General features: G+C 43.1%; 1 protein-coding gene across 1 annotated transcript; it reads right to left on the bottom strand.

Annotated features, from left to right (window-relative positions):
- Positions 1–15,117: 15,117 nt before the first annotated feature.
- On the bottom strand, positions 15,118–70,695 carry SLC9A1 (solute carrier family 9 member A1). The gene is made up of 12 exons (XM_075853446.1): positions 69,980–70,695; positions 45,868–46,328; positions 43,503–43,753; positions 43,181–43,398; positions 40,040–40,233; positions 39,721–39,810; positions 27,622–27,692; positions 21,184–21,357; positions 20,873–20,987; positions 20,628–20,729; positions 19,287–19,359; positions 15,118–16,511 (listed from the first exon to the last, which is right to left on the bottom strand). The coding sequence occupies exons 1-12, from the start codon at positions 70,257–70,259 to the stop codon at positions 16,234–16,236; spliced, it is 2,307 nt and encodes a 768-aa protein (XP_075709561.1). The 5' UTR covers positions 70,260–70,695; the 3' UTR covers positions 15,118–16,233.
- Positions 70,696–72,089: the final 1,394 nt, after the last annotated feature.

Raw genomic sequence — 72,089 nt, 5'->3', positions numbered from 1 at the left:
TACCCCTAGATCTTGACAGGAACACAAAGAATTTTTTCCCCATCTCTGCTCTCAATTAGACTTAAGGCCCTTTTACACGGGCCAACGATCAGACAAAGGAGCGTTTATACGAATGTTCGTTCCCGATCATTGCCCTGTGTAAATAGGACAACGTTCAGCCAATAAACGAGAAAACAGTCGCTCTGTAAAGGATCTGCCAGACACCGCTTCTGTGTCGACGCCCGTGGTTAATATGTCTGCACCTGCTCCTAGGTCTGATAGAGTGACTCGATCTGCTACCACTCAGGCTGGTAGGCTCAGGAGTGGGAGAACTTATCACAGCCTGGCCAGACGGTTCTAGCTCCTGCCCTCTGCCTATTTATACCTTCATTTCCTGCTTGTCTTTGCCTGTGATTCTTTCCTGTTTCCTGGCTCTGCTGCTCCTGCTATTATTATTGACTGCCCCATTTCCCTTAGCTTCTGTGTACCCTTGTCTGTTTGACTGTCATACACATATTGAGCGTAGGGACTGTCGCCCAGTTGTACGCCGTCGCCTAGGACGGCCGTGCAAGTAGGCAGGGACTGAGTGGTGGGTAGATTAGGGCTCACCTGTCTGTCTCCCTACCCCGTCATTACATAATCACAGGCCCATATACCTATTCTACCCTGGTCCCTGACACTACTATGAACCCCCTTGAGACCCTGGCTCCCTACAGGTCCAAGCCCTGGCTCAGAGGGGCAAGCAGCGTGATGCTACCCTGGTAGTGCCCACAACCTCACCTCTTGAACCCCACCTCAAATTGCCTGACCGGTTCTCAGGGGACCGGAAGATCTTTTTCTCCTTTCGGGAGAGTTGCGCTATCGATTTGGTACCAGGAGCTAAGCTCCCTAAGGGTAGGATATTTAATCTCTCTTGTCCCGAACGTGAAGCCATGAGAGAGTATATCCAGGAATGCCTGGCCAAGGGTTACATTCGCCCCTCTACTTCTCTGGTAGGTGCTGGCTTCTTCTTCGTAGGGAAGAAGGATGGTGGTCTTAGGCCGTGCATCGATTACCGAAACTTGAATAAGGTCACTGTAAGGAACCAGTATCCCCTTCCTTTGATTCCTGATCTCTTCAATCAGGTTCAGGGGGCCCAATGTTTCTCTAAGTTTGATCTTCGGGGGGCTTATAACCTTATCCGCATCAGAGAGGGGGATGAGTGGAAGACTGCGTTTAACACGCCCGAAGGTCATTTCGAATACCTCGTCATGCCCTTTGGGTTGTGTAATGCTCCCGCGGTCTTCCAGAATTTCATAAATGAGATTTTAAGAGACTACCTGGGGGATTTCTTGTAGTGTACCTTGATGACATACTTGTGTTTTCCAAGGACTGGTCCTCCGACATTGAGCATGTCAGGAAGGTGCTCCAGGCCCTTCTGGAAAACAAACTCTTTGCTAAATCCGAAAAATGTGTGTTTGGGGTGCAGGAGATACCATTTTTGGGTCAAATCCTCACTCCTAATGAATTCCGCATGGACCCTGCCAAGGTTCAGGCTGTGGCTGAATTGGTCCAACCTGCCTCCCTGAAGGCGTTACAGTGCTTCCTGGGGTTTGCTAATTATTACAGGAGATTTATTGCTAACTTCTCGGTTATCGCTAAGCCTCTTACGGATCTTACTCGCAAAGGTGCTGATCTCCTCCACTGGCCTCCTGAGGCTGTCCAGGCTTTTGAGGTCCTTAAGAAGTGCTTTATCTCGGCCCCAGTGCTGATTCAGCCTAACCAAATGGAGCCATTCATCGTGGAGGTTGACGCCTCCGAGGTGGGAGTGGGTGCTGTCTTGTCCCAGGGTACCAGGTCCCTCACCCATCTCTGTCCCTGTGCCTACTTCTCCAGGAAGTTCTCACCCACTGAAAGTAACTATGACATTGGCAACCACGAACTCTTAGCCATTAAATGGGCATTTGAAGAGTGGCGCCACTTCCTGAAGGGGGCTAGGCACCAGGTAACGGTCCTTACCGACCACAAGAATCTGGTTTTCCTAGAATCTGCCCGGAGGCTAAAGCCGAGACAAGCTCGATGGGCGTTGTTTTTTACTAGATTCAACTTTTTGGTCACCTATAGGGCTGGGTCTAAAAATATTAAAGATTATGCACTGTCACGTAGATCCTGCTTGTGTTTTGCCCCCAGGTATAATCATTTCCTCTGTTGATTCTGACTTAGTCTCCGAAATTGCGGCTGATCAAGGTTCAGCTCCCGGGAACCTTCCTGAGAACAAGCTGTTTGTTCCCCTGCAATTCCGGCTAAGGGTACTCAGGGAAAATCATGACTCTGCACTATCTGGCCATCCAGGCATCCTGGGTACTAAGCACCTCATTGCCAGAAGCTATTGGTGGCTTGGGTTGCCTAAAGACGTTAAGGCCTACGTCGCCGCTTGTGAAATTTGTGCTAGGTCCAAGACTCTCAGGTCCCGACCAGCGGGCTTACTATGTTCTTTGCCCATTCCCCAGAGACCTTGGACCCATATCTCCATGGATTTTATCACCGATCTGCCTCCATCACAAGGCAAGTCGGTGGTGTGGGTTGTAGTAGACCGCTTCAGTAAGATGTGCCACTTTGTGCCCCTCAAGAAACTACCCAATGCCAAGACGTTAGCTACCTTGTTTGTCAAACACATCCTGCGTCTCCATGGGGTTCCTGTCAATATTGTTTCTGACAGAGGGGTACAATTTGTTTCATTGTTTTGGAGAGCCTTCTGTAAAAAGTTGGAGATTGATCTGTTCTTCTCCTCGGCCTTCCATCCTGAAACTAATGGCCAAACCGAGAGGACTAATCAGTCTCTAGAACAATATTTAAGGTGTTATATCTCTGACTGTCAATATGATTGGGTCTCCTTCATTTCCCTCACCGAATTTTTCCTTAATAACCCGGTCAGTAACTCGTCAGGGGTCTCCCCCCTTTTCTTTAATTTTGGGTTTAATCCACGGTTCTCTTCCGTTTCACCTGGTGGCTCCAACAATCTCGAGGAAGATGTCGTTCATCGGGAACTGTGCACAGTCTGGGCCCAGGTTCAGAAGAACCTAGAGGCGTCCCAGAGCATACAAAAGACTCAGGCAGATAGAAGACGCTCTGCTAACCCCTTGTTTGTGGTCGGGGATCTGGTGTGGCTGTCTTATAAAAATTTGCGCCTTAATGTCCCGTCCAAAAAATGTGCTCCCCGGTATATAGGGCCGTACAAGGTCATTGAGGTCCTTAACCCTGTCTCCTTCTGACTGGAGTTACCCCCGTCTTTTCGAAGACACAACGTGTTTCATGCCTCCCTCCTGAAATGCTGCTCCCCGTCCTTGGCTACCTCGAGGAAACCTCCGGTTTCTGTTCTCACCCCTGAAGGGGTAGAATTGGAGGTGGCCAAGATTGTGGATAGCAGGATGGTCCAAGGCTCCCTCCAGTACCTGGTCCATTGGAGAGTATACGGGCCTGAGGAGAGGACTTGGGTACCCGCCCGGGATGTTCACGCTGGGGTATTGCTCAGAAGGTTCCATCTTCGGTTTCTCAATAAGCCAGGTCCACCTAGAAAGAGTCCAGTGGCCCCTCATAAAAGGGGAGGGACGCCCGTGGTTAATCAGTCTGCACCTGCTCCTAGGTCTGATAGAGTGACTCGATCTGCTACCACTCAGGCTGGTAGGCTCAGTAGTGGGAGAACTTATCACAGCCTGGCCAGACGGTTCTAGCTCCCGCCCTCGGCCTATTTATACCTTCATTTCCGGCTTGTCTTTGCCTGTGATTCTTTTCTGTTTCCTGGCTCTGCTGCTCCTGCTATTATTATTGACCTTGCTTCATTTTGACCCTGGCTTTACTGACTACGCTCCTGCTCTGCGTTTGGTACCTCGTACACTCCTGGTTTGACTGGGCTCGTTCACTACTCCTGTTGCTCACGGTGTTGCCGTGGGCAACTTCCCCATTTCCCTTAGCTTCTGTGTACCCTTGTCTATTTGTCTGTTGTGCACATATTGAGCGTAGGGACCGTCGCCCAGTTGTAAGCCGTCGCCTAGGACGGCCGTGCAAGTAGGCAGGGACTGAGTGGCGGGTAGTTTAGGGCTCACCTGTCTGTCTCCCTACCCCGTCATTACACGCTCATCAGCTGATTGTATCGTTTATGCAGCAGAAAATATCAGCGTTGTCGGCAGCACACTTCCCTGTGTAAACAGTTAGATGTGCTGCCGACATGATGGAAATGCTTGGGGACGAGCGATCGTAGTAACAATCGCTAATCCCCCCATACATTACTGACAATAGCTCCTTTAAAAAGGAGCAAATGAGTGCCGATCCACGAGCTGTCCTGTTGATTGGCGTTTGTTACGGCCCAAATTGGCCGGTGTAAAAGGAGCCTTAGTGCCTGGATTGATGGACTTTTACAACTGTTAGTGCAGGGGGTTCCAGGCTATTTGCAGTACAGTAAAGAGGTACTGAGGTCCTTTCATGGTTTCAAATGGGAATGTTACTTTATCTTGGTTGACCTGTGACGTAGTGGAACTTGCAATTCACACAATTTGGCTATTACATCTATTACCCACCATCCAGATAAATTTAGTACATACGATAAAAACCAGAAATAATTTATGCTCACGTCAGTTGATTTTTTGCTTAAACACAACTATTTCCGTTTTGACACAATTATTTAGGGTCTAAATTCTCTCTGTCCTTGGCCAATTTGTTTATGGCCTGGTAGTTGGATTTTTTTTTTTACCCAATTAATACATTTTTTTAACATTGTTTGGTATGATCGCTACATAGATGGCCTCCTGTTGGTCTGACAGGGTAATGTAACGTCCATACCACCCATTTTAGGATTACGAAAAACTGCAATGACTTAAACCTTAAATTCCCAGGCATGTCTACCTGGCTAAACATCAATTTCATGGATCTTGATCTGATGGGGGGGACAAGATTCTCAACACAGTACACGCCACAATATACCTAAACCAGTAGTGGGTAATACTATTCTTAGTGCCAGTAGTTGCCACCCACTCCATACAATTAAAGTTATATCAGTGGGCATGTACATTATAACCAGAAGAGCTTGCTCAAATGATAAATCATTCCATGCTAAATGTCAGGGAATGAGAAGCAGGTTAACTGAGAGAGATTACAAACCATGGATATTACATAGTGCTGCAAAAATAGTGAAAGGGAAAACTCAGACATCTTTATCAGATATTGTAAATAATGGAGGCCATAGCAATGCTTTTCTGACATCATATAGCCGTATCTATAATATTCACCACATTTTCCAAGGAAATTTGCCTCTTTTGTATAATGTCCAGTTGAATTAGATCCTTGAGCATGGTTGCAAATGTATTGCTAAAAGGGGTAGAATACTTGGAGATGCTTTACCCAAATTTCTTGAGGCGCCAGGTGTAATCTGTGCCAATATGCAATGATAAGAAGTACCTTTGAGTCCTCCTCTGGGGGTTTGAGTTTTAAAATCAACTCGTTCATAAATAATCATTGATATAATAATGTAACTTATTCCATTTGCTGCACCAAATATAATCTAGGTTACGGGGGATGCACCATTAGAAATCTGAAGGTTTCAGATATTATTAAGAAACTTATCAATGGGTCAGGTGCAGCTAAGTATTTGATGGAAGTACATAATGGTGGCCTAGAAGGCTTTTGTTTTTCTGGTTTAGGAAGGGTTAGGAAACCCAACAGAGGTGTAGATTGGATGTGTCATATTCTAAACAGGGAGACTTAATGGATTTTTACGTCTGCAGACAAGGTTTCCCTAGGAGCCTCAACGGGAGGAGTGATCTGTTGTACATTTATTGATAAGGGTGTATACAAATAATATGATACACATATATATGCATTGCTCTTTACATTTGAATCTGATTTAGTTACGTCTTGTTACACTTGCTGTGTGGTGCACTGTCACTTTAAATGTTAGATTTTTTTGATTGCTCCATTTTGCTTCAGGTGAGAAATGTTTTATCATGCAATGATTAAGAACCGCAAGTTTGAAACAAATAAGCGTATGTGGGACCACCCTCACCATGTTTTTTTGCACTGTGATCTCTTAAAGGGGTATAGCTGATTGGTCGGGGTTCGACTGCCGGGACATCCACCAATTAGCTGTTTTGAAGGGGGTACAGCACTTGTACCAAGTACAGTCCATATGCAGTGGGTCATGACATGCATTTATTTTCCTTTATAAATGTATACAGCACAAATACATGGTCCGTTACTACCCCAATATTCATGTGTTGCAGGAGAATATTTGCTGGAGGACTCCAGAAATTGGCTTTTAAGCTGACACTAGAGCTCATGCTCACAACCACTTGCAATATAGCAATAATAACATGGAACTCCCCAGATTAGCCAAATTGCCATAATATCGGGCTGTATTTTCTTCTGGAACCACAAAGTAGGAGTCCGGTGCAATATACAGCATCAAATAGAGCATGCTACATATAATTTTCAAGGATAGAGGCGCATGCGCGTGGGGCTAATGGTGGAGGTGTTTCCCTAGGGGTATGTTCACACGCTAGCTGGCTTTTACGGCTGAAATGACTGTTTTCAGGAGAAAACAGCTGCCTCGTTTCAGCCGTAAATGCTTCTCCTCGTAATATACGAGGCGTCTGTGACGCTCGTATATCTTGAGCTGCTCTTCATTGAGTTCAATGAAGAACGGCTCAAATTACGTTGCAAAGAAGTGTACTGCACTTCTTTGCCGAGGCAGTCAATTCACGCGTCGTCGTTTGACAGCTGTCAAACGACGACGCGTAAATTACAGGTCGTCTGCACAATACGTCGGCAAACCCATTCAAATGAATGGGCAGATGTTTGCCGACGTATTGTAGCCCTATTTTCAGACGTAAAACGAGGCATAATACGCCTCGTTTACGTCTGAAAATAGGTCGTGTGAACCCAACCTGGAGCTCCGCACCTCAACGGCAGTATCCAGCTATTTTTAGCTATTTCCAGCCACTCACTTCTCTCACATTCCACCGAACTTCCTCCTGCTTCCCCTCAGGGATCTTTTGATGGCGAAAAGGAAAGCCAAAAAGTCCGGGATCGTGACCAGATCGACGGCTGCTGAGACGGAGCCTCCATTGCAAATTGCACACGCGGAGCAGGCCATGATGGCGCCGGACCCGCCTCACTCTACTCAGTTGCAGGCATCCTCATCAGACTCTATACAAAGCGTGGATGGAGGTACCCCATGTTTTCAGAGCCCAAGCCCTGCCTCAGATTTGTTTGGGGATGATGACTCCAATGCTTCCTCCGCAGAACCTGCAGTACGGGGGTTTTCAGTTAGCCAGGCTGGGCAGGAAGGGTCTTCTCAGTTATCATCCTGGGGCATATTCTGGTGACAAAGTTCTTATTGCACGCTTTTCAGAACTCTCACAGAACTTAAGAAAACATGGGTGAAGATCACATCTGAACTTATAGCTCACTTTCATGCGCTGGGGTCTAGAATGGAGGCAATGGAGGCTAAAATTGATAACACAGTGACGACTGTTAACCAGCACTCTGATTGTATTGACTACATATACCAACAGCCCACTCTAAGCTTTAAGATATGGAAAATAGATCCAGGCGGGAACATTTCCATATAAGAGGTCTGTCAGAAAATGTCCTGGATTTAGAAACTGCGGTACATGATCTTTTCAAGCATCTACTTCCTGATTTACCTGACCGCTATTTTGACATTGATAGAGTGCACGGGACACTTACTGCTCCCCGCACGGATGGTCTGCCCATAGATGTGTTGGTGAAGCCTCATTATTCTGTGTAGGAAAAGGTCATGAAAGCTTCCAGGTCCTCAGAACCGCTACAACTGCGTAGCTGGGACACATATCTTCGCTGATCTGGCTCCTCGCACGATCCAGAGGAGTCGTCCATTAAAACCTCTCCTCCAAGCGTCGGGTTCACCTCCACCAACCGCTTACAGATTTTGAACGCTTATGTGTTTCCACCCGGTCCCCTGCACATGCCATTTCCACACTCTATAAATTACTCCTTGCCCAGCAATCGGTTTCAGGAGGTTGCCCTGATATAGCGTATGGAACGCCTCCTGGCTCAATCCCCGGCGGCCTCTGCACGTTATACAGATACTTGGTCTCAATGGCTTTGGTTTCTCTCTTCTCCCACATACCATACTGTAGTGGCTTGAGGCCTGGTACCTATCCACCCTCATGAGACTTCATCTAAGAGGGGACTGTGGACAGGTGGGGAGGACTTTGCTTGCTCCACTCAGGTATTTATCAGGTGCATGGCTGCTTTTTCTTATTCTTATTTACCCATGCTTTTCCGGAATTGGAGTCCAGGTTCACCATGAACTTTCCCTATCTTTCTATGTCTCCTATTCTATCCACCCTTTTCTTTCTTTCTTGTGTCTACTTTGAGGGGTCATTGCTTCCTGTGTTTGTGCTCACATGATGTAGCCTGCGCATTTTAGGATGTGTAGGAAGTCGATTAATTATTGTATGATTCTTTTCCTTTACTTTTAAGCAATGTTCCTTCCAGGTATGTGTCACGTAGGGTTCGTGGACCCACTGGACCGCACCACCTTGGCGGTATGGCAGCTGACCAACATGGCGCAGGTCAGAGTCTGTAGTTCATATAGGGTACCTGTAGCAGCACAGACAGTAGCAAGGCAGGCTTGGCAGGAACTAGGCAGCAGGTAGACGTCAGGCGTGGAGAAGCAAGACAGGCATGGTATACAGCACAGCACGGCTACAGCCCAGCATGGCACTAGAACAGGATACAGGTTACAGGAACAGGGAACACTGGGAGCAGGAAACACTAGGGGACCATTTGCAAGAAAGACTTGGAATACGACAACAACGCTCAGGCGTGGGAGGATGGCGCTGGGACCTTCTTATAGCCCAGGGTGCTCTGGGAGCAATTAGTTCAATCTCCAACATGCGTGCGCTCTGGCTTCTTAAGTCTGGACTGAGCTCGTGAGTGCACCCTGGTGGTCACTGTGGAGCAGGACGGCCGTATGTGCAGACATCTCTTGAGAGAAGGGAAGCAGTTCGTAGTCAGCGACCACTGACGTTACAGTATGATTACTCAGAAGGCTGGTGTACTATGTGCTCTTCATAGGATGTGATGTCTATCCTTCTGTTGGGGCTGTGCCCTATTTGTAATGTTCTTTTTATTATGAGGACACATTTTCTCTGAATGTCTTGATAAATGTTTGTATTAAAACCAATAAAAAAAAAAATAATTGGAAAAAAACCTCTCCTCCAAGTCCTGATTCTCCAGATTAGATATCGATGGGCCTTCCCTTTTTGTCTCACATTTTCTTATTGCAATCGGCCACACAGTTTTGTTTCTCTCCAAGGAAAAGCTATTATGGAACGTTTGGGTCTTCTTTCAAAAAAAAAAATGGTACGCCTCCGCCAAGGAAATCACCGCCTGCTTCCTCCTCTTCTACAGCACGTCTTCGACCGCTCTGGAGCTCAATATCTTCGTCCCAACCTTCGACTTCTACTACCTGAACTTGCAAATCCTTGATGTCATCTTGATACACTTCTCATAGGATGCTATGTTTGGAAATTTCTCCACGCACTAGTTCCCTTTGCTGTTTACTATTAACGTTTACATTAATATGGCCTTTACTACTGTAGTATTTTATGCTGTTGTTCTTCAGCTAGATATGGGCTGAGCTATCGAGAGCTGGCCCTTCCATAGGGTGATGGCATGCTCTCCTTGGGATCTTGAGAGACCCTATTGATATTATATAGTTCTTGGGGTGGTGCTTTCTCAACATCACCCCATGGCTCTATTTGGGCGTTGCTTTACATCTTGCTATATGTACCGAAATAATGTGTTTATTGTTCTTTCTTTTTTACTATTGCTCCTGTCCCCTTCTTATGATGGTCAAGTGTCTTAGGAATTGTGCTTTCTGTGAACATTTTGGTCATAGCTGACCCTCCGTCCTCCTTTAACTTTGTCACTCACAATGTTCAAGGCCTCAATTCGCCAACTAAACGACGGTAAGCCTTCCAAACATATAAATTCCTGCATTGTGATGTTGTTTCTACAAGAACTGCATTTCTCCACTAGCTCTTGTCCTAAATTTATGCATAATCATTATCCTTTGTATTACCTAGCAGTGGCTGCGTAAAAGAATTGAGGAGTTGCCATCCTTTTCCAAAGAAACCTTCCCTTCACACATCAAACCACAGTGGCAGACCATGAGGGCAGGTATTTGCTCGTGAATGGTACACCACAGGACACTCAGGTCACATTTATTTCTTATATGCACCAAACGAAGAAGGCCAAATAATTTTTTTCAAGCACCCTAAAGAGGTTCTCAATAGTTGATTTTCATTCTACTCCTCCCTGTATAAATCTTCTCCCTAGCTAGATAAAGAGAAAGCTGATGCTTTATTTCAGGATATCTCCTTGCCTGTATTAAAAGACCCGCACAGAGATAATATGGAGGCCCCTATATCGACTCAGGAAGTTATGGCTGCGATGAAATCCCTCAAATCAACTAAATCCCCAAGACCAGATGGGTTCTCTAATCTTTACTATAAAAAAAATTGCAGATGTTTTGGCCCCTCACTTGGTCACCCACTTTAATGCTTTGAAGGATAGTGGTTCACCTGGACCTGAAGCCCTCAGGGCATACATTACGGTGATCCAAAAACCAGGTAAAGACCCCTCATCTTGTCAAAATTGTAGGCCACTATCACAAATTAATGTCGAGATGAATATTCTCACTAAAATTTTGACGAGACTCAATGCCTTTCTAGAACAATACATTCACCCTGATCAGGTGGGTTTCGTACCGAACAGATAAGCGGCTGACCAGACTAGAAGGATCATTGATCTTATATGCCTTGTTCGTTCACATTGGTATGGATCGCAGAAAACGGGAGCATTGCGCCTGTACCTGGACCTGCATAAGGCTTTCGATTCCCTGACCTGGGTCTACTTATTTTTTGTCCTAAGGCGTTGGGGGTTTGGTGATAAATGTATTACCCTTTTGAGAAGTCTATACGCGACTCCATCTGCCCAGGTAACGATTAAGGGATTTTTCTCAGACCGTTTATCCATAGTCCGGGAGACGAGACAGGGGTGCCCTCTCTCCCCTATCCTTTTTGTCTTGACAATTGAGCCCCCAGCCCAACTTATCAGGATGAATAAAGACATAAAAGAGGTAGAGGTTAGGGGTCAGACACATAAATGTGCAGGAAAAAAGAAGCAATGATCCAAAGTTAATATGGAACACTGTTCCAATTTTATTCCAAATTCTTTTAAAAGGGTGCAGGATGCAAGGGTAAACAAATTCGAATTTGTTTACCCTTGCATCTGGGAGTCATCGCCTTTTAAAGAATTTGAAATAAAATTGGAACAGTGTTCCATTTTAACTTTACTGCGCTGGATCATTGCTTCTTTCATCCTGTCTTCACTGCCGTGTGCCGTCACGGCGATCCTGGCGCAACTTGCGGTGAAAACCTGCTGAATGGTGAGCTGGAGGATTCCTCCCACAAATTGTCTTTACATAAATGTGCACTATATGCGGACGACATCTTATTGATATTGTCGTCGCCCCTTACATCCCTCCCGAATCTTTATCACGTCTTAGACCAATTTTCCAAAATCTCAGGATTAAAAGTTAAGCATAAGTCTGAGGAGATGAACATCAGTATTGTATCATCTTGGCCATGGAATGTGCAACTGAACTTTGAGCTGAGATGGAGGGAAGACCAAATGTCCTATACGGGGGTTTACCTCAAGCCTTGCTATTCCACCCATTTTCGCAAAAATGTCCTCCCTCTCAAACAAAAACTGAAAACAGACCTGTTGCACTGGGCTTCTATGCCTCTTTCCTGGTTCAGCAGGATAGCAGCTATTAAAATGACGGTTCTTCCCAGAATCTTATACTTCTTCCGCACTTTACCAATAGATAGCCCTACCCCCTATTTAAAAGATCTTCATATTGTCCTAAACGATGTAGAGTCTCACAAAGTACTCTATATGCTCCTTAAGTCTCGGGGGTTTGGGTTTACCAAACCTCCCTAAATACTACTATGCTGCTCGCCTGACACCCTTAATCACACTCCACGGTGTAAGTAATCAAACGCGTTGGATTTCTATAGAACAGGCAGCTACTCCTGATGTTCTTGTAGACCAGTTGTTATGGCTGAAACCTAAACACAGACCACCTGTGTTATGCCCGCTCCTCTCTTCTTCCTTGGTGCTGTGGGATAGGTTGAGTCACATTTTCCAGCTCTGTTCTATACAGACACCTGCAGCCAGATTATTTGCTAATCCTATTTTGGCTCCTGGAATCCAACCGTCAGCGTTTCAATGGTGGCTGGATAAAGATCTATACCGAATTGGACACTGATAGACTAGGCGAAAAACCCTGACATTTTTATCAGTCTATATACCACATGCCAGACTCTGAGATTTTTCGCTGTCACCAGATTCCCCATTTTATGTCCTCATTTAAACCTACTTTGGTTCTGCAAAGTACTTGAATAATTCTATTGAATTGTCTAATATTTACACATTTTTGGTTTCTCCATCAGACAAACTGCTATATATGTCAATGTGGGAGAGGGACTTACACACATCCTTTACTGTTAGGGAATGGCAAGATATGGCAGAACGTACTGCGAAAAATTCCATTAACGCTTCGCTGGTAGAAGCCAATTATAAAGTATACTATATGTGCGCGCTCCCGACGTTGCTAGATAATCTAGTTCTAGCAGCATCGGGAGAACGATCGTCTCAACCAGGCATGGTAAGTGTGGTTGAGACGAACCCCACCCTCCAATTCCCTAGTTTTATACTATACCTGGAGCCGACCAGATATATCCGGACAAGCAGTGGCCGGGCCGCCATCTATTGCGCATGCGCTGATATGTGCTTTCATGATAACAATTACATCCTCTCCTAAGGACGAAGAGGATATGATTGCATATGCACGGCCACCGCTATCTGAAACCAGCGGGGGCTGGATCCCTAGGCAACTAGTAAGAAACAAAGAGGGACTGACCGCGACATGGAGCACGGATAGCACGAAAACATAGTTTTCATAAAAGGTATTTGCAAAAATTATTAACTTTAACAGGTTGAGCTTAACTGCATTTATGAAAATGGGAATAACCCTTTAAGGATTAGAAAAACATGGCCCCTTTCTACCAGAAACAACTGTGCTGCTACATCTCATAATGTAAGGAGTGAATTAGAACATTGGATAAGTCATGTGTAGCCCTGTCTGAGAATCACAGACAGTGATAATATTATAAAGGATCCTGTCCTTTGTAATTAAACTGTCCCTCCAGTTATACTCTCCTGCGAACCGTTCATGATACTCTCTGGGCATCATATGGTTGCCATGGCAACAGTACCACCCAGCGTGCAGGGGCATTTCTCCACGACCGACGTTACTTCGGGCAGGAGAGTATAACTGGAGGGACACCTTAAGTAATTACGTTACAAACGATCATCCTTAGGCTGAAAGTTACCGCTTTTATGAGAGGCAAGATTTATATGTCTAACCTAGATTATGTCACAGCGCAGGGATTGTGACATTGCAGGAGCAACAATGTCACTTGGTGTCTATTGGTGACTTGGTAGTCCAGTTATAGACCACAGGCTAGTTACTGTGTTTATTTTTATGGGCCTGCTGGACTGGGCTCTAGGCATAGACCCTCGAGTGGTTAGTGCGTCCCAAAGAAATGACTCCACTGCTTGAATTCTAACCTGGTCTAGCCACACCTGATATCAATTTGCAGAAACAATTTTAGCGTTCGATATACTATTTTGGAAACTTAGCACAGCTTTTCCCAAGCAATGCTCTGCGGCATTATAGCCAATAGCAATTTAAGAGATGAAGTCTGCAGCCAATCATAGATCAATGAGAAAGCTTATATTTGGGAGCAGCTATGATCAATGTGTATTGACTTCTGCGATTGGCTTGGGCTTTGTATTTGGGATGGGGCTATAACAAGGAAGCAAGCATGAAATAGGCCCGAGGGATGCAGGAATCATCTGTACAACGGGAAATACAGCAAGTACATCAGGACCAGTTCTAGATAAAATCTCTGAAAGTGAAGGCACACAGTGTTAATGAATACATATGAAAATACAGAGGAGAGAACTAAATGTATCTGTTATGTTAGACATTCCCACAAAGTCAGATTGGAGGGAATACTCTTAGGTCAAAAGCATGGCAGAATCGTCCTTCTTAGGCCGGAATTACACGAGCGTGTGCGTTTTGCACACACAAAAAATGCGGCGTTTTGCGTGCGCAAAAGGCACTTAACAGCTCCGTGTGTCAGCCCCGTATGATGCGCGGCTGCGTGATTTTCGTGCAGCCGCCATCATTATGACACTCCGTTTGGATGTTTGTAAACAGAAAAGCACGTAGTGCTTTTCTGTTTACATTCATAGTTTGACAGCTGTTGCGCGAATATATCGCTATGTGCAGTGTAAATGGGGAGAAGTGTATGACGCTGATTGGTCAGAGTCATACACTTCTCTGTACAACGCCCACTTGGTCATATAGTAAAACACGCCCAGTTGTCCATTGAGAAACTTATTAGCATAAAGCGAATATAGGTCATAACTCAGTCAAAAATGATTGTTTTTCGAAATAAAAAACACTGCTGTGATCTACATTACAGCGCCGATCACATCATGTACATCATTGTCACCACATTATAAGTGGCCTGAGTCGCTTTAAAGCAGTTGTCCGGGATTAGAAATATGGGTCTGGGATTTCCACTGATCCAGTTTTTCACTGCACCTCAACCCTCCTGGCCATTGTCTTTTGCAGGGAGCTGCAGCAAGGCTCCATTCATTTAAATCGAGAAGTGTTGCCGTTCTCAGAACAGCGGGTGGCCAGGAGTGCCGTTGTGAAAGGAAAAGAAAACTTTGATGGGCCTGTAGTGCTAGACCAGCCCCTTTCATTCTAAAGATTGCTTGGGGTCCAGGACATCAGACCCCCACCAATCAAAGTTATAGACTATGCTAGTGATGTACGATCACTTCCTGTGATGGGAAAAACCCTTTAAATGCAAAACATTGCTTTACACAAAATTTTCACTTTTACTAGGCAAATTAGGTTTCCTCTCCAGTAAAACAAGACAAGTAGAAAAATATGGAAATGAAGAGACAACATTAAAAATCATACATTTATTTACTATTTTCCAAATAAAAAAAAAAGTCTTCCATAGCCCTCACAAAGACACCAGAAAACTATTCACCTTTATACAGTAGGCTGCAAAGAACCACTATGTGTGGGAGAACTGTGCATGCAAAGGCATCTCTGCACACCCGTGAATGTACACACCTCTCCCAGTCTCATCTATGACACATTCGTCTATGTGCAGAGCAAAGGCACATGATGCATGTGTGTATCTCCTTTACACGAGCGTTCACAAAACATAGCACTATTATTGCACAATCATTTGTCTTCAACTGTAGAAGCAGTGCGGCTTGTTCCCTAAATGTGACTGCACATTAACTGGCGTTTTTACGGGAGAAATGTCCCAGTGGCCCAATAAGCGAACCAAGTTTAAATGTCGGGAATCTGGTCCAACTAGTTATCTTATAATACACATCTATTGACAATGACAAAATGCCAAGCACATGTTTTCGATACACCCAAAAGGTAAATAAAATGTGCCGCTCTTGTACCCTAAGAAAGGGGTAAGGAAAAAAGCATATTAAACATTGGCCATAAAAAGCTGGTGTGTGGCTGTGTGCGCGCGCGCGCGTGTCTTGATAATTATATTATACATTCACATATACAAATTTGGCAGCTGGAAAGCAAGCTTTAGTATATTTTGTGAAGATATGCTGAATGTAATAAAAGTTCTCTGTGCATAAGACACATTAGCTGTTGTAGCATGACCGATGTCCACAGAGGGAGTCTGATATTTTTCATTTACGTCAGTGCTTTAAGTAAAACAGACTTGGATCAGTTTTTTTCCACATGATTATTATACCGATCACCATATATAAGAACGCAATAAAATAAACTATATAAGACACCGAATATACAGCAATTCAAATTTCTTTGGTTAGAAATATAAAATAAAAAAATATATAAAAATAATGGCAGAGAGCACATGAGAATGCCAAGAAATGAAAACAAAAGTCAGAATAAATAGGTGATAAAGTCTGGAATGAAAGAATGACTGAGAAAGCATGAATGCAAATAGTGGGAAGGTATGCGGAGTGTAAAATAACTATTGCCTGCGCCTCATTTGGTTCAGTCCAGTTATATACAGATTACTCTGCTTTAGGCAGGAAAGGCTGGTTTTCTTCAGGCTGGGGTCCAGGATCACTCAAACATCTTTGCAAGCGTTGGGTGTTAGGACTTTCACTGGGATCAAAAACATCATCTGCCCCAGGTGAAGGGGGCTCCCGGGCTACCATGGTGATCCCACCTTCATCATCGCCTTTCTCTTGAGTTTCATCAATAAGATCCAGAGACTCAGGGGAAGCTGGGTCAATGGTAATTACTGGAAGATTCTTAGAATCACACTTTGGCTCGTAAGCGGTAGGATCTGAGTAAAAAAAAAAACATAAGAAAAACATTCAAACTAGATAAAAATAAATTGAAGTCTGAAACAAATTTCAGTAAGAATAGAGTGTATGTAATAAGTTGTCACTTAGCGCAAGACCCGCTAAGTCTAGATTCACATAACAGTGAAAAAAAACGGCCATTAAAAACTGCTCAACTGTCAGCTTTTCATGGCCATTTTGAATCAGTGTCTCTCCAAATTTTCATACATTTCCAGTCCGTCTGACATCCGTTAAAAAAAAAACCTGATGAATTTCATTTGTCAGGCTTGTTTTGTCTAACCCTGTAGATTATGCCGCACAGCCCCCCCTATAGACTATGCCGCACTGCCCCCCCTGTAGACTATGCCGCACAGCTCCCCCTGTAGACTATGCCGCACAGCCCTCCCTGTAGACTATGCCGCACAGCCCTCCCTGTAGACTATGCCGCACAGCCCTCCCTGTAGACTATGCCGCACAGCCCCCCCTGTAGACTATGCCGCACAGCCCCCCCTGTAGACTATGCCGCACAGCCCTCCCTGTAGACTATGCCGCACAGCCCTCCCTGTAGACTATGCCGCACAGCCCTCCCTGTAGACTATGCCGCACAGCCCTCCCTGTAGACTATGCCGCACAGCCCTCCCTGTAGACTATGCCGCACAGCCCTCCCTGTAGACTATGCCGCACAGCCCTCCCTGTAGACTATGCCGCACAGCCCTCCCTGTAGACTATGCCGCACAGATCCCCCTGTAGACTATGCCGCACAGACCCCCCTGTAGACTATGCCGCACAGACCCCCCTGTAGACTATGCCGCACAGACCCCCCTGTAGACTATGCCGCACAGACCCCCCCTGTAGACTATGCCGCACAGACCCCCCCTGTAGACTATGCCGCACAGCTCCCCCTGTAGACTATGCCGCACAGCTCCCCCTGTAGACTATGCCGCACAGCTCCCCCTGTAGACTATGCCGCACAGCTCCCCCTGTAGACTATGCCGCACAGCTCCCCCTGTAGACTATGCCGCACAGCTCCCCCTGTAGACTATGCCGCACAGCTCCCCCTGTAGACTATGCCGCACAGCTCCCCCTGTAGACTATGCCGCACAGCTCCCCCTGTAGACTATGCCGCACAGCTCCCCTGTAGACTATGCCGCACAGCTCCCCTGTAGACTATGCCGCACAGCTCCCCTGTAGACTATGCCGCACAGCTCCCCTGTAGACTATGCCGCACAGCTCCCCTGTAGACTATGCCGCACAGCTCCCCTGTAGACTATGCCGCACAGCTCCCCTGTAGACCGAAAAATTCGCTACAGTTGACAACAATGCCCCCTGTACTAGCCCCACACTACCCTTGTAGTGAGAGCAACAATGCCCTACATACTCACTGATGGAAGCGCAGTCTCTCGTCTTCTTCACGTGTGGTCTCTCGTACGGGATCTGCCAAGGTGGTGCGATGACGTCATCGCCTCGCCTTCGCAGAACCTGTCAAGACGAGAGACCACACCTGTAGAAGACAGCGCTGCACCGGTGAGTATGCCGCCGATAGCCAGCAAGGGAACTAGTAGTTCCCTTGCCAATTCCCATGTGACAGATCCATTTGTTCTGTGTTGTGATAGTGTTACTGTTTATACACACTATCTTAAGTGTTAAATAATAAAGAAAAATTCTTGCCTCTTTCTCACTGGTCAAATAACTAACAATTATATTTTCCAAATTTAGCTTGTGGATGCTACTATATGTATAAGTAGTTTTGGTGTTGGAAGAGGCATCATGTTAACAATAGGATACCATTTACTTCATGCCAATAAGTGATTTCAAGCCATTATGCTGGATCCATACCTAGTGGAAAAGCTGTAGAATTTCCCTGTTGATTTGTGCACAGAAAATCTTCAGCAGAATGTAGAAGGGTGAAAGGGTGAAATCTGCGGCAAAATTGGCATGGCGGATTTGCTGCAGATTTCAAGCAGATCTGGCCTTTGGGCTAGGGCTCCATTTTACAAAAACCCGTCTAAGTTTCACAGTATAATTACAGCATTAACGCAGCTTATAGGTCACTTAAAAGCTTCCTTATGGGGGAAAAAACTTGCATAGAACCTTGTGCCCATCATAAAAATGTTTGATTTTTCTTTTGCAATTTTTAAAAGATCACTTGCAAAATTCTTTACATTAGGTAAACATTGAAGTTATCCGTGATTCCCAGTGATGTCACAAATTTTCAATGAATCGCTAGGGCTCTTAATCATAGCTATCATTACGAACCCTAGAGGTTTGAAATGCGTAAGCGTGGCCCCGGGATTATTTTAATTGTCCTGTTTTTTAATATGATCAAATAAAAATTTTTTTTTTTTACAAGAGTGCTGGATATACCGCTTCTCCCTTTTTATTGCCTTATATACCTGCTGTCTACTCAGGACTTCTCTTGGGGTATCTTCGAGCACCATCATTATTTACACCGTGGTCCGGACAAACGCATGGAATAACGCAGTAGAAATGCAGTGAGCGAACCCTTATATATTTTTTTCCATTTTATATTGTTCGACCTGGTTTAGTCAGTATTTTGTTACTAAGGGAGTGGAGGATAAATCAGTATACGTTTGTTCACACTGTTTTACAACAGGTGAAATAGGCAGTCTGAGGGCAGCTGCAGGGATGATCAGTAACGGAACACGATCCCCCCCCAAATAAACTCTGAAGTGTCCTTTAATGCCGGATTAAAGGAATGTTACGGTTTGTGTATGATATATACATAGATCTATTTGCATACGAATTACACTGCTCACCTGAACCAACACGTGCTCTGGAAAGCGTAGGCGAATCCAACTTGTGCGCAGGAACAGTTAAATAATTAGCAGCCTGAAACAAACACAGGTAAACGTAACCAAATTACTAAGCACCACTTTTATCATGTAAACATTCATTACATGTATTGTGACCACAATGGAACAGATTTCTTTTAGATCCACTAAAGATCATTTGATTTATTATAGTGTACCTAACTTTTCAGGAGACATTTCAGAATACGCTTTCATATGTGTGTCCATGAGGAATAAAACTATTTCTGGACATTATATGATCTCTCCCACTTTCTCGGACATAGAAATCTTACCAGCAGCCGGTCTCTCATTATGCTCCCTCCTCCCCTCTCCATAGACCTGTATTGACAGGCAGTGAAGCTACACACACACACCTTCTGTAACTAGCGACAGACATTACTTAACAAGAGGTGGACTGCAGATTACAGGAAGGGAGACACCAAGTGCAAGTAATTTCATAGAGCATTTACTTGGATAAAACAAACTTAATTTTAACAGTAAGTAAATTACAAAGTTTAACTAGATCAGGTATAATATTAGATTAGCATAAGATGTTTAAAAAGTTTGTGTCCAAATAGGATTTATGCACATTTCTGGTGCTGCAGTTAATCATTAGACTGCAATTGTGAATAATCCCTTAAGTTACAGTCCTATGCTACATCTTTTTTAAAGAAGCACTCCCACAAATAGCTTTTTTTGCTCCCCCCGTTTGTAAATGCTTTTGCACACCTGCCACTGTGGTTAAAAATACTTACCTTACGCTTCTTTGTCTTCTATTTTCAGCCCCCGTTCAGTCCTTCCGTGGGACAATGTAATCCCTGTTCTGACTAACCGAATGCTACAGCGTCCAGGTCAGCCCAATAATAAATAGAGAGACTGACTACTGGTCCACACAGCAGACACTGTAGCATTCGGTTAGTCAGAGCGGTGGTCATGTGTTCCAACGGAAGGCCCGAACAAAGGCTGAAAATAGAAGATGTAGAGCTCGGTAAGTATTTTTAACCGCAGTTTCAGGTATGCAATCACACTTCCAATGGTGGCGCAAGATTAACTACTTGTGGGAGTGCTTCTTTACATGGATTGTTTGGGTTAAAAATGCAAAAGACTTTGCAACACAGTCACCTTTTGAATTTTGCTCCACTATTCCCATCCTTACTGTACATACCAAATAGATGTTACATATGGTAATGTGATGCAACATAGCATAGACGTTACATTACCATGTGTAAACCACAAAAAAATGAACATCAGCAGGGTCCGGCAGCACAGGAAAACTGCAAAATTACTTAAAGTATATCGCACACTTACCCGATTCTCTATGTGATGCATTTTTTGCCTTCTGAGTAACATCTGGTTCCAGGCTTCTTCGTATGGATCAGCAACTAAAGTGTGCCGGTTGTAAGAACGGAGCTAGATATGGATTAACAAAACATTACTTTTGGTGCAGGAAAAGGAGGGGTAAATACAAAAAACAACATGCCTAGAGACAAATTAATACATACTTGATAATATAAAGAGAATACAGGAGCACAAATCTTTTGAAATCATCTCACCCTTTGTCGTGTCCTTTGTAAATTATTGCGAAGGATCTTGCGGATCTCCTCCTCTTTTACTTTAGATAGTGTTGGAATTACTCTATCTGATGGCTTAGGCTTTGGTTGAATATTTCTGCAGAGAAATATGATGTAAATATCCTCCCACACACAAGTTCCCCTAATAAACCCTGGACTATGTTAATACAATTTGCTGAAATCAACATATCCTAAAAAGTAACCTAAAAATTGACGCATTGGCAATATACATTCAACTTAGTATTTAAACGAACACTCTCAAAGGCTTCATATATGGAAGTATTCTCACTTACTGCATGGATACTGTAGATACAGCAGATGGGATCTTTCCAATGCCACCACCCTCTACCAATTCTATTGCCTGCTTCATCTCCATTTTATGATAAAAGGCAATGAGCTGTGGCTCTGTAGACCTCTCCCCTGCAATAAGGCACTTCTTCACATAAGTTTTATTGAAGCGGTTCAATCTGGATTGGGAAATACGTTACTTTTTTAAATACTGAAATTATACATGGTTTATTTACAAAAAAGACAAAATTATAAAAAAGCAGTAAAAAAAAAAAACCCACATCTTTCTCATCTCAAACAGCTTTACCAAATTGCTATACCCCCTAGAGAAGATACAAGTAGACTGAAAGGCCCAACTTTTCCTAATTTGGCCATAGCTAAGGCCTCATGCACACGACCGTAGCCGTGTGCACGGCCGTGAATTTCGGGTCGGCCGGCTGCGGACTGTCAGCGGACTGTCAGCCGCAGGCCGCCCGCAAATCGCGGGACATGCACATGGCCGCGGCCATTGTTTTCAATGAGCCCGGACCGCAGAACCAGGCCGTAATAAGACATGCCCGTTCTTTCTGCGGTCCGGGCTCCCGGGCCGTGCACGGACCGCAAAAACTACAGTCGTGTGCACGGCCCCATAGAAAAGAATGGGGCCGCAATTCTCCCGTGGATTTTCGGGGGAATTGCGGCCGCAAAAACACGGTCGTGTGCATGAGGCCTAAGACATTAATGTGCGCCAGAATTGTCCTTTATTATATGAGGTCTCCAAGATTTCCTACACTGGATAAATGGATATACAAGGTCATTGAGAATGTAAGTTTCATACGCCACACTTAATTAATATGTCATATCTTATACCAGATAATTTGTTATTAAGGGTCAAACACCTCTTTAACCCCTTAAGGACACAGCCTAGTTTGCGCCTTAAGGCTCAGAGGCCATTTTTCAAATCTGACATATTTCAGGTGGTAATCGCTTCAGAATGCTTAAACCTATCCAAGCGATTCTGAGATTGTTTTCTCGCGATACATTGGGCTTTATGTTCGTGGTAAAATTTGGTCGATATATTCAGTGTTTATTTGTGAAAAATTGCAAAATTTTGAGAAAATGTTGAAAAAAATAGCATTTTCCTGAATTTAAATGTATCTGCTAGTAAAACAGACGGTTATACCACCAAAAATAGTGACTAGTTCACATTTCCCATATGTCTACTTTAGAGTGGCATCGTTTTATTTTTCCTGGACGTTACACGGCTTCGAACATAAACAGCAATTTGTCGTGTTTTTAAGAAAATTTCAAAAGCATTTTTAAGGTACCTGTTCAGTTCTGAAGTGGCTTTGAGGGGCCTATGTATTAGATACCCCCATAAAACACTCCATTTTAAAAACTAGACCCCTCAAAGTATTCAAAACAGCATTTAGAAAGTTTGTTTTAACCCTTTAGGCATTTCACAGGAATTAAAGCAAAGTGGAGGTGAAATTTGCAAATTTCATTTTTCTTGCTGAATTTCAATTTTATTCAATTTTTTTTTGTAACACGGAAGGTTTTACCAGAGAAACACTACTAAATATGTATTGTCCAGATTCTGCAGTTTTTAGAAATGTCCCACATGTGGCTCAAATGTGCTACTGGACTAAAACACAACCCCCAGAAGCAATGGGGCCTGTTTTTTATTACAATATATTTTAGGCAGCACGCCAGGTTTTAAGAGGTGTTGAGGTGCCAAAACAGTAGGAATCCCCCAAAAGTGACCCCATTTTGGAAACTAAAAGAATTAATTTATGGGTGTTGTGACCATTTAGACCCCACAGTATTTTCATAGAATTTATTTGAATTGGGCTGTTAATTAAAAAAAAATTATTTTTTCCAATAAAATGTAGTTTGGGCTCAAAATTTCTTATTTTCACAAGAAATAAAATACTCCATTCTGTTGCCCATTTTGTCCTGAGTGCTGCAATACCCCATTTGTGATGATAAACTGCTGTTTGAGCCCATGGGAGGGCTCAGAAGGAAAGGACCACCATTTGTCCTACTGGGGATTTTCTGGTGCGAAGTCATGTATGCAGAAGCCCCTGAGGTACCAGTACAGTTGAAACCCCCAAGAAGTGACCCCGTTTTAAAAACTACACCCTTAAGGCATTCATCTAGAGGTGTAGTGAGCATTTTGACCGGAGACATACACCCCATAAACTGTAATGTGGGTTCTCCCGGGTATGGCAATACCCTACATGTGGCTGTTATCAGCTGCCTGGGCACACAGCAGGGCCCAGAGGTGAAAGACGAGGGGGGATAAGCTGTGCGGAGTGCTTCAGGGTAAGTAAAACTGGGGTAGATTAAAAATCAAGGGATGTATGATAAATTTTAAAACACTTTCATACAGAGTCCTGGTTTTTCAGGACACGTGTGTGTCACATTGATATATTGTGTCCCTCCTTATCCCCCTCTTATAGCAGACTTTGCACCTCTTGACTTTTTCCCTTCTTGCCAGTTTGGGGAACTTTTCCTGGAAAGTGTTGCCCTGGTACGATGCGTGTGGCCTCGCTTCCAGAAGTACTGGGTGCCCCCCCCCCCCTTCCTGGTCCCTAAAAATGAGTTTCTTGATAACCACCTCTTGAAATTCCAGGAAAGTTCCCGTCTGGCCTGTACATCGACGTAGCACGTACGCATTGTACAATGCCAACTGTATGATGTGCACGGCCAGCTTCTTATACCACACCGCATGGCGCTGTAGGGCTTCAGGACTTGATCTGACAAGTCCACCCCTCACATGTACCTACTGTAGCCCAGGATGCAGTCTGGTTTGGGGGTCCCTGTACTGGTACCTCGTACAGGTACATGGGTGCTGGTGTGGCCATGTATTGTTTTCAATACAAGGACATCTCTCTTGTCCTTGTACTTGACACACAATATGTTGCTGCTGGATTGTGCCCTGCTCTCACCCCTTCTGAGTGTTTGCCCAAGCAGAGTCTTAGGGAGGCCTCTCAGATTTTTTCTAGCAGTACCGCATGCCACAGTACTTCTGGAAGCAAGGCACTTGAAGAGCGGGACGGTGGTATAAAAATTATCCAGGTAGAGGTGGTAACCCTGGTCCAGCAGTGGGTGCACCAAATCCCACACAATTTTTGCATTAACTCCCAGTAAGGAGGGGGCATTCTGGGGGCTGAATACTGCTGTCCTAAATTTGTAGGTATACCCTGATGAACTCTCGCACAGCTTATACATCTTCACGCCATACCTTGCCCTCTTACCCGGCAGGTACTGGCGGAATTGAAGCCTCCCTTTAAAATGTACCAAGGACTCATCAATAGAAATACACTTCTCGGTGGTGTATGCTTGGGAAAAACGGGCACTGAAATGGTCTAATAGGGGTCTTCATTTATACAAACGGTCAAAACTGGGGTCATCTCGGAGTGAGCGCTGCTCATTAGGAGAATTGGCTAATTATTTTTTTTTTTTTTTAGGTTCCAGTTCTGAAGTTGCTTTGAGGGGCCTATATATTAGAAACCCCTATCAAACACCCCATTTTAGAAACTAGACCCCTCAAAGTATTCACAACAGCATATAGAACGTTTATTAACCCTTTAAGTGTTTCACAGGAATTTAGCGCAAAGTAGAGGTGAAATTTACATATTTATTTTTTTTGTAAGAAAATCCTTTTTAGTCAATTTTTTTCTGTAAAACACAAGGTTTTACTAGAGAAACACAACTCTATATTTATTGCCCAGATTCTGCAGTTTTGAGAAATATCCCACATGTGTCCCTAGTGCGGTAATGGACTGAAGCACCGGCCTCAGAAGCAAAGGAGCACCTAGAGGATTTTGAGGCCTCCTTTTTATTAGGCACCATGTCCGGTTTGAAGAGGTCTTGTGGTGCCAAAACATTGGATGCATGTGACTTTTTGATCAGTTTTTATTAGGCATGGTGACTAAAAAACAGCAATTCTATTGTTTTTTTATTCAATTTTTTTTACAGCGGTCACCCTGCGCTATAAATGACATAAGCACTTTATTCTGCGGGGCGATACGATTACGGCAATACCATATGTTTATAGTTTTTTTTATGTCTTATGGCTTTTGCACAATAAATTTACTTTTTGTGTTACCTTATTCTAAGAGCCAAAACGTTTTTTATTTTTCCATCAATAAAGCCGTGCGAGGTCTTGTTTGTTGCGTAACGAACTGTAGTTTCGATCAGGACAATTTTTAGGTACACGCAACTTTTTGATCTCTTTTTATTCCATTTTTTGTGAGGTGAAGTGACCAAACAATCGTGATTCTGGTATGGTTTATTATTTTCTTTTACGGCGTTCACCGCGCTGGATAAGTAACTAAATAATTTTGTAGTTCAGGCCATTACGGATGTGGCGATACCAATTATGTATAGTTTATTATTAATAAAAATAAATAAACCAATAAAAGGACTGATAAGGGAAAAAGGAGGGTTTTTACTTTTAAAACCTTTATTTTCTTATTTTTACACAACTTTTTTTTACTTTTTCTTTTTACTTTATCCCAGGGGCAGGAGGCCCTGATCGCAATTCTAATACACTACACTACATGCGTAGTGCAGTGTATTAGAGCGGTTAGCTACTCACTGACAGCAAGCATAGTGGGTCCTGACTTCGTCAGTACCCATTAGGCTTCTGTAGATGGCATAGCCGGACACCATTGTTAGGCATCCGGTTGCCATAGCAACCATCGCTGCCCGCTATCATGTAGCAGGCTGTCGATGGCGGCTTAACCCCTAAGAAGCCACAATCGCTATTGAACGCTGCTTTGAAGGGGTTAATCAGCGGGGACACAGTGATCGGTCCCCGCTATAGCAGCTGCGGCAACGGCTGTACGAGACAGCAGCTGTCACAGCTCCTGTATGTGTCGGGAAGACGGCCGAAAGGGTAGTTTCTCCCGTGACGTACTATTCCGTTATGGAGCGCGAACGGGATGGTTTCCATGACAGAATAGTACGTCACTGAGCGCGAAGGGGTTAATATAATGTGTCACATCTTTTCACTGGACGTGCACCAAAAGAAAGAAAATAAACACACCTCACCAGCTCCCTCTTCATGCCTCTGCTCATTCAAGGTACTGACGCCGGGCAATGTCAGTACTGGTGCGAATACGCAGACCTGATAAGAGTACTGCGTCGCATTGGTACCAACGTTGCACAGTATTCGATTTTCAGGCAGAGTATTCCCTGATGCATATATTTGCCATTAACTCCATATAACTCGGGTATATATATATTTTTTACTGTGCCCCTCTGCGAAGAAAAACGAGGTAGACCACTCTTTTCTATATAGTGTTAAAAAAAAAAAAAAAAAAAAGGTATACTGATGCACCAGTCCAGCATATGCCAAAAAAGACACTCTCGACATATGCTAGGTGCATGGGGGCTATAGGCACATCTGAGTAGAAGTCAGCTAATACTCCTGGCGTATACCTCATACATGTCTGAAAACGAGATCTTAAGCGAGCTATTTTAGTAATTTAATATTTTAAAAAAACTTCCCTAGAGGCGGCTATATTGAAGATACACACTCCTTGCATTATCTCTATAGACCATGCAGCAGGGTGTGCTTTATGGCAGTTGAAATGAACGGGAGTCATTTAAGAGAAAAATATCATAGATTATTACAGTCTCCAGGAGTACATCCCTCTCCCCAGAGACACAGGGGAAATGCATATAGAGCCCTATCTTTGTGTAGTATTACTATTCTGCCTTATCTAGGCCTTCATGAGTACAAGCGCTACCAATAAATATAAAATGAGTGTATAAATCAAAGTGGGTTTACCCATTTGCAATAACAGTGCTCCTGCAGATGACAAGAGGGTGAAAACATTTTGGACTGCTATCAGGGTATGTTCACACTAGGGTTGTCACGATACCAGAATTTGCACTCCGATTCTTTGTGTAGTATTGCAATTCTCGATACCAAAACGATACTTTACCAACAATAAAAAAAAACTCACAAAAATATAAAGTTCTTCCATTCTCTTATGTGAGACACTTGTGAGGCACATAAAGGTACTAAATTCATATTATTTACCTCACAGCCATAATGGACAACATTTGGTTAATGTCTGAGGTACATGATGGGGTTAATTACTATTAAAGGGGTGTTCCGGTTAGAACAACTTATCGCCTATCCGTAGGATAGAGGGTAACTTGCTGATCGGTTCGTGTCCGACTGCTGGGACCCTCCACTGATCACGAGAACTGGGGTCCCGTTCCCTCGGTTTGAACTGAGCGGCAGGTCGCTCATACGCACTGACGCTCCATTCATTCTCTATGGGAGAGCCGGAAATAGCCGAACGAGGTACTCGGCGATCTCCTGCACTCCCATAGATGTAAATTGTCGTTTGTAATGGGATCATGAAAAGCACTATTTAAAAGAGGACTTCCATCTATTTATTTTATAGAATACTATAAGAACGTGCGTGAATGTAACTTACTTGTCCTTCCAGTGATGATGGCCATAGTGACCACATATGTCTTCAATTCCAGTCAGAAGATGATCAAGGAACTAAAGAGAAACAAACCAGGGATCATAAAAATATTTAGAAACATCCCATTTTTCTTAAGGGGGAGTTCACACAGCGTTTGTCAGACAAAAAAATAAATATTACTTTTTTTAGCCATTGAATCCAATGCAAAAATAGCAGGCAAAAAACGCTCAAGACGAGTGCCGTGTGTTTTTTCTGCCTCCCATTGATTTCAATAGAAGGTCAGAGGCGGAAACCTCTCGAAGAGCATGCAGTTTTTAGTTTTTTTGCAAGCAGCCAAAAGCCGCAAGGAAAAACCAAGCATCTGCCTCCCATTAAAATCAATGGGGGGGGGGATTTGGGGCTTATCTTGGTGATGATTCAGACACGGAATCAGCGCCAAAAAATGGTGTATGAACTATTCCTAAAACGTACCTAACTTTTAGCTGACTTTTCAGAATAAGCCGTCATATGTACATGGGGAATAATACTATTTCTGGCCATTATATGACTTGTATTCTGCATTATTGAGCAGTTTCCCCTCTGCAGGTCTCGCTCTAATTCTCAGTTGTCTCTGAGCTAGTGGGTGGAGTCTATTGGCTATCATGTCTGCCGTACAGCGCTCACGTAGAAGAGGAGAGCAAGATATATATATATATATATAAGCTGCAGCAGCATGGGGGACATAATACCCCAGTAACGAGCATTATGCATCAGGGATGACTTTGGTATGGAAGAACTTGAGTGGCCTGCACAGAGCCCGGACCTCAACCCCATCGGACACTTTTGGGATGAACTCATACGCTAATTGCGAGCCAGGCCCAACATGCTCATATAGATATGATTGTCAGGTGTCCAAATACTTTTTTGTACAGATATATATTTTCACATCAATGACAATTTTCCACTGATAATCGCTGAAAAAAATATTTGTAAACATCACATTCTGACGATTATATAGAAATGAGTTGCGCTATATAGGCTGTGCTTATCTCTTCCTGTAGAAGAGGTCAGTGACACATTGATTTTGTAGGCGGTTCCTTCTCCTGTGCCAAACCCTGACTGGCTGACATGTAGTGCTCCCGCTAATGGTTTTTATCAGCTGCACTGTGCTCCGCTGCAGATTTCCATCATGAAAAGAATAAGGGTGTTATATATTAACCAATAATAAATATTGAACAGGAAGCTCCCCTTTTCTCTTCAAAACTTTTCTGCCCAGCTGAGGTATGTATTATGAATAGATTCCAGATGCATGGCAACCAAGAACTTTTAACCCCTTGCCGCCGTAGCCAGTTTTCACCTTCCGAACAGCCTAATTTTTTTTTTTTAAATCTGACGTGTCACTTTATGTGGTTTTAACTTTGGAATGTTTTTACTTATACAAGCGACTCGGAGACTGTTTTCACGTAACACATTGTACTTAATGTTAATGATAAATTTTGGTAGCTACATCCATTATTTGTGAAAAACACCAAAAATGTTAAGAAAATGTAAAAAAAAATTAGCATTTTTCAAAATTTGATTTTCTCTGCTTGTAAGACAGATAGTTATACCACACAAAATAGTTACTAATAGACGATTCCCATATAACTACTTAACGTTGCCATCATTTTTTAAGTGTTCTTTTATTTATTTTTAGGACGTTAGGAGGGTTATAAGTTTGGCAGTAATTTTTCCCTATTTTCAAGAAAATTTCCCAAATTTTTTTTAGGGACCAATTCAGTTCTTAAGTGGCTTCGGAGTGTTCTAGATGTTATAAACCACCTGTAAATCATCCTTCAAAGTATTTAAAAAAGCATTTTGGAAGGCTTAACCCTCTAGGCGGTTCACAGGAGTTAAAGGGTTACTAAACGTTCAGCAAACTTCTGACATATCACAGTGACATGTCAGAATTTTTGATTGGTGGAGGTCCGAGCAAGGAGATCCTCACCAATCACTGAAACAAAGAGGCAGAAGTTCTCGTTTGAGCACTGAGCCGCTTTGTTTCTGTTCGGCTATTTCCGGAAAGCCGATGTAGCTCACACTTTTTATTGAGCCCGTACTCCGGTACATTGATTTCCGGAAACAGCCGAACAGAAACGAAGCTGCTCAGCGCTCAGACAAGCAACTCTGCCACTTCGTTTTAGCAATTGGTGGGGGTCTCCGTGCTCGGACCTCCACCAACCAAAACTTCTGACATGTTACTATAATATGTCAGAAGTTTGTTGAATGTTTACTTTGCTTTAAGGGGGTAACTAAACGTTTTTAGGGCCTTCTTTTTATTAGAATATATTTTCGGCAACATGTCAGGATTGCAAAGGCCTTGATATGCTAAAACAGAGGAAACACCCCCCCAAAAAAAAACATTTTGGAAACTACACCCCACGAGGAATTCAACTAGGGGTGTAGTGAACATTAGGACCCCACAGGTGTTTCATATATTTGATCATTTATTTGATTTTTCCAATAAGATGTCGTTTAGCTCGAAATATTTCATTTCTACAAGGAATAAATTAGAAAAGACATTAAGCATTTGTAAAACTATTTCTCCAGAGTACGGAAATACCCCATATGTGGTACAAAACTGCTGTTTGGATACAGGGCAGGGCTCAGAAGGGAAGGAGCGCCATTTGGCTTTTGGAGTGCAGAATTTGCTGGATTGATTCCTGGGCGCTATGTTGCATTTACAGAGCCCCAGAGGTACCAGTACAGTGGAAACCCCAGAGAAGTGACTTCATTTGGAAAACTACACTCTTGAAGAATTCATTTATGGGTATAGTGAGCATTTTGATCCCACAGATTTTTTGCTGAATTTATTAGAATTGGGCTGTGGAAATTAAAAATTGCATTTTTTTTCCGACGACATTTCGTTTTAGCTCAGAATTTTTAATTTCCACAAGGAATAAAAGCTCCCCCATGTGAAGCAATTTCTCCCGGCTACAGCAATACCCCAAATGTGGTAATAAACTGCTGTTTGGGCACATGGCAAGGCTCGGAAGGGAGGGAGCACCATTTGGCTTTTGTGGGAGCAGACTTTGCTTGGCAGTAGTTTTGTTTGGAGTTTTACTGATGTTTCAGTTTATGATGTGGGGGTACATGTAAGCTGTGCAGAGTGCATCAGGGTATAATAAGGTGGTATAATAATAGGGTAAATAAATAAAATTATCCACAGATGTTTTTTACGCTTTGGAGTAGGACTGGGCAATTAATCGGGAAAACAAAACAAAATTCAGCGCAATTAACCGACGTCATCTTGTGCATTTGTTTTTTTCCCCCCAGTTTCAACTGCATCTGCGTCTACAGGACGCAGATACAGTTGAATCCAATGGAAGAGCTCTACCATTAACCATGTATCCCTGGACGCTCGCCGAAGACGGGCACGAGGCAGTGATATCACCGCACCTCTCTGAGCCAAACCATACAGCATGGGGATCTCCCCCACTCGTCGTTGGAACGGGGTTAGGGGCTTATGGATTTTATTAGGCACTATTGGGTGCTGTGTGTGGGAACATTATACTGCGTGAGGGCAGCTGTGGGCATTATACTGTGTGAGGGCAGCTATAGGGACATTAAACTGTATGGAGGCATTATATACTGTATGGAGGGCAGTTATGGGGGGCATTATATACTGTATGGAGGGCAGTTATGGGGCACATTATAAAGTATGGACGGAGGAAAGACGACGGAGCATTTTGGAACAACGGTGAAGCCCTCGTTGCTCCAAAATGCTAATTTGCATATATTGAATAATGTGATTTTCTGTGAAAAGGGAAAAAAACTTTACATTCAGGTCAGCCTACACTGTATTACTCTGTTGCTAGTTTGATCTGTAAATTTCTGGTGACAAACTCCCTTTAACTATTTTCTAATTTTTTTTTTAATCGTCCCACTAGGGGATTTATACAAGCGATACAAATACACTGCAATACTTATATATTGCACTGTATTGTGCTTTTAGGGTCCTCCTTTGAGGAGGCCTAAGAAAAGAACTATGACGGCTGACTTCGGTGCCTTAATTAGTCCCCAGGCTGCAATGAAAACCTATGGGCACCCCACAAACGCATTGCGTGGTAGGGGGGCAATGGGGTAAAAGTCTAATGGCTTAGATGCCGCAGTCTGCTTTGACCGCTGCATTTAAGTGGTTTAACAGCCCGGATCAGAGTGTATCCCTGCAGTTAGTGCGAGGTGTCAGCTGTAATATACAGCTGACGCCCGTGTGTACGATCCATAAAATTTCCAAAGCTGGTTCGCTGACACCATATGACCATTACAGATGTTGACGTTTCCAGTCCACAAAAACGGATGGCCTATCCTTGGGATAAGCCATCAATATCTGATCGGTCAGGATCCGATACCCGGCACCCCCGTCAATCGGCTGTTTTAAAGGGGCCACAGTGCTCGTACGAGCGCTTCTTCCCCTCCATTTCCTGCTCACACTGTGAATCGCAGACACACTTGTAGCGGCGGTTCACTGTTTTACAGCTTTCTCCCATTCAAGTGTATACTGTAATACTGTGAACCACCGCTACAAGTGTGTCCCCGATTCACAGCTTGAGCAGTAAAGGAAATGAATGGGAAGCAACAATCGTACGAGCATCGCGGCCCCTTCTAAATAGCCGATCCCGGCTGCGGGAGATGGGCCACCACCGATCAGATATTTATGGCTTATCCTGAGGATAGGCCATAAATTTTTGTAGACTGGAAAACCCCTTTGACACCCCAAAAATGATTATTTTATGGAAAGTAGACCCCAAGGTATTCATTTAACGACATATTAAAGGTTTGAAAATCTGCCGTGTAAAATGTCTGCAGCAAGCGGATGCGATTTGGAAAATCTCATCTACTTGCCTTGTACTGTAATCCGCTGCAGACTTTGCCTACGCAAAGCCAGAGGTAAAATTTGCAGAGAAGTCGCCACATCTAACGTCACCCTAATGCCCAGTTCACAGAGTTGTTTGGCACTGATTTTGACATGGAAATCGCGTCGGAATGAGCGCCAATATGTGGCCGAAATAATATTTTTTTCCCCCGGTGGCTAAGAGGCAGAAAAAGCGTTTTATGCCCGCGTTTTTTTCTGCCTTCAAAATATTCCGTGTGAGTTACATGGAGACTTTGGCCACAACACACGTCATCCGACCAAAGATCGCTATGTCCCATAGCCTACACCGCAAGTAATGAAAGTCAATGTGGTTGCGTTGCGACCTGCAAGTAACTGCGACACGACAGTTTGGATTTGTTGCAACTGGCACGTCGTGGCAAGTTGCGCGTTGCAACACAACCACATTGACTTTTATTACATGCAATGTAGCCTGCAGGAAATAGCGCTCTTTGTCGTGCGTAGCCAAAGTCGCTGTGTAGCAGACAAATCTATTTCTAGAGAACATTTTTATTGAAAAAAAAAAAGTGTGTTTTTTTTTTTTTACATTATTCTTTTTCCCTCTGTCACAGCCATCACCGGACCAGAGACCACTCTGGAGCTCGGTGATACAGCTGTCTCTAGATCGCTGTATCATGGAGCTCCTTACCGTCGGCATGCATGTGATCGCTGTGGCAGGCTGTCACAGCTTTCACATAGCTGAGCTCCTCACCGTCGGCGCGCAAGCGCTGCTGGGAGGAGCAATGTGACATGCTGTCACAGCGATCACATGACCGGAGACCACACTGAGTGGTCTCCGGGTGAAAGCTCCATGATATCAGATTCCTCTAGACAGCGCTCCCCACAGTCGGCGTGTAAACGTGACAGGTTGTCACAACGATCACATTAAAGTTCCATGATACAGCTGTATCACGGAGCTAAATGCCGCCGGGGAGAAGCAAACCTGCCAACTCTGCAGGACGTTCTGGAACGGCTCTGCACAGTTAATTGCGGACCGCCCAGACGTTTATAGTCTATGGGCGATCAGCAAGTGGTTAAATGATGATCCAGGCTCATTGATATTTGGCATTAGGACAAAATGTTTTCCTTTTTATGGCAGATTGAGTCACGCCTGAGGCCCCATGCACACGACTGTAAATTTCATCCGTAATTACGGACCCATTCAATTCTATGGCAGACTGATACCTTCCGTATATTTAAGGCAATGTGTCCGGGCCGTAGAAAGCTTCTGTAAAAATAGCACGGCCTATTTTTTTTATTTTACGGATACTTTATAATGGGGGCATGGCCCGCAAATGCGGACAACTGTCCGTAGCCGTAATCCGTGACCAGGATTGCAGCTATGGCAGTGTGCAGGGCGACTTATAGGATTTTCTTTTAACCTTCTTCTGGATCAATAGGGTGGAACAAAGTTCTAAAGTTTACCCATACCCCTTCCCTTACTTTTATTCACATCCTCTCCCATCCTTTGGTTAACATATGTCTTTTTTTCAGCCATACGAACTATGTAACTATATATACACATTTTGTGCCAAGGACTGTGGCCTTGTGCATTTATAATAGGCTGATTTCAAACTACCATTGTGGTTTCCATTTATAACGAAAACCACAATTGTAGTGCAGCACGAGTGAAGTTCTTGAAACAGAGCCTGTGAAAGCTTCAGTGACAGTCTGAGTGAGAATGAAATATCCCGTTCATGCTACATTACAGATTGTACAAATTTAGGCTAGATCCCTCATGGTGCCTAGAATTCTACTAGACGAGAATAGACGCACCTTTTTAGATTACATCTAAATGAAAACTAAGACGACCTTACACAATGTTAGGAAACCATAAAAACCAAGCAATGCATCACATGATTTGTTCAGAGGACACACGTTATGAAAAGGGAAGTACTCAATGTAACTAGAGGGTGGGGGGAAACAACCGTACGGATGTGCAGCAATTCATCCCATGATTCAGTGTGCTTAAGTAAATACCATTGCCTATGTGATGATGATATCACTTGCTCATGTTTTTCCAAAGCAAACCCTAGTTTAACCCCTTAACGACCAGCCTATTTTAGACCTTAAAGAGGCTCTGTCACCAGATTCTCAAATCCCTATCTCCTATTGCATGTGATCGGCGCTGCAATGTAGATAACCGTAACGTTTGTTTTTTTTTTTTAAACGTTCATTTTTGGCCAAGTTATGAGCTATTTTATATATATGCAAATGAGGTTTGAAATGGACAACTGGGCGTTTTTTTTCGTTATGTCCAACTGGGCGTGTATTGTGTTTTTAACTGGGCGTGTTTACGTGTATGACGCTGACCAATCAGTGACCAGTCAGCGTCATACACTCCTCTCCATTGATTTACACAGCAGCGATGTGCAGCCGCATACACAGAGATTAACGTTAATCAAGTGTCCTGATAATGAATACACATGAAATCCAGCCTGGACGTCATGTGTACTCAGAATCCTGAAACTTCTGAATCTTTTCTGTGAGACTACGGCAAGGGAAGCGAAATCTCGCGAGATTACGGAGGTAAACGAGATTTCGTTTCACTTGCTAGAAATCTCAAAGAAAAGAATCAGAAGTGTCAGGATTCTGAATACACACGACATCCAGGCTGGATTTCATGTGTATTCATTATCAGGACACTTGATTAACGTTAATCTCTGTGTATGTGGCTGCACATCGCTGCTGTGTAAATCAATGGAGAGGAGTGTATAACGCTGACTGGTCACTGATTGGTCAGCGTCATACACGTAAACACGCCCAGTTAAAAACAATACACGCCCAGTTGGACATAACGGAAAAAAAACACCCAGTTGTCCATTTCAAACCTCATTTGCATATATATATATATATATATATATATATATATATAGAAAATAGCTCATAACTTGGCCAAAAATGAACGTTTTTTTAAAAAAAAAACATGTTACTGTTATCTACATTGCAGCGCCGATCACATGCAATAGGAGATAGGGGTTTGAGAATCTGGTGACAGAGCCTCTTTAATGACCAAGCCATTTTTTATGTTTTTCCATCGTCTCATTCAAAGAGCTATACACTTTTTATTTTTGCGTCGACATAGCTGTATACGGTCTTGTTTTTTGCAGGACAAGTTGTCATTTTTAATAGCACCATTTTGGGGTACATAGAATTTATTGATTAACTTTTATAAACTCTTTTGGGGGGGGGGGGGGATAGAAAAATACAATTTCGCCACACTTTTTTGCATCCTGAATTTACACCGTTTGCCGTGTGGTATAAATAACACAATAACTTTATTCAGCGGGTTGTTGCAATTGCAACGATACCAAATTTGTATAGTTTTTGTATGTTTTACTACTTTTACACAGTAAAAAGGCTTTTTTTTCAAAATTATTTGTTTTTGTGCCTCTATATTTGAAAAGCCGTAAAGTTTTTATTTTTTCGCCGATGCAATTGTAGGAGGGCTTTTTTTTGCGGGACGACTTGTAGTTTTTATCGGTACCATTTTGGAGTAGATGTGACTTTTTGATCTTTTTTTTAAGGTTGGATTCAAAGAAAACAGCAATTTTTGCATGGTTTTTTATTTTATTTTTTTACGACGTTCACCGTGTGGGTTAACTTATGTAATATCTTTATAGTCGGGGTCGTTACGGACGCGGCAATACCAAATATGTGTAACTTTACTTTATTTTGTTTGTTAATAATAAAGCAGTTTGTAAGGGGGAAATGTGGGGTTTTTCATTTTTTTTTTCACTTTTTATTAAACTTTTTTACTAATCCCACTATATTTATAATACACGACAATACTTCCAGAGGCATGACCTAGCAGGCATTCACTACAGGCAGACCTGGGGGCCTTTATTAGGCCCCCAGCTACCATTGGAGACACAGACACTCCACGATCTTATCTTATTTGAATTGCCGACACATAATGCTACATTTGCCCTATAGTTGGTACAGTATGCCCTGCCGGAGCTTTTTGCAGCAGGGGTTGCGGTGATCAGCTATAAAAATTGGAGAGGCGTTGTCTTCAGGGGACATCACCTTGAAGGCACACGAATAGTAGGAGTCTACCACATGGAAATAAGTGTGAATTTACATTTAGGCCCCATGCACACGACCGTATTTTTGTCCACCTGTAAATACTGGCGTAAATACGGGTCCTTGGTCACACGTATTCGACCCGTATTGCACCAGTATTTACGGACCCGTGCCTGTAAATACGGGTCCGGTGTCACCCATATTTCACCCGTATTTACGGGCACGTTTTCGCTGCAAAATTACACTGCAGTAATCGGCAGCTCTTCTCTCTATCAGTGCAGGATAGAGAGAAGGGACAGCCCTTTCCGTAATAAAAGTAAAAGAAATTCATACTTACCCGGCCGTTGTCTTGGTGACGCGTCCCTCTCTTGACATCCAGTCCGACCTCCCTGGATGACGCGCAGTCCATGTGACCACTGCAGCCAGTGATTGGCTGCAGCGGTCACATGGGCTGTAACGTCATCCCAGAAGGCCGGACTGGAGGAAGAAGCAGGGAGTTCTGGTTAAGTATGAACGTCTTTTTTTTTTTTTTACAGCTTTATCTACAGTGAAGGAAATAAGTATTTGATCCCTTGCTGATTTTGTAAGTTTGCCCACTGTCAAAGACATGAACAGTCTAGAATTTTTAGGCTAGGTTAATTTTACCAGTGAGAGATAGATTATATAAAAAAAAAAAAAACAGAAAATCACAGTCAAAATTATATATATTTATTTGCATTGTGCACAGAGAAATAAGTATTTGATCCCCTACCAACCATTAAGAGTTCAGCCTCCTCCAGACCAGTTACACGCTCCAAATCAACTTGGTGCCTGCATTAAAGACAGCTGTCTTACATGGTCACCTGTATAAAAGACTCCTGTCCACAGACTCAATTACTCAGTCTGACTCTAACCTCTACAACATGGGCAAGACCAAAGAGCTTTCTAAGGATGTCAGGGACAAGATCATAGACCTGCACAAGGCTGGAATGGGCTACAAAACCATAAGTAAGATGCTGGGTGAGAAGGAGACAACTGTTGGTGCAATAGTAAGAAAATGGAAGACATACAAAATGACTGTCAATCGACATCAATCTGGGGCTCCATGCAAAATCTCACCTCGTGGGGTATCCTTGATCCTGAGGAAGGTGAGAGCTCAGACGAAAACTACACGGGGGGAACTTGTTAATGATCTCAAGGCAGCTGGGACCACAGTCACCAAGAAAACCATTGGTAACACATTACGCCGTAATGGATTAAAATCCTGCAGTGCCCGCAAGGTCCCCCTGCTCAAGAAGGCACATGTACAGGCCTGTCTGAAGTTTGCAAATGAACATCTGGATGATTCTGAGAGTGATTGGGAGAAGGTGCTGTGGTCAGATGAGACTAAAATTGAGCTCTTTGGCATTAACTCAACTCGCCGTGTTTGGAGGAAGAGAAATGCTGCCTATGACCCAAAGAACACCGTACCCACTGTCAAGCATGGAGGTGGAAACATTATGTTTTGGGGGTGTTTCTCTGCTAAGGGCACAGGACTACTTCACCGCATCAATGGGAGAATGGATGGAGCCATGTACCATCAAATCCTGAGTGACAACCTCCTTCCCTCCACCAGGACATTAAAAATGGCTCGTGGCTGGGTCTTCCAGCACGACAATGACCCGAAACATACAGCCAAGGCAACAAAGGAGTGGCTCAAAAAGAAGCACATTAAGGTCATGGAGTGGCCTAGCCAGTCTCCAGACCTTAATCCCATCGAAAACTTATGGAGGGAGCTGAAGATTCGAGTTGCCAAGCGACAGCCTCAAAATCTTAAATGATTTACAGATGATCTGCAAAGAGGAGTGGGCCAAAATTCCATCTAACATGTGTGCAAACCTCATCACCAACTACAAAAAACGTCTGACTGCTGTGCTTGCCAACAAGGGTTTTGCCACCAAGTATTAAGTCTTGTTTGCCAAAGGGATCAAATACTTATTTCTCTGTGCACAATGCAAATAAATATATATAATTTTGACTATGTGATTTTCTGTTTTTTTTTTTTTTTTTAGATAATCTATCTCTCACTGGTAAAATTAACCTAGCCTAAAAATTCTAGACTGTTCATGTCTTTGACAGTGGGCAAACTTACAAAATCAGCAAGGGATCAAATACTTATTTCCTTCACTGTATATTGTGATCAGCAGTCACTGTCCCTGGTGCTGAAAGAGTTACTGCAGATCGTTTAACTCTTTCAGCACCCTGGACAGTGACTATTTACCGACGTCGCCTAGAAACGCTCCCGTAATTACGGGTGCACACACGTAGTGTAATGGCAGGAAGGAGGTGAAGGGAAAGTGAGCCCTAATCTACCCACCGCCCTGTCCCTGCCTACTTGCAACGACCCGCCCTAGGCGACGGGGTACAACTGGGCGGCGGTCCCTACGCTGTCTAAGTGCACGGGAGAACAAACAGGGAACACGCAAGGGAAGGGGCAGTAGCCCACGGAACGCCGCGAGGAAACGGAGCGGTGAATGAGTAGTCCGGACCAGGATGAAGTGGAGTATACCCAAGTGAGCACGGAGGAGGAAGCAAGCCAGAGGCAAAGCAAAGCAGGTTAAGCGGAACTGCAGCAAGGCAGAAGCACGGCAGAAGCAGGCTGGAGCAAGCAGCAGTGGGGCCAGGAATCCAGAACAATTACAAGCACTGAGGAGGAGAACAAGGCAGGTAATAAAGGACAGGGGGCGGAGCTAACTCAGACTGACCAGGCCGCGATAGGCTCTCCCACTCCTAAGCCTGCCACCCTGGTTGGTGGGAGATGGTGTCAGTCGAACAGGTCTGGCCTCAGGTGTGGATTGATTAATCCCAGGAGTATACCTAGACGTAGTACCTGGCAGATCCCCAACACGTAGTCACCCGTAATTACGGGAGCCCCATAGACTTCTATGGGCCTGCCCGTGCCGTAATTACGGCCTGAAATAGGACATGTTCTATATTTTTCAACGGCACGGGCACCTTCCCGTAAGCATACGGGGAGGTACCCGTGGCCAATAGAAGTCTATGGGCCCGTAATTACGGGGGTTTTTACGTTCGTGTGCATGGGGCCTTAGGATGTATAAGATGAACTGAACAAGATGCACAGGAGTTTGCCTTTTCCAAAACGTACCAGTTTTCTTTAGGGCACCGTTTTACCACTAATATACCTGTAGTGTTGTCTTAGTTTCATTTACCTGAGTATGGATCTCTTCATTTATTGAACGCTTGGATTCCTGCTTTTTTTTCACAGCTAAAAGATCCACCAGAGGTTGAATTGTCATTCCCTATATAACAAACAGAAAAGAAAAACAAAAACTAAGCCAATGTACACGATAGCAAGAAGTGCTTAAAAATGGTAAGGATAACATAACATCTATTTACACTAGGAAATAAATAAAAATGTGATTAAAAAATGTATCTACCACGCACAAGGTTTTCACCTAAACTTGTGTTATTTAGAATTGTAGCTTTCCCTTCCTACAGCTTAGAAAACGTGAATGGTTCTTTACTGACCTGTACGAACACTGTGAAGAATATGACCGTTATTATTGCAGTGAGGAACATTTCCCTGTTTTCACTATGCAATAAATATCCCAGGGAGAAGGCAATGGCACCACGAAGGCCACCGTATGCAATAATAAACTGGTCTTTGCTTGTCAGTTTGACTATGCGGAACTTATTAATAAACCAAGTCAAGCTGATGACACCTGCAGGAAGATAGCAATATTAAGGTTAGCTTCAATTTTGCCTTTTGGAATGCCATAAGCAAATTATATATTTACACGAGACCTCAAAATTCTATAACATGGCAACAAAATATGGTAACCCTAACAAAAAAAAGATCATATGCTGCACTTAATGGGGACCTGTCACTAGATTTGAAGCCACTTAGCCAACATGCCATGATGTCGTTGTGGTTTAGTGTTCCAAACCTGCCCATATCAAAAGTAACTTAGTAAGGTAACTTCCAATTTACCAAGATAAGCCGGGCAGCAGCATTGGGCGCATGCACATTGCGCAGATGAAAGTACACGAAGCGTTAGCAGTGAAGCAAGGTGTACTGCCCTCGGCTTCATGTGCACAACATTCATGTGCTTAATGCCGCCAGACTCCTTACCTGGACTCCTCTTAGTAAGTTGTAATTTGCTTAACTAACTATTCCGTTTTTTTTGTGTGGGCAGGTTTGGAACGCTAAATTCCAGCTCCATAATGACATGCTGTTTTGGTTGCTCCACACCTACTGACAGGTTCCCTTTAAAGCATTTGCTCAATTAATAATATTAAGAATCTCACGGATCTTTCCATTGATGTCTGGTACCATAAATTGACATAAGCTATTGATATTGTAATTTCCCATGTTTTCAATCAGACGTATATAATAGTCATGCCGAATAGCACATCCAGTGGAATTAAATAGCCAAGAAAGTTATTATTTTTTCTTTTAAATAACTTAAAAAGGTATTTTCTAACTATTCCAAGATTTCAACTTCGCAGCTGGCTTACATTTTTGTAACCGTTTCTTGCACAATAGAATGCTTATTCTCTAAGATCTCACACTTTAAGTAAATCTAAACGGTGGTTGCGGTCATGTGTTAAGACACTATACACTGTGTATGTATGTGTATATATATATATATATATACATACATACATCCACATTTTCGGACTGAATTAAGAGGACTGGACATAAAAAATAACATGGCCACATCAATTTCTATATGGAGAATAGATGATTGCAGGGTCTGCTGGTGCTCATACACATTTGAACTATTTTTATTGACAGTCTAAAGCTGGCCATACACATTAGATGTATGTCAGCCGTACCCGCTGATTTAGGACTGACCGACCATCTAATGTGTATGGCGGCGTCCCAACTCTCCCACGATGGCAGATGTCCGGAAAGAGAATGGTCGGGGCATGCTGAATCCTTTTTTTTTTTTTTTGCTAGTAGATAAGTGGTTGCCAAGAGTGGTCTGGCAATGGCTTCCTCCCTATTGAATACACATGTAAGCCTGCATGTGTATTGGGGGTGTTGGGAGAAAAAGATGTCGGCCGTAAGACCATTCGACCAACAGCTATCTAAAGTGTATGGCCAGCTTAAATCCCAACATTTTTATTGTAACCACATCGAATATAAAACAGGATTTTTAACATTACAATAAAAGTAAAAAAGTTTGTTAAATCCTTATGAGTCTACTAAAGCGTTGCATTGTATAGTATATTCATCTATTACACACGTGCTACCAAGTCTGGTTGTTAGGAGGAAATCCCTAGTGATGGTGACATGACTTGGGATTTCCTGTGACTGTATTAATGCACCCTTGTTTCATTAACATAAGGTTTTTACACAACAGTAGAAGTGCATAATGAACTTAGGCCCCAAAAGGTAGTAATTCCATCACAGTCTGAGACTATATGCAAATTATAAAACACACCACTCCACTCTCGGGCTGTGAATGTTAACTGTGACTGATCACTTATAGTCTGATCCGAAACTGCAAATTTAGGCTTCGTTCACATCTGAGTCAGTCGACTATGCCTATGATCAGTCTTCAGCTTTACTAAAAAAAAAAAAAAAAATGTAGCCATAAGAATGCACTGCGCATCTAGGTTATCACTATATTGATAGGGTGCACAATTGTTCACTCCAGAAAATGTGTGGATTAATGGTTCGCGTACATGTGTCGGATTTGCTGCAGCAAATCCGACCCATAGTCCGCAAGGATCTGCCTCTGCGAACAATATAGGAGGGGATAAAAAATAAATACCATACTAAACTCCACTGGGGCTCGGCTGGTCTGGCTACAGATGGCCTCCAAGGGTGATGTTTTGTCCCATGTGATGCTGCAGCTTGTAATTGTTTTCCCAGGTGGCCAGCTGCAGCACAGAGACCAGCCGGGGGAGTAGGAATAAGTCGCTGCGGGAGTGCAGAATGACTTTTGCACGGAAATTTATGCAGGGTGGATGAGGTGTTAAAACCTCACCCACTTTGCTGCTACTGTAATACACTGTCGATTTTCTGTCTGCAAATACAGATGGAAAATCTGCAGCAATTTCGCTACATGTAAACATAGCCTTAATATCCACTTAAAGGGGTTTTCCCACGAGGGACATTTATGACATATCCACAGGATATATGTCATAAATGTCAGACAGATGCGGGTCCCACCTCTGGGACTAGTTCCCATTTCTAGAACAGGGCCTCTAAACCCCGTTCTACCTGTGTGCGTGTATGGGCCAATTTTCGACCATGAAGGTGAAAACAGCGTAGCTCGCTGAGCTATGCTGTTTTCGTAAGCCCCATAGAACTGAATGGTAGTTACGGAAACAGCGTAGCTCGCATGCTACGCTGCTTCCGTAACTGCTATTCACTACTATGGGAGTTACGGAAACAGCGTAGCTCAGCTCGCTGGGCTACGCTGTTTTCGTAACTTCCGACCATAAAGCTAAAACAGGGTTTAGGGGGCCCCGTTCTAGAGATAGGTGGGACCTGCATCTATCTGACATTTTTTGACATATCCTGTGGATATGTCATAAACGGCCCTCGTGGGAAAACCCCTTTAAATATGGCAGGGCAATGTTATTAATGTTATATTTATACAGGGCATTGAATACACTCACACCAAGAACAGTAACATAATAAAACGCCAGTACCTAGTACACGTGCTATCAGACAGAAGACAAGGGTGCTGATGACATAGGTCCAATTCCAAGAATGGGGACCAGCCACAGTGGAGACCCCCAGGAAAATGAAGATTAAGGTCTCACTGACACTGCTCCACATCTTCAGGAAATATTTGATCGTGGTATGAGACTTGTGGGAAATATTAGCCTCAACATAAGGTCGCATTACTACCCCTGAGGCAATGAGACTGCAATAAAAATACAGAACATATCAGTTAAATGCTACATGAAATACTGCAATACAAAAGGATGGACTAAAATGGACACTGGAAATAATAATAAAAAAACTCACGCCATAATTCCAGAAAGATGGAAGAGTTCGGCAGACATGTATGCCATATAACTATAGAGGAACACAAATAGCGGCTCAATAACTCTGATGTGGGATGTGAAGCGGGAGGTGAAGGCTGCGATTATGCCGTATACAAGCCCTACAAAAACCCCTCCAAGGGACACAATGAAGAAACTGATAAACCCCAGGGAGATGTCACGAAACGTCACTTGATCCAAGGTTGAAAACTCTTCAAACAGATGGTACAAAACCTTAAGGAGAAACATATATCCATAAATTAGAGGCGAAAGGCTGGAGTCTACATGCAAAAACGACAAGAATAGAAGAGAGAATTACTGCAGACTACACATAATAAAACTGCACATTAACACGGCAAGGCCCAGCGTATCAAATAATTGTTAAGGGGAAATTCCAGAATTTATAAAAATAAAAAAAAAACGAAGAAGGACATAAGCTTCCCATTGCAGACATTTACGGAGCGAATCCTTAGGCCTAGTTCACAGTTTTTTGGGCGTAGAAACCATGCCAAAAAATAGGCAAAATCGCCTCCCATTGAAACAAATGGGAGGTGGAGGCATTTTTATTTCCCGTGAGCAGACCAGAACGCTTGCGAGAAAAAATAGCGACATGCTCATTCTTCAGGCGTTTCTGTCTCTGACCTCGCATTGACAATGGGAGGCAGAGGAACGGTTTTCGTGGCGTTTTGTGCCCGCGGCACCAACTGGCCGTGGCCGAAAAGAAACGCAAAAAACGCAGCAAGGAGTGCAGGCAGGTCAAACTCTGTATGAACATACCCTGAGGGAATACGTACATGTGCTGGACAGCGCTCCTGTAGAGATCCAGAGTGTCACTCAATATATAGGCAGGTTAGGCATATGTATACACACGAATAGGACTCCAACCACTAGTATTTTACAGGGGGAAGATGCCGCTGCTCTCCAGTATTGTAGTAAGGATTCTGAGGTATTACTTTTACATAGCTTTTTTTTTATTCTAAGTGCTGTAGCTGGATAGACAGACCTGTCAATCAAAGTTAGCCTGGAGGGGAGAAGCCGTAGGGGAGCCCACCCAGTAGACACTTCGACCCGAGACTGGCAGATAACACTGACCGCGAGCTAGTGTAAAAAATGTTTTCTCCAAACCGCAGAAGTACTTTTAAACATAGCGGATTAGGATCATTGGACCGGTCACTAAAGAGGCTCTGTCACCAGATTATATCTCCTACATAATGTGATCGGCGAGATAACAGTGGCTTTTATTTTGAAAAACGATCATTTTTGAGCAAGTTATGAGCTAGTTTAGATTTATGCTAATGAGTTTCTTAATAGACAACTGGGCGTGTTTTTACTTTTCACCAACTGGGTGTTGTACAGAGGAGTGTATGACGCTGACCAATCAGTGACCAATCAGCGTCATACACTTCTCATTGTTGCAGCCCAGTGTTACAGTGTGATTGTGCAGAGAACGAAGCTGGGCTGGAACAATGAGAAGTGTACGATGCCGATTGGTCACCGATTGGTCAGCGTCATACACTCCTCTGTACAACGCCCAGTTGGTAAAAAGTAAAAACACACCCAGTTGTCCATTAAGAAACTAATTAGCATAAATCTAAAATTGTGCCTAACTTGCTAAAAAAATTAGCGTTTTTCAAAATAAAAACCACTGCTGTTATCTACATTACAGCGCCAATCAGATTATGTAGAAGATGGGGCACTTATAATCTGGTGACAGAGCCTAAGTAATGCTGCCCGTGGTTAGGGCAACATGATCTTACCAACAAGTTTGCTCTAAGAAAGCAAAACCGATTTTGTATCACAGAAGACAATGTAAAAGACTTTGCATTTTCCAAAAGGATTCTAATAAAAATGAGCTTTTTTTTTTTTTAATGTTATTTATGCGTTCTTATGGTTTGTACAAAATAGTGAACCATGAAATAACTGTATTTAACCAGGCTCATGTCAGACACAAGTCATGCATTTCTTATTTTCATGAGCTTTATTTATATATTATATAAACCATTACATATTTAACCGCAAACATGTGAGACGCAACGTGGCTAAGACACAATGAGATATTGTAACCATGCAGAATTCCCCAAGAATGGAGGAGAAAATCAACACGCGAGGGGTTTCAAAGATTTAATACAGATCTTTCTATAAGATGCTACTACAGCGAAGCCCTTCTGATTCTTTAGGACTATGTTATTCAATTGGTTTTACTTGCGTGAGGCCTGAAAAGCTTCATCGTACTCATTTTCCACCCAATATAAATAAATAACATGAAAAAAAAAAAAAAGAATTTCACATGGTAGAAAGATAGATTCGTCTACTAGTAGTTCGTTTGTTCCATGTGCCCAAACACTTACCACAGTGACGGCATCATTAAGTAAGGATTCTCCAAACACCAAGATGTGGAGCAACTCATTGATGTGGATTTCTTCAAACACAGCCAAGACGGCAACAGGGTCGACAGCCGAAATTATACTACCAAACAGCAGGTTGTCCAATAGCCCTACATTCAACAGTGCTGCCCCACTGACCTGGCATACGCCATACAACAAGGAGCCTATAAAGAAAGCATTCCACAGTGTTCCCAACACTGCGAACATTAGAATAGTTCCCAAATTTTCAGAGAAGGGACGGAGTGGCAGGAAATATCCAGCATCCAGGATGATAGGTGGCAAAAGGTAGAGAAAGAAGACATTCGACTTCAAAACTGGTGGATTTTCACCAACGGCCTTTATGAGGCCGCCTACAAGTAGGCCAACCACGATTAGCAGGCAGCTCTCTGGGACAACGTGGGACAGAGAAGGGATCACATGGAATCCTGCAAAAAAAAAACAAAAAACAGGAGGGTCAGTTATTGAGAGAAAATTATAGCCCTTTATTTTTAGTACTGAAATCCATGGTAGTTGTCTGGTGCAGAGAAAACACATACAAAAGAAATGCAATACAACTGTACACAATAGTCAGACAATGCCATACACATACTATCGCTGAAAAAAATAGTGAATGAACAGGTGTTGTCAGACATAGCCATGAAATAATTCCACGCAACCATGGGCTGATGTGTGTGGTCAGCTAAAGCCCGGCGTTCTGAAATTCTGACCTCTACAACCTTTACCTGTCCTATATGCAAATTATAAATCACAGTGTTAATAAAGGCAGGTGGCTCTCCATGTTAGTCCCAGCTTTTTGATCACAGGGGTGAGTAAGCTTGGGGAAAAGGCTGGCTGGCACAGCTCACAGACAAGACTTGACTTTAATAAAGAGGTTTTCCCATGAGGGACATGTATGACATGTCCACAGGATAGGTCATAAATGTCAGATAGCTCAGGGACCCACACCTATCTCTAGAACGGGGCCCCTAAACCCCGTTCTACCTCTTTGTGTGTCGGCTTATTTCCGACCATGAAGATGAAAACCGCGTAGCTCGCTGAGCTACGCTGTTTTCGTAAGCCCCATAGAACAGAATGGCAGTTACGGAAACAGCGCAGCTCGCATGCTACGCTGCTTCCGTAACTGCTATTCACTACTATGGGAGTTACGGAAACAGCGTAGCTCAGCGAGATACGCTGTTTTTGTAACTCCCGACCATAAAGTCAGGAAGTGGCTGGGAGTCAGTGATAGCAGAGAAAGCTGGGGGCCCCGTTCTAGAGATAGGTGCGGGTCCCAGAGGTGGGACCCGCATCTATCTGACATTTATGACATATCCTGTGGATATCAAGAGAAAAAGGATTTTTGAAGCAGCACTAATCCCGAGTATGATGCGGTGCACGCTGTCAAGCCAGGCAAACCCACTCCGGCACGATGTAAATTCAAAAAAGTAGTAGGACAACAGCACACGTCTTCAAATCATCGCAGTAGCGCTCTGGGATCGTAGCTGGAACCTGGAGTGTGGTGAACTTCCCTCCTTCATTTTTCCATTACAACAACAACGACTGATATATTGTTGATGATGTATTGAAGATGTATTATATGTTGCATTTTTACACTTTTTTGAGGATTATATAACTATTTGAAGAATGTCATTAAGACTAATGTATGCTTCACCTGGGAGACCAGGTTCACGTCTTTCACTGGTTGGAATGGCCCATGTGATCATTTGTATTCACCTATTTATAACGATGTTTTTAAACATGATGTTAGGCTTGACAAAGACCCCACACTCACTATGGGTCGAAACGTTGCCTGTCGTTTGTGGAGGTCTTGACAATAAAACAACTTTGATGATTTGAAGACGTGTGCTGTTGTCCTACTACTTTTTTGAATATCCTGTGGATATGTCATAAATGTCCCTCATGGGAAAACCCCTTTAAGGCCCAATTCACTGAGGGGTTTTTTACGCTGATTTTGACGCGGAAAACGCAACAGGAAACGGCCAAATCCGCCTCTTATTCATTTCAATAGGAGGCAGAGGATTTTTATTTTCCTTGGCGGCTTTTAGTCGCTCGCGGTAAAAAAAAAGCACCATGCTCTTTCTTGCCGCGGTTCCACCTCTGACCTCCCATCGAAATCAATGGGAGGCAGAGAAAGCTTTTGTTGGTTGTGTTTTTTTGCCCGCGGGCAAAATGCACCGCGAAGAACTCTGCAAAAACTGCAGCAAGAAAGTGCACGAAGGTCAAAATCTGCCTCAAAATTCCTGAAGGAATACATTGGATAATGGCAGGCGAGTCTTACCCTTCCCTGCTTTCTAAGACAAGCAGGGTTTTAGCACACAGCAGTGTAAAATTGCATGTAAGTAAATGTTTGGCTGTAAGTTTTACACGGAGCCGTTTCTCATATAAACAGTTGTAAGAACATCTGCTAGATGCAATGGCACACACAGAGGCAGACCATATACCGGCTATAGAGCCCATGAGAAGGGTGGGCCATTAGCTAGTCCTATCCACCTATCCTACGGACTGAGAGGGTCATGCTACCAATCTTTCTTACAACTAATCGGATGGGGGCGAGAGGACAAATTCTAGGTTCTCCTATCCTGGGATCATAGGGTGTTATAACCGTTATTGCTGATCTATGGCCAGATTAACGTGCAGTTTTTGTTGGTGTGTGTGAACAAAGACAAATTTACAAAGGAATATATCAACATTTTGAAAAACTATTTCCATCATGAGTGTTGTACCTTGGAGACATATGACATGTTTTATAAATGACCCCCTACAATTAAATTGGTCGCACGTGCAGGCTCATACTATGTCCTTTGCTAGGAATGGGTTTACCTTAAAATAGAAATAGTTGCCCTTCCTTGAGTAAATGTTCTGTACAATGCCACACAACCAGCTGCAGCACCAAGGTCACCTCATCGCTATTCATCAGACAGAAAACCTCTAGCAACTCTATGCAGAAAAGCAGCTACTAAATGCCCACATCTAGAGCGGATTTATCCTGCATAGCGCTGCATCAGCTCACAGACGGCTAATTATACGTCTTGGTATATACTCACATTAGAATTATTGAATGCCACAACTTCATAACAAGGGCATATCATACAAGTAAGAACCCATTTACATGGGCCAATTATCAGGGCAACGTGTCTGGTGGCAAGAGCAAAATAAATACCATAAACCACTGCTACAGAATAAGTCTGTCAAACATTGTCAAGTGGTTGTCAAGTCATGCGCGCGCGCACGCGACCCCTAATATTCAGTTAGCAATAGGGTTATGGAGGAAACACCGTGTGTGCATTCACTGTCTCTAAATGATTTTTAAAATGGCCGACAGTCGCCATGCAATTTCATGTTAATAAAGTTAAAGGGGTTTTCCGGACATAAGAAATTGATGGGCCTGACTTTCGGTAACCACGCCGATCAGCTGTTTTGAAGGGGCCTGCGGCGCTGTGAGGACAAGGAGGATAATGTAAGAGCTACCCCTCACAGACATGATGATGAGATGCTGCTGTAGTTAAAAATATTTTATACCTTCTACTCCTCAAAAACCTACTATTAACCTGTTATATACCTGGACAGGTGTGGGTGGTGGATCACATGAGTTTCGCCATCTTTATTACATTCCATTATAATATGGACGCAGTGCTATAGTATATAGGAATGCATCCATATTATAACTGAATGGACTAAAGATGGCGGCACTCAAAGTATAGACTTTTTTTTAGGCAGTGTCAACTGCATTAATATAAGAAAAGTTGGTGATCCGAATTTTAAATACATGTATATTAGTAAACGGTATGATTTGCTGTTCTCTAAATAAATTAAAGTGTAGCTAAACGTTTGACAAACTTCTTACATGTCATAGTGACAGGTCAGAAGTTTGGATTGGTGGGGGTCCGAGCACTGAGACCACCACCAAATCGCTAGAACGAAGCAGCTGAAGCGCATGAGCGCTCAGCTGATTCGGGTCTGTTTGGCTTTTTCCGGAAAGCCGATGTATCGGAGTACGGGCTCATAGACATTTTATCGAGTCCATACACAGATACATTTATTTCCAGAAAAAGCGAACAGACACGAAGCGGCTGAGCACTGACACAAGCACTTCAGCTGCTTCGTTCTAGAGATTGGCGGGGGTCTCCGTGCTCGGACCCCCACCAATCCAAACTTCTGACATGTCACTATAACATGTCAGAGGCTTGTTAAACATTTAGCTACACTATGTAAAGAGTGGGCAACTACTTTAAAATGTATTTGTTTGCAATTGTCCAGGCATGGCTCGAGAAGTATAATTTTAATTCAATTGGGCATGTTTTATTTGTTGGTCATGTATGGAACAAAATCATCCTTTACTCACTTGTCACTAGGGTCTATTTGGTATGGGCTGATTCATAAAGAACCTATTAGACTTTAATGATAATATGCCCCATGTATACAATGACTACATTGCGATTAAAAGTGGGCGCGTACATGTTCTGTATAGATGGAGGGTAGAACCAAGGATTGCCAGGCCGAAACAGACTTTACTGTACATCAGGTGTGATCACAAAAAACGGGGGGTTATCAGATGTTTCAGGATCTTAAACTTATGCTTCTGTGGCAACGTAAAAAGCTCATGGTGACAAGCTTTATATTTAGCTGTGCAAATATTACAGGAGTGGAATCGAACGGTCTATCAAAGTGTTGCAAACGGACCTGGAACTGGACAAAAAGTCAATACATTGATGTGACACTATTCGAACGTTCCCACGACAGATAGGTCTCGGTCAGAGGGGTCCATGAAATACAAGTGAGAATTGAGCTTATGGCTGCATTTCCACTCTGCGTTTTAACCATACATTTATTTTGGTTGATGAACTCTCATTGAGAGACATTGGAGTTTACCTACCAAAACAGAAAACCGCATGCTTAAACCGCAACAAAAACGCACAGTGTGAACCCAACCTTAGGCCTCATGCACATGACCATATTCTGGGTCCATAAAAAGAGGATCACAAATACAACTACCATAAAAATCTACCGTACCGCAGTTTTTTCTAACCGATACCGCGAGAATTGGTTACCATTAAAAATATTATGGAATGCTACATCTCATGCCATATTACGGAGCTAACATTCACTAGAAGTAATGCTCATGTAAGCATCACAAGCAGTGCCCCCAGGCACATACTGCGGAACTGTAATGCAATGTTCACCACTGTACAGGTCCGTGCACTCAGCATGAGCCCTAAGGGTACGTTGACCGTGATTACTGCAAAACAACAGTTTGTGCCACGTTTTAGTAGTAATAAATAGCGATTTTACCGCACCATGTAAGTGTACCCTTAGGCCTCATGCACACGACCGTAGTGGTGTGTGCGGCAGGTGAATTGTTGCTCGGACAACTGCAGAGTGTCATCCGCGGTCCGCACGTGCACATTAATTTTAATGAGCCCGACTACAAATTGCGGCCGTAATAAGACATGTCCTATCTTTTTGCGGTCCAGGCTCCCGGGCAATGCACAGACCGTGGAAACCACGGTCGTGTGCATGGGCCCATAGAAATGAATGGGACCACAACTCAACCGCAGATTTGTGTGTGAATGCAGCCTAAGGGTATGTTCACACAGCTTATTTACGGACGTAATTTGGGCGTTTTACGCCTGGAATTACGTACGAAAATACGGCTTGAAAGCGTTGACAAACGTCTGCCCATTGAAAGCAATGGGCTGACGTTTGTCTGTTCACATGAGGCGTATATTTACGTGGTCAAAAGACGGCGCGTAAATAGACGCCCGCATCAAAGAAGTGTCATGTCACTTCTTCAGACGTAAATGGAGAAGTTTTCAAAAGGGACTCAATGAAAAACCAGCTCCAGTTACATCCGTAATGGACGCGGCGTTCAAGCGCCTGCACATGCCGTTACGGCTGAAATGACGGGGCTGTTTTCTCCCGGAAACAGCCCCGTAAATTCAGCCGTTACGGACGCTGCCGTGTGAACATATTCTTAGACTATTCAACCTGAAACAAGTTTGTAAAACTGATTCACCTGTAAGGCATGGTGGCCGGGCCGTAGAAACCTTTCCGTAAAAATAGGACATGTCCTATTTTTTTATTTTTACGGACCGCGCTCCCATACTATATAATGGGAGCATGGTCCGCAAGGAAGCCCCCTTATTCTACATGAATTAGGGTTCATTCACATCTGCGTTGAAGGCTCTGTTAGGGGCCTCCGTCGCAGATCCAGCAGGAATTACCGGAGACAATAGTGCAGCATGCTGCGCTATTGTTTCCGGTAAAATCACGGACACCCCGATGGAAAGCCGACTGAACCTATTAAAGTCAAAGGCTTCCGTCTGCAATCGACGGTGTCCGTTGTGCAACGGAACCGTTGGTTCCGTTATTACCTTGTTCTGCTCCTATGACGGAGCAGAATAACGGAATGGCAGAACGCAAGTGTGAAACCCAGCTGAGGAGGGCTAGATAAAACCCCTTTAATACTAGCATAATTTTTGAACTGTTACCTCTGATAAAAGCAGAAAGTTAGAGAAACCATTTATTAGTCAAGTCATTACAGTGCAAAGTCAAGCTTTCTATTCAAGTGTGCAGTCACACACGGAAGATTTTGTCGCAGAAAATTTCTACGACTTGAAATCAGTTTCATTAAACTGAATGGAACTTGCAGAACTCCATGAACCAGTTACCGAAATATTTCTGCAACAAAATCTGTCACGTGTGACTGCACTCTAAGGTAGGGTTGTCACAATACCAGAATTAAGACCGATACCGATACTCCGTGTAGTATTGCGATACTCGATACCAAAACCATACTTTGCCAACAATAAAACAAAAATGTTCTTCCGTTTTCTGATGTGAGGCGCGAGGTGTGATGAATTTTGAACCTCCATGTGTCTTACATAATAGTAATTAACCCTATCATGTTCCTCACAGTCATAATGGACAACATTGGGTTAATGTGTGAGGTACAGGATGGGGTTAATTATTACTAATGTGAGGCACATGGAGGTTTAATATTCATAATACCTCGTGCCTCACCTTAATAAGTGAAAGAAAACTGTTTATTTTATAAACATCATAAATGACGCTATAAATTTGTTATTACGGTCGCGACGATACCGAATATGTGTATATCTTATCTATTGAGACTTATTTTAATGTTTATTGTAATGTGTGTGTTTTTTCTTTATTTATCATTACTTAATTTTTTTACTTTTTAAACTTTAAATGTACTGGCATATATCTATATTCCAGTACAGTTGTTAGGACATACCTTAGTATGCCCTAACAGGAAATATGGTAAGATAGGCCTGGGGTGCTTCAATAGACCCTGGGGCTGTCTGCCCATATATGGTATGTCCCCCAATCATATCACAGGGATTCCCTGTGATGCAATCCAAAGGGCATCCCCCCTTCTCATTTACCCCTTGAATGCTGTGGTCAGCTTTGATCGCAGCATTCAAGGGAATAGCGGCGGCGATGAGAGGTTTCTCTGATCTCCACCGTTAGAGCGTTACAGCCATTGCCCCGCTCCTGACAATAAGTGCACGCGCGCGATCAGCATGAGGTGATTCGCCTAGCGCTGCACTAATGAGCGGCGGCGCAGGCACTGAAGACAGAGAACATGGGAGTGTTTTGTACTGCTCCTGCCATGTTTTGTCTTCAGTCCTGGCAATAGTTAGTGCAGTGCTGGTCGAATCAACTTATGCTGTTTGCACGCACACCTGACAGGACTCCGAAGCGGGGCAATGCCTGTATTACACAGCCGCAGCCCTGCTCTAACAACATTCACGTGTTACTATTGAAATACATGAAATAACGGTATTGAACCGTTTGAGGGTGCACGGCATCGAAATAGTATAAAAATTTCAATGCATCGTGCAACCCTACTTTAACCCCTTAAGGACGCAGCCTAGTTTGGGCCTTAAGGCTCAGAGCCCATTTTTCAAATCTGACATATTTCACTTTATGTGGTAATAACGTCGGAATGCTTAAACCTATCCAAGCGATTCTGAGATTGTTTTCTCGTGACACTTTGGGCTTCATGTTCGTGGTAAAATTTGGTCGATATATTCAGTCTTTATTTGTGAAAAATTGCAAAATTTAGAGAAAATTTACAAAAAATAGCATTTTTCAGAATTTAAATGCATCTGCTTGAAAAACAGACGGTTATACCACCCAAAATAGTTACTAGTTCACATTTCCCATATGTCTACTTTAGATTGGCATCGTTTTTTGAACATTATTTTATTTTTCTTGGACGTTACAAGGCTTAGAACATAAACAGCAATTTCTCATATTCTTAAGAAAATTTAAAAAGCCTTTTTTTGAAGGTGCCAGTTCAGTTCTGAAGTGGATTCGAGTGGCCTATGTATTAGAAACCCCCATAAAACACCCCATTTTAAAAACTAGACCCCTCAAAGTATTCAAAACAGCAGTTAGAAAGCTTATTAACCCTTCAGGCATTTCACAGGAATTAAAGCAAAGTGGAAATGAAATTTGCAAATTTCATTTTTTCTGCTGAATTTCAATTTTATTAAATTTTTTTTTAGTAACAGAGAAGGTTTTAGCAGAGAAATACTACTAAATATGTATTGTCCAGATTCTGCAGTTTTTAGAAATGTCCCACATGTGGCTCTACTGCGCTCGTGGACTAAAACACAAGCCCTAGAAGCAAAGAAGCACCTAGTGCATTTTGAGGCCTCTTTTTTATTAGAATATATTTTAGGCAGCATGCCAGGTTTGAAGAGGTGTTGAGGTATCAAAACAATGGAAACCCACCAGAAGTGACCCCATTTTGGAAATTACACCCCTCAAGGAATTCATTGATGGTTTTTGTTATCATTTTGACCGCACAGTTTTTTCACAGAACCTATTTGAATTGGGCTGTGAAATGAAAAAAATGATATTTTTTCCAATAAGATGTCATTTTTGATCAAAATTTCTTATTTTCACAGGGAACAACATACCCCATTTTGTTGCCCAATTTGTCCTTAGTGCGGAAATACCCCATTTGTGGTGATAAACTGCCGTTTGGGCCCATGGGAGGGCTCAGACGGAAAGGAACGCTATGTGTTTGTTGGAGTCCAGATTTTGCTGGATTGGTTTTCGGGTGCCATGTCGCATTTGCAGAGGCCCAGAGGTATCAAAGCAATGGAAACCCACCAGAAGTGACCCCATTTTGGAAACTACACCCCTCAAGGAATTCATTGATGGTTTTTGTTATCATTTTGACCGCACAGTTTTTTCACAGAACCTATTTGAATTGGGCTGTGAAATGAAAAAAATGATATTTTTTCCAATAAGATGTCATTTTTGATCAAAATTTCTTATTTTCACAGGGAACAACATACCCCATTTTGTTGCCCAATTTGTCCTTAGTGCGGCAATACCCCATTTGTGGTGATAAACTGCCGTTTGGGCCCATGGGAGGGCTCAGAAGAAAAGGACCACCATTTGGCCTACTGGAACTTTTCTGGTGCTAAGTCATGTATGCAGAAGCCCCTGAGGTACCAGTACAGTTGAAACCCCCGAGAAGTGACCCTATTTTAAAAACTACACCCCTTAAGACATTCATCTAGAGGTGTAGTGAGCATTTTGACCCCACAGGTACTGTGTAAAAGATAATGCGCAGCAGATGGTGCAGAGTGAGATTTGCAATTTTATATATGTATATGCCATTTCAGTGTCCAATATATTGTGCCCAGCATGCGCCACCGGAGATATACACCCCTTAAATTGTAATGTGGGTTCTCCTGGGTACGGCAATACCCTACATGTGGCTGTGATCAGCTGCCTGGGCATACGGCAGGGCTCAGAAGGGAAAGATGAGGGGGGTAAGCTGTGCGGAGTGCATCAGGGTAAATTAAAAATCAAGGGATGTATGATACATTTTAAAACAATCTTTTATACAGAGCCCTGGTTTTTCGGGACACGTGTCACATTGGTATATTGTGTTCTTCCTTATCCCGCTCTTATAGCAGACTCTGCACCTCTTTTGACGCTTTCCCTTTCCACCGGTTTGGGGAACTTCTCCTGGAAAGTGTTGCCCTGGTACGATGCGTGTGGCCTTGCTTCCAGAAGTACTGGGTGCCCCCCCTTCCTGGTCCCTAAAGATTAGATCTTGAAATTCCAGGAAAGTTCCCCTCTGGCCTGCACATCGACGTAGCACGTACGCATTGTACAAAGCCATCTGTATGATGTGCCCGGCCAGCTTCTTCTACCACACCGCATGGCGCTGTAGGGCTTCAGGACTTGATTTGACAAGTCCATCCCTCCCATGTACCTATTGTAGTCCAGGATGCAGTCTGGTTTGGGGGTGGCCTTTCCTTCATATATCCTAAATCTGTAGGTATACCCTGATGCACTCTCGCACAGCTTATACATCTTCACGCCATACCTTGCCCTCTTACCTGGCAGGTACTGGCGGAATTGAACCCTCCCTTTAAAATGTACCAGGGACTCATCAATAGAAAAACACTTCTCGGGGGTGAATGCTTGGGAAAACCGGGCACTGAAACGGTCTAATAGGGGTCTCCGTTTATACAAACGGTCAAAACTGGGGTCATTTCGGGGTGGGCACGGCTCATTATCAGTATAATGTAAGAAGCGAAGTATTGCCTCATTTATAAAAATTTTTAGGTTCCAGTTCAGTTCTGAAGTTGCTTTGAGGGGCCCATATATTAGAAACCCCTATCAAATACCCCATTTTAGAAACTAGACCCCTCAAAGTATTCACAACAGCATTTAGAAAGTTTATGAACCCTTTAGGTGTTTCACAGAAATTTAGAGCAAAGTAGAGGTGAAATTTACTCTTTTTATACAATTTTTTTTATAACACAAAAGGATTTATCAGAGAAACGCAACTTAATACCTATTGCCCAGATTCTGCAGTTTAGAGAAATATCCCACATGTGTCCCTAGTGCGGTAATGGACTGAAGCACCGGCCTCCGAAGCAAAGGAGCACCTAGCGGATTTTGAGCCCTCTTTTTTATTAGGCACCATGTCCGGTTTGAAGAGGTCTTGTGGTGCCAAAACATTGGGAACCCCCCAAAAGTGTCCCCAATTTGGAAACTAGACCCCTTGAGGAATCCATTGTAGTTTTCTTGGGGTGCATGCGGCTTTTTGATCAGTTTTTATTCTATTTTTAGGTGGCGTGGTGACTAATAAACAGCAATTCTACTATTGTTTTTGTATACTTTTTTTTTTACAGCGTTCACCGTGCGCTATAAATGACATATTCACTTTATTCTGCGGGGCGATACGATCACGGCGATACCAGATGTTTATAGTTTTTTTTTATGTCTTATGGCGTTTGCACAATAAAATAAGTTTTGTAAACAATCATTCACTTTTTGTGTTACCTTATTCTAAGAGCCATAACGTTTTTATTTTTCAATCAATAAAGCCGTGCGAGGACTTATTTTTTGCGTAACGAACTGTAGTTTCAATCATTACCATTTTTCGGTACATGCGACTTTTTGATCTCTTTTTATTCCATTTTTTGGGAGGTGAAGTGACCAAACAATTGTGATTGTGGTACGGTTTATTAATATTTTTTTTTACGGCGTTCACCGTGCGGGATAAATAACAAAATAATTTTGTAGTTCAGGCCGTTACGGACGCGGCGATACCAATTATGTATAGTTTGTTTGTTTATATATTTTTATTAAAAATAAATGACTGATAAGGTAAAAAGTGGGACTTTTACTTTTATTACTTTTAAAACTTTTATTTTCTTATTTTTACACATCTTTTTTTAACTTTTTTTTTACTTTATTACTTTGTCCCACTAGGGGACTTGAGGGCAGGAGGCCCTGATCGCTATTCTAATACACTGCACTACATGCGTAGTGCAGTGTATTAGAACTGTCAGCTACTCACTGACAGCAAGCATAGTGGGTCCTGACGTTGTCAGGACCCACTAGGCTTCCGTCTATGGCATAGCCGGACGCCATTGTTTGGTGTCCGGTTGCCATAGTCACCATTGCCGGCCGCTATCGTGTAGCAGGCCGGCGATGGCGGATTAACCCCTAAGAAGCCGCGATCGCTATTGAACGCGGCTTCTGAGGGGTTAATCGGCGGGGGAGCTCCGCGATCGGTCCCGGCACATTGAGCAGTGATAGTCTGCTGTCGGAAACAGCAGCTATCACAGCTCATGAACGCGCCCCGCGCGAACGGCGCCGTGTTTACTCCATGACCTACTATTAGGTCACTGAGCGCGAACGCTACAGTTAGCATGACCTAATAGTAGGTCATGGAGCGTTAAGGGGTTAAGGTTGGGTTCCAACAGCGTAAACATTGCGGTATTTCTGCATTGGAATTCTATGCGGATATTTTGCTGCATTTACAGTAGCAGCAAAATGGATGAGATCTCTGCAAATCTTCTTTGGTGCGGTCTTCAATTTTGTAGCATGTCAATGTAGAATGCGTGTTCAGGCCATAGACTTGAATGGAGAACATAAATCCCGCTCTAAAATACGCAAGTTGAGTCTTATTGCGGTTTACACAGTAAAAACCGCAGGTGCACATGTTTGCTACATTCATTGCTTTACACTAAATCCACACGTAAAATCGCTGTGGAAAATCTGCAGTAATAACGCACTATTTGCTGCAAATTTTTGTGAATGATTTATCAGTGTTTTTTTTAAAGATTTTATTTCAGATTTTCTGTTGCAGAAAATCTGCAGGGACTCCTGCCTGTGGAAACATACTGTAAGGCCTTGTTCACACAGTGCAGATTTGCCGCTTATTTTGCATGCATTTTTTCAAGCCAAATACATGAATCCATGAGAGGAAACACTTTAAGGCCTTCCTTTATATACTTCTTCTATTCAAGGTTTCGGCTTGAAAATACATGCAAAGTCTCCACTGTGCGAACAGGGCCTGAGGGCGCAGTCACAGGCCGCAAATTTTATTGCAAACATTTCTGTGTTTCCCGACACATCACACTGTGGATTGATCAACAATCCTTCCCTTATGACCTGCTCAAAAATTCTACCAATGCTGCTGGATCACTAGAGCGTTTGATGAGTAAAACATGACCTTCCAAACATTCATTCTGATTCGCCTCATTTCTTTACATATCGAAAATAGCCAACCTTAATATTTTAACAATGAATGTGCAGAATTTTTTATGTAACCATTCCTGCACCAGACCGCCGTTTTCATGCATTATATTTGTACTTTCTTGTGAATGTGGCAATTTACAAAACCCCACTCACATGATGAGGAATTTTTAAATTCATCTGTCACAGATTTCTTCCAGATTTATCACGGATTTCCCCGATTGCAATCCGATGGGTGAAATCAGTAACCATATAACATTTGTACAGGTAATGTAGCTCTACATAAGAAAAGCCTTGTGCTCCCTGTATTCGCTATAAGGCTACGTTCACACCGGGCGGATATGTTGCGTAAAATTACACAGCATTTTCGACCCTGGAGCCCGCAGGGAATTCTGGACGAAAAACGGCACCAAATTGCGGTGCATTTTTTCAGCTTGAAGTTCCGCTGGAAAAACAGCGGTAAAAGAAAAAAAAAAAAAAAAACGCCTACACTTACCCATAGTAATGGTGACACGTCTCTCTGACGACCTGCAGGCAAACCTCCTGGGATGACGTTTCATCCAATTGGCTGCAGCAGTCACAAGGGATGAAATGTCATCCCTGGAGGCTTGGCTGAATGCAGAAGCATAGAGATCTGGGTAAGTATAATCTTTAATTTTTTTCTGATTTGCGATTTTTGCAGCGGAATCACAGCTTTTCCACCGCAAAGAAATCACAACATCTGCTATTTGTTGCAGGTTTTACCAATGGGCAAAACCCTCAACAGAAAGCAAGCGATTCCGCAGCATCAGTTGAGATGCTGCGGATTAAAAAAACGCACTGCAGGTCAATATAGGAACGTTTTTTTCGGTGGCTTTTTTATGCAGCGCGTGGAAGAGATTTGTTCAAATCTCATCCACACAGAAAGACTTGACAGTAGCTACCCATAAGTATTCACTTTTGGCTGGAAGTACTCTAACATCCATTGCAGCCCTGCTAATAAATACCCAGAACAGTACAACGCTGTGCACTTATTGTACTAAACAGAGGCAATAAAACCAATAAAGACTAGGGCTACAAGATGAGCACCCGCAGCCAAGGCTTCTGAATACGTGTGAAGCCGGGGCAGCTTTTTCCCCATGAATAGGCCAGACTCCTAAGCATTCATACACAGCATATTATACTGACAGATCTGCTTTTAAGCTACATGCACATAAAGCCGAATTTGATGTGGAAACCCCACATCTAAACCGCAGCTAAAATCTGCACTTAATATTGCGATTTTTGGAAATTGACCGCACCACAGGTCAAATTACGTGCAGAAAAATTCTGCAACGTGTAGAAGAGATTTCTTAAAATCGTATTTACTTTGCTGGTACTGTATTACGCTCCGGATTTGCCACAAAAAAATACTTTACTCACCTCCCCTGGTTTCCCGTAGTGCCACGTCTCTGCTCTCCCGACTGGTCTCCGTGCTGCCAGCCTCCTGGGATGACATATTGTCCCTTGTGTCCGTTGCAGCCTGTGATTGGATGCAGCGATCACATAGGACGAAACGTCATCACAGGAGGCCGACCCGCACATAGAAAAGCCTTGGAAGAAGTGAGGCATCGCTATGGGAGACCAGGGAATGCAAGTATGGTCTTTTTAATTTAATTTAAAGAGAAAACATGTTGATTTTTTTTCCTACGTGCAATTGCGATTTTTGCTGCAAATTCACAGCATTTCTGCACAAAAATTGCAGCATTTGCTGTTCGCTGCAGATTTTCAATTCCCTATTAAACTCAAGGGCGAAAATAACCATTCCGCAGCATAAATTGACATGCTGCAGATTAAAAAGGTCAATTTCTGAATGGAAATTTTTGCAGCATGTGGATTAGTTCTTTAACATTGTATCTACTTTGCTGCTACAGTAGTAAGCTGCGGATTTTCCAACCGCAAACTGCGGGAGAAAGCCGTCAATCATCGGCGGGTGGGTGCTGGGAGTCGTGATGATTACCGAGGACTCCTGGCTCACAGCACGCTGCAACTAATAAAATGTAAATTTAGACAAAACACCATATTCATACATAAAAAAAACACTTTATTCAAAACAGCGTGCCAGTCTCTATTGCGTGCCGCTCTCAGAGAGGACAGATTGAAGTAGGTGAGAGGAAATACAATGTTGACAAATATGCTCTTCCTGAAAAAGAAAACTTTTGGCTTTTTGGTGCAGTGTATCCACAGCCATCGTTTTGTTGTTTGTTTTTTTTTTTAATTTAATTTTGCAAAAAAAATAGAAAATAAAAAAAAACTACAACGTATAACCCACAGCCAAGATCTTAAATGTGTCGTGTCTTTCTCATAAATACATTTCAATACATTTTAAGGCCCTGTTCACACAAAGCTTATTTGCAGGCAGAAAAATCGGCCTCAATATTCCTTTAAGGAATTTTGAAGCAGTATTTGACGCGCCTGCAAATTCTTGCCACGATTATCAAAGTGTTTTTTTTACCCGCAGCCAGTTTTTTCTCGCCGATTCCAACGCGGTTTCCACGTCACAAAACTGTGTGAACTGGGCCTAATACTGCAAGAACAAGTTCATTCATGTGACAGTGGCCTGCTTTGTAATATATACTGTAGTACACGGACAAAGGTTCTGCAGACTCAAAAGCGAACAACCCTTTAAAGCTCGGCTGCACTGTAGCTACATTGGCTAACTTCACAATGCATTGTTTCATTTAAAGGAGTTGTCTTGAAGATCACCACTATTAAAACAAAATGAGAAAAGGATCCCAGCCAGAGCAAAAAAAAAGTACTAAGAGAAGCTTTTGTTTTTTTACTCTATAGAGGACTATTGGTTTAAATGGCCATTGTGGACAATAGGCTGGTGCAGCGAGCGCCGAACAACGAAACATCGTTCATCGGCGCTCATTTGCTCCTGTCACACGGAGCTATGGATGGGGACGAGTGGTCGTTACTCCGTCCCCATACATTATCATGACGGCAGCGCCTCAGGGAGATGCGCTGCCGACAACGATGATAATTTTACTTTTTTAAAATGATACGATCAGCAGATGACCGAGCATTTGCTCGTTCACCTGCTGATCGCTGCCCTGGTACACAGGGAAATTATTGGCAACGAGCGTTATATGAACGCTCGTCTGCACGATAATCGCCCAGTGTAAAACCCCCTTAATGCAATTTCCCCTGCAGTGCCACTTAGCTTGACATCCTTAGGCCGGATTTACACGAGCGTGTGCGTTTTGTGCACACAAAAGGCACTTAACAGCTCCGTGTGTCATCAGCATATGATGCTTGGCTGCGTGATTTTCGTGCAGCCGCCATCATTATGACACCGTTTGGATGTTTGTAAACAGAAAAGCACGTGGTGCTTTTCTGTTTTCATTCATACTTCTTACTGCTGTTGCGCGAATCACGCGCGTCCCACGGAAGTGCTTCCGTGTGGTGCGCGTTATTTTCACGCACCCATTGACTTCAATGGGTGCGTGATTCGCGAACAACGCATAAATATAGGACATGTCGTGAGTTTTACACAGCGGACACACGCTGCATGAAAATCACGGACAGTCTGCACGGCACCATAGATTAACATAGGTCCATACAATGCGCGTGAAAATCACGCGCGTTGCACGGACGTATTTTACGTTCGTCTGAATAAGCCCTTAGACTGTGGCAAGCCTATTAACCCCTTAATGACTAGGCCTGAAAAGGGCCTTAACCACTTCAGGACACAACCCGTTTTGGCCTTAAAGAGGCTCTGTCACCACATTATAAGTGGCCTATCTTGTACATGATGTGATCGGCGCTGTAATGTAGGTGACAGCAGTGTTTTTTATTTAGAAAAACGATCATTTTACGGAGTTATGATCTATATTAGCTTTATGCTAATGAGTTTCTCAATGGACAACTGGGCGTGTTTTACTATATGGCGAAGTGGGCGTTGTACAGAGAAGTGTATGACGCTGACCAATCAGCCTCATACACTTCTCCATTTACACTGCAGATAGCGATATAGCTATTTCGCTATGTGCAGCCACATAAACACACTATAATGTTACTCATGTGTCCTGACAATGAATATACATTACCTCCAGCCAGGACGTGATGTGTATTCAGAATCCTGACCACTTCTGTAGCGTCTGTGTGAGTTACAGCACAGCACAGCGAGATCTCGGTGTGAATGACAGCTTACAGTCATCTCGCGAGACTACGCCTGCTATGCTGTAAATCACAGAGACACTACAGAAGTGGTCAGGATTCTGAATAGACATCACGTCCTGACTGGAGGTAATGTATATTCATTGTCATGACACATGAGTAGCGTTATAGTATGTTTATGTGTATGACGATGATTGGTCACGGATTGGTCAGCGTCATACACTCCTCTGTACAACGCCCACTTGGTCATATAATAAAACACGCCCAGTTGTCCATTGAGAAACTCATTAGCATAAAGCGAATATAAGTCATAACATTACAGCGCCGATTACATGATGTACAATATAGGCCACTTATAATGTGGTGACAGAGCCTCTTTCAAGACTAAGCCGATTTTTTCAAATCTGACAGGTGTTACTTTGTGGTAGTAACTCTGGAATGCTTTTACCTATCCAATCGATTCTGAGATTGTTTTCTCGTGACATATTGTACTTGATGTTAGTGAAAAAATTTGGTCGATAAATTCAAGATTTGTGAAAAACACCAAAATTTAGAGAAAATTTGAAAAATGAGCGCTTTTCTAAATTTAAATGTATCTGCTTGTAAGACAAATAGTAATACCACACAAAATAGTTACTATTTCACATATTCCATATGTCTACTTTATATTTGCATTGTTTTTTGAACATCCTTTTATTTTTCTATGACCTCACAAGGCTTAGAACTTTAGCAGCAATTTCTCGCATTTTCAAGAAAATGTTAAGGCTATTTTTTCAGGGACCAGTTCAGTTCTGAAGTGGCTTTGAGAGGCCCATACAATACAAACCCCTATATAAATCACCCCATTTTAAAAACTGCACCACTCAAAGTATTCAAAACAGCATTAAGAAAGTCTCTTAACTCTTTAGGCGTTTCACAAGAATGAAAGAAATGTAGGGGTGAAATTTACAAATTAAATTTTTTTTTGCAATGTTAAATACTTTTTGTCAAAGACAAATATGTACAAGTATGATAACTTTTATGGTTAGGCAATAAAAGGTATGACATGCACTTCTTTTTCGCAGCCATTTTTTTACTCGGCCGTTTTTCAAAACGGCCGTGTAAAAAAACGGCCCGTCGGAACAGAACGCCGTTTTTCCCATTGAGATCAATAGGCAGATTTTTGGAGGCGTTCTGCTTCCGATTTTTTGGCAGTTTTTCGGGCATTTACGGCCAAAAATAGGCCATGTGAACATACCCTAAGACCCCATGAACACAAATGTGCTTTTGCGGCTAGAATTCCCCCGAAAATCCATGGGAGAATTGCGGCCCCATTCATTTCTATGGGCCCATGCACACGTCCGTGGTTTTCACGGTCCATGCATGGCCCAGGAGCTTGGACCACAGAAAGAACGGACAGGTCTTTATACGGCCGTGTTCTGTGGTCCAGGCTCATAATCACAGCGACCCGAAAATCACAGCCGTGCACATGGCTATGGTCGTGTGCATGAGACCTAACACAGAAGAATTTACCAGAGAAACACAACTAAATTTTTATTGCCCAGATTCTGAAGTATTTAGAAATATCCCACATGTGGCCCTAGTGTACCAATGGACTGAAGCACAGGCCTAAGAAGCAAAGGAGCACCTAGTGGATTTTGGGGCCTCGTTTTTATTAGAATATATTTTAGGCACCATGTCAGGTTTGAAGAGGTCTTGTGGTGCAAAAACAGTGGAAACACTGACAAAAAGACACCATTTGGAAAACTAAAAAGACACTGTTTGGACATACAGCAAGGCTCTAAAGGGAAGGAGTGCAATTTGGTTTTTGGAGTGGAGATTTTACAAAATTAGTTTTCTGACACAATGTTACATTGTGCTAAGGTACAGTACATTGGAAAGCCCCCAAAAAACTACCCCATTTTGGAAACTACATCCCTGAAGAAATTCATCTAGAGGTATTGTGAGCATTTTGATGTTGCAGATTGAAAATTGACATTTTTCCACTGACATGCCATTTCAGTGACCAATATGTTGTACCCAGCTTGTGCCAATGGAGAAACACACCCCATAAATTGTTAAGCAGATTCTCCAGAGTACAGCAATAACCAATATGTGGTCATAAACTGCTGTTTGAGTACGCGGTCAAGCTCAGATGGACCGCCATTTCGCTTTTGGAGCGCAGATTTTGCTTGGTAGTAGTTTTGTTTGGGGTTTTACTGGCATTTCAATTTATAACGTGGGGGTACGCGTAAGCTGCGCCGAGTACATCAGGGTACACGTAAGCTGCGCCGAGGTCATCAGGGTACACGTAAGCTGCCCCGAGGTAATCAGGGTACACGTAAGCTGCGCCGAGGTCATCAGGGTACACGTAAGCTGCGCCGAGGTCATCAGGGTACACGTAAGCTGCGCCGAGGTCATCAGGGTACACGTAAGCTGCGCCGAGGTCATCAGGGTACACGTAAGCTGCGCCGAGGTCATCAGGGTACACGTAAGCTGCGCCGAGGTCATCAGGGTACACGTAAGCTGCGCCGAGGTCATCAGGGTACACGTAAGCTGCGCCGAGGTCATCAGGGTACACGTAAGCTGCGCCGAGGTCATCAGGGTACACGTAAGCTGCGCCGAGGTCATCAGGGTACACGTAAGCTGCGCCGAGTACATCAGGGTACACGTAAGCTGCGCCGAGTACATCAGAGTACACGTAAGCTGCGCCGAGTACATCAGGGTACACGTAAGCTGCGCAGAGTACATCAGGGTACACGTAAGCTGCGCAGAGTACATCAGGGTACACGTAAGCTGCGCCGAGTACATCAGGGTACACGTAAGCTGCGCCGAGTACATCAGGGTACACGTAAGCTGCGCCGAGTACATCAGGGTACACGTAAGCTGCGCCGAGTACATCAGGGTACACGTAAGCTGCGCCGAGTACATCAGGGTACACGTAAGCTGCGCCGAGTACATCAGGGTACACGTAAGCTGCGCCGAGTACATCAGGGTACACGTAAGCTGCGCCGAGTACATCAGGGTACACGTAAGCTGCGCCGAGTACATCAGGGTACACGTATGCTGTGCGGAGTACATCAGGGTATATGTAAGCTGTGCGGAGTACATCAGGGTATATGTAAGCTGGGCACAGTGCATCACGACATAATAGGATGATGTAATAATGGGGTGAATGAATAATCCATGGATTGGTGTGGTACGCTTTGAACCAATCCTTTATGGACAGGCAGGGTTTTTGGGGTATTATACAAAATAACTGCGCTCCAGTATTGCCTAATCTTTGACTTCAATAGCCCTATAAGCAGCACGAGGCCCTAAAGTTTCCTCATCTCCGCTGCATCTACAGAGTAAACCTGTGGGGTCCAGCAAATGACGATGTGGGGTTTTTAGTGAAAAACTACTGGACCTAAAAAATTAGTCTGGGCCGTCATTTACCATCATTTTGCTTCATTGTGTTCTGAGAGTTATAACGTGTTATGACGGAGCTGTGTGAGGGCGCATTTTTTGTGGAACGAGCTGTAACTTTTATCGGTTCCATTTTGGGGTACATGCGATTTATTTATTTTTATCACTATTTATTCAATTTTTTGGGAGTCGAGGAAACCAAAAAACAGCCATTCTAGCACGGTTTTGTTTCTTCTTTTTTACATTGTTCACCGTACAGTATAAACAACATTAGAACTTTATTCTGCGGGTCGATACGATTACAGCGACATTTCCCACAATAAAAATACTCTTTTCTAAAATAAATCATGTTTTAGTGTTGCCATTTTCTGACAGCCATAACTTTTTTCTTTTTCAGTTTATATCGCTGTGAGAGGGCTTGTTTTTTGCATAATGAACTGTAGTTTTTATGGGTACCATTTTGGGGTACTTGCGACTTTTTGATCACTTTTTATTCCATTTTTTCTTAGACACGATGACCAAAAAATACTAATTCTGTAATTGTATATTATTTTCATTTTTTACGGTGTTCACCGTGCGGTAAAAATAACATTATATTTTTATCGTTCAGGCCGTTCCGAAAGCGGCAATATGTATTATGTATAGTTTTTGTTCTAATTATAAAGGACTTGATCAGGGAAACAAGGTGATTATTGTTTATTACTTAAAAACTTTTTATTTTTCTTAAAAATTTTTTTACACTTACTTGGGGACTTTAAGATCTTATGTAGTGCAGTGTATTATAACTGTAATTTTTCATCTGACAGTTAAGCCTATTAGGTCTTGCCTTGGGCAGGACCTAATAGGCGCTTCCGTACCTGGCCGACCAGTAAACCGGTGCTAGGCTTCCTGGTTGCCATAGCAACCGTTGAGGGGATGCCAGTGGGGTACAGAGGGAGCCCCCTTCCCTCTGTCAACCACTTCAATGCGGCCGGGTTTAAACGCCTGATCGAAACAAACGGAAACCATAGGTTCCCGTTTGCATCACCATTTATTTCAATGGTGACGAATCCGGTGCCAATGGTTTCCGTTTGTCTCAGTTGTGCAAGGGTTCTGTCGTTTTGATTGAATCAATACCTTAGTCGACTACGCTATTGATTCTGTCAAAACGACGGAACCCTTGCACAACTGAGACAAACAGAAACCATTGGCACCGGATCCGTCAACATTGAGATCAATGGTGATGAAAACGGTTTGTTTCTTTCAGTTAGGGCCCCGTTCCGACGGGAAGCTCCGACGGAACGTCAGAACAGGACCCGGACGCAAATGTGAAGGAAGCCTAATAGGCGCTTTGCTGCTGATAACTACAGTGTGTTTTGTTTTTAAAAAACTTTTATTATTTGCAAAGTTATGAGCATTTTTCTAAATACGCGAAGGTGGCTCTAATAGCAAAATAGGAGGGGACTCTTTCTTATCACTCTGGGCGGTGTAATGATTTCTGTATGACACTGTCCAATCAGCATACAGTTCTCTTCTTCCCTGCCCAGCAACACAGCTGATCATATAGTATACAGCTTCCATTCCTGACTGTGTATTCAACTGGCGATATCCCCGGTTGTGTCACAGCTAGAACTGTGATCCTGGTGTCTTCCGAAAGATTAGCATCTCCTCTTTCATATGCCTCTGCTGTTCTAGGTGGTGTACAGCCAGAGATATAGCTATTTGAAGTGATCCCCTTTCCCTCCATCCTCAGTCTCTCACACTGTGTGAAGCAGCTTCATGCTGATAGGACAGCGTCGGAGGCTGTGAGATAGCTCCACCTCAGGACAATCGCTGGTGTTGACACCCATTTGTCTAGTATAGCCTCATTTACATATTTAGAAAAAAAAAAAGCTCAACTTAAAATAATAACCGTTATGGGACACAGTTTTCACGAGCATTATCAGTGTGACAGCTAATTTTTTTCGTTTACAGAACACACAGCCCTGGGGTCCTTTCTTGGTCCCCAGGGCTGAGTGTAGAGGGTTCCCCCAATCTCTGATCACCTGGTGACACAAGGTGGGAATCCCCTGTGATCAATGGGTTAAAACGGCCGGTAGTGGAAGCCGTATTCAGGAGGCTTCTCTAAGTACAGGAGTGGTTAGTTCCTGCTTAGTCGTGATATCACAAATATCTCTACTACGCTCACCGCAACGTACAGCTGGAATGCAGCAAAGATAAGGATCGTACCATAGAATCGTGTACAAACATTTGACGCACAAATAACTTTGGGCAATTTCAAAAGCTAAATATCCCTGGATGAGAAGAATTGTGCACTTTGTTTATGTACAAAGACACGTTTTGTAAATGCAAAAGTCATTGGTGAGCTGCTTCAAGAGTTATGAGACAGTGGCGCTTAAAAAGCGGGCATTTATAACACGCCATGGTCCTTAAGGACCGTGCAGGGTGGTGGATTCCCCACAATGCAGGTGTACAAACAAGTACATATTCCTACATGGATTGTCAGATGCCCCTCAGGTCGTGGATTTCTTCTAAATTTATGCAGTAGATTTAACCCTTTACATGTAAAGGGTGAAACCCGCATGAAACACGTGCCTATTTTGCTGCGGATTTGCAGACATATGCACCACATCAGAACTTGCCTTGAGTGATAAACTGTACAGCAACTCGGTTAGTCTCTTGAATGGGGGTGTATTGCAGTTCTCTGCCCAGCAAATGGACAGGCGCAGCAAAGAGTCCCTTCATTCTAGGTAGCAGTGGGGGTCACAAAGGTTGAGCCTCCAATGATCTGTTAGCGATGGCATATCCTATTAATATGCCATCACTTCCCTGGTGACAACAACCGATTGCAGGAAACTGCAATAAGCTCATTAGGGAACCCTTCTATGTTCTCATCTGACAAGAGCGCCAAATATGCACAAAAAAAAAACAAATCTGTATTGGGTGATCCTGCTTCACATGAGAACATATAAATAACCACTGAGTCACCATGCCATTAAATTGAGTGGGATCGGAGCATGGCAGGGGGAAAACCAACAGAAATCAAGCAGATCTGTCCCATACTAATGCTGCCCTGTCAGGTGCAGGATCATATGGGTCTTATTAGGATACCAGGTTTGTCATTTTAGAAGAGATACTCAAGGGCACACTATGCGCCAAGGAATCTGGTTCTGGAGATGATCTGGGGAGCTTCTCTAGAGACCAGGCTAGATTGACAGCTCCCCCCCATTAGTGTAGACATCTGTCCATCACAGTAGCATGGTACAACACATTAGTATTTCTTCTATCATTACAGACTTTCCCTAATAGTCAGCTCTTCTGACATTACCAATACGAGCATGTGGTATAAATGACCTCCAGTATTACAGAAGACCTTCATAGTAAATGGCCCTTGAAAAGCATTTTATGGAGAAGTAACTTTACCAAACATAAAGCTTATTAGTTATGATGCCCAAGATATACAGCCCAAAGGATGACTGTAAATATATAGAAATCATGTAGTGATGATGGTGCCACTTACCCAGCTTCATCAGACAGGCCAGCAGGATCCACAAAGCGATCTCAAACGGCTCTCTAATGTAATCATAATCCACCCCAAGCACCGGGAACAATTTGCGCTGGCCATGGCGAGTAGTATTCCCAGGAGCAGTGTGTGGATCCACGGTGACCCCATGAGGCTCATGTACGAAGTGAGAGAATCCCTGCTCTGGAGAACTGGCATGAGTGAGGGGCACCAGGGCCAGGATGAGGAGCCCATACACTGCCCACCTGCATTCGGGGAGCGCCGGCATGTTCCTCATGTTCTAAGAAACACCCAAGTATGATCCGCACACAGTGCAGCAGGCTCATATACTAAATGCATACATACACGCAGCTAGACCGCCTGTATACCTGCACATACTGGATATATAGCGATACTAGGATTCTCATAGCGCTGTATACACGGGGCTATACACTACTTCATACCAGGGCGCTCCCTCCTAAGTGTTAGTGTACGTGTCACACAAGGATATTACAGTAGGTACATGACCTACACTTTACAATACACATCTCTATATACGTGCACGATAAGAGCGCGGCCAGCTAAAGACAAGGCGTGCCTAGTGTGCTGCTCCCCCGGCCTGGCCCGTCACCCCCAGGTGCCACTACTTCCAGCAACCTCCACTCTCTGAGCTCCCGGCCGCTCTCTCTTCCAGGTACTAGCTCCTACTCTATTATTATCTACTATTTCCACAGATAGAAACCCGGGAGGATTGGGCGCCTGCACTGAAATATTAGGGTGGAGACAAGATATTGAGCGACCTCTGCTGGAGTGGAGGTCGATTACATGCAGTAAAGTTTTCCACTGGTACAAGGGGAATTTCCTTTGATGATTTTCTAAATGACACATTAATGCCACCCAGACTCAAAATTAGATGAAGCACCTATCATAAAAGTGACATAAAAAAATAACAATATTTCTGGAGAATATGTGACACTTTTTGGGTGGCCCCAAAGTTTTACCTTTGAAGATGCTCCGTTTACATATGCGGCGCGGTGTTCGTTCGTAACGTATGACAGATTCCAGCGGTGCCCGTCGAACCCCATTGACACTTAATAGATTCCATTGTGGTTTCGGTAGTTTTGACGGCAAAAATAGTGCTGCATGCTGGGTGAACCGTGCCTAATATGTATCGCCCTCTTCAAAACAATCAGTAAATAATAAAAAATAAAGTTCATCAACGTTTCTACTTGTGTACTGCTCCAGCATCTCTTTGAAAATTAATAAAATTCTCGAAGTTAGAAAAAAATACAGATCATCATTGGTGAAATTTATTTTTATATACATAAAATGTAGTATTCTCTTTTGTGTATTACCGTGGAATTGTCTGTCTATACTGTACTGCATTATTATACAATTATTATTTATTGTCATTAATTCCAGGGCGCTGTACATAGGAAATACAGAAGGGTTTAGATACATAAAATGAGACAATAAAAACAAAAAGTACAATAAACATGACCTTGCTGAGTGGCAAACTGGTATGGAAGAATTGAAGGCCCTGTCCGCAAGGGCTTACAATCTACAATCAACTATATGAAAGAAATCATTCCTAGTCCATAGATGTTAACATCCACCTTGTGGTTGTAGCAATATTGGGGGTTGGCCATTGCTAATCGGCAGTGTTGCATTGAATTTCCCTGGTGGGCCAGTCCAACGCTATTAGTCTGTGGTGTAAAAAAAATTGCAATATGTAATTAAACTACAAAACGTCTCACCAATTTTACACTTGCACAATACAGAAAAGCACATTGTTAATACAAAAGAAGAAAATCAGGTTGATCTGCCTTATAGAGTTAGCCTCGCACTTATCTGATATATAAACTCTGCAGAGACTTGAGTGGGAGCAGGTCAAAGTGTGGCAACACCTAGGAGGATAAACAAGGTATAGAAATGCCTCATAAAATTAATCGACGAGCAAGGGTGTGACTACAGCCAACAACTGTGTCCAACTGCTCTTTGGCCAGAAGCGAAATCCAAGGTCAAATGTCATATTATGCATCAATCAATTAATTTGAAAGGCAATATATTATCCCCAAAAATATTTTTATGGGGTCTATTACAAAGTAAATTTTGTGCCTTTAACAAG

This window comes from Rhinoderma darwinii, chromosome 2 (assembly GCF_050947455.1).
Source record: "Rhinoderma darwinii isolate aRhiDar2 chromosome 2, aRhiDar2.hap1, whole genome shotgun sequence".
Lineage (NCBI taxonomy): Eukaryota > Metazoa > Chordata > Amphibia > Anura > Rhinodermatidae > Rhinoderma > Rhinoderma darwinii.
Note: the sequence above shows the minus strand (reverse complement) of the source record. Positions and strands in the feature narration are given on the sequence as shown.

Bases quoted from the DNA above. Each gene is read 5' to 3' on its own strand.
- SLC9A1 (XM_075853446.1), bottom strand. From the start codon at position 70,259: ATGAGGAACATGCCGGCGCTCCCCGAATGCAGGTGGGCAGTGTATGGG. The intron at 19,360-20,627 runs GTAAGTGTGCGA...TGTTTGTTTCAG, and splicing joins TGCATCACATAGAGAATCGG to GCTGCTAATTATTTAACTGT. The intron at 16,512-19,286 runs GTGAGCAGTGTA...TTTTTTACTCAG, and splicing joins CAGAGCACGTGTTGGTTCAG to ATCCTACCGCTTACGAGCCA.